Below are 72089 nucleotides of genomic sequence, written 5' to 3'. Positions count from 1 at the left end.
ATCCACTTCGCAAATGTAATAACATGCTTGACTTTACGGAACGGAATTTTATGTAAAATACAGTGGCCGGCAAAATAAAGTGCCCACTACTTACTATTTTATATTTTTTACAGGTTTTCCGTGAAAAATGAAGTTATTGTACTGCTTTATTTTTTGAAACATTGTTCGTGATATGCTTAATATTGTGTAGTACCATAGCATGACAAAAATGCAAAGTTTGCTTCAAGAAAAAATATTTTTTTCCAAAATTGATCAAAATCACTGTGCCAAAATAGAGTGCCCACTTTATTCATTGAACAGAAAATATTTTTCTGAACAAATATAACATCAAACTTATAATTTATATGCAATCATTCTTTACATGTTCGAAGATCTTAGACATAAATTATTTTGTTTTTATTTGCACATATTTGGCATTGGTTCTTCCTAAGAGTAAGTTAGACCGATTTGCTGGAAGCAAGAACGCAAGCTGGCATTCCGTACCGACCACCATGCTTCATACCATGCTCCCCACTTCTCGTTTAGAAAACCCCTCCCTGGTCATCACATAGCACCCTTCATACATATTGGTTTATTGGATCGCGTCTAGATATTTTTGAACATCAGTTCTAATTTGGACTCATCTGTCGAAATAACAGTTTTTCAACAATCTAACGATATATTTGCATGTTCTTGATCATATTTATTGGCTTTATTAGTCTTGCTGTAGATCGGGCGAGGAGCTTGAAGGACGCCACATCTAACGGACAGTAAATTAAGAACATGGCAATGTGATAGCTAGGGGGTGTTTATCTTTAGGAGGAGCGGGAAACCTGGTGTGAATCGAAAGTACAACTATGGCTGATGCCTATTTTAACATCCTTCATCAATACTTTGGGATATTTGTTAAAAAAATGGGGTTTGAAAACTAAAAACATGTTCCTACAGGCTAACATCTCCACACACACAATCAATATAAAAACATTTCTCAACTCGTATCGTATAAAACACCTTGCATGTCCTCCATAAAGTCTAAATCTTGGTGCCATCGAGCATTTGTGGCAGATTCTAGGAGCGAGTGAGAACTGGTGTAACAAAGAAATAAATTTAAATTTAAAGCTCTGGATAACGTTTGAGAAGAACCAGATGCAAAAACTAGATGCAGAACTAGATAAAAATTTAATTAATTATAAATAAGAACATGCCAAAGATTCTCGAACATGTAAAGAATGCGAGAGGAACACATGTAAATTATAAGTTTGGTGTTATAGTAGTTCAGAAAAATATTTTCTGTAGAATGAATAAAGTGGAAACTTTATTTTGGCACAGTGATTTTGATCAATTTTGGAAAAAAATATTTTTTCTTGAAGCAAAGTTTGCATTTTTGTCATGCTATGGTACTACAATTCTTAAACATATCACGAATAATGTTTAAAAAAATAAAACAGTAAAAAAACTTCATTTTTTACGAAAAAAAGTAAAATTGTAAGTAATGTGTAGGGGATTCTCGATACAACTTTTCCATTCGGCTTCTGGGTTTTGACTAACTTTATTTCCTATCATTCTTGACATGTATTCGCTTATTCGGGCACGATTAGTGTAGCGCCTGGGAACGATCGTGTAACATCAGGTTTTTGGCTATCTGTACTAATTCAATACTTAACATACCGCCCCCGTGGAAAGGTTACTTTCTACGACTCTTCCTGTAACAATTTTCCTATCCGTAGCTATTCTTCTTGTTGGATCGGTAATACACATATTTTTGATATACAGCGTCGATATTCTCCTTCTTTCGTCCGAACCTCTACTACACGTATGCACGTTGCCATCATTGCCTTCAAAGATTCGTGTGACTCGTCCCACAGCCCATTTCAACGGTGGCAAATTGTCTTCTTTAATCAGTACCATAGTTCCAATACTAATATTATTCCTTTGTCTTGTCCATTTAGTTCGGGGATGGAGTCCGGATAGGTAATCGGTCTTCCACTGTTTCCAAATACGACGGACAAACTATTGAATTTTCTGGAAACGATCCAAACGATTGACTTCGATGCCTTCGTATGATGGTTCAGCCGTAGACACCAAACTGCGATAGATTAAGAAGTGCCCCGGAGTTAAAACTTCCAAATACTCCGGATCTGTGGATAGTTGTATTAGTGGCCGTGAATTCAAACATGCCTCGATTTGAATCAACAACGTCTCAAGGACTTCCTTCAGAAGTATGGTAGCACCAATTGTGCACTTTAGATGCCTTTTCAAACTCTTTATGGCCGCTTCCCACAATCCTCCAAAGTTTGGCGAGCGTGGTGGAATGAATTTGAATTCAATTCCTTCAGAAACGCATTGCGTTGTTATCGCTTCTTGTGCTTGTTGCGTTTTGAACAGATCGTATAGTTCCTTCAGTACTCGAGCTGCTCCACGAAAGTTTTTGGCGTTATCGCATTCTATCAGTGCTGGCTTACCTCTTCGAGCCACAAAACGTTTGAGCGCTGAAATGAATGCTTGTGTGGAAAAATCAGCTACCAGTTCCACATGAACGGTCATCAGACATACGAAGACTACCACAAAACATTTCATCGGTGTTGCTTTTCGTGGTGCTAGTCGATACCACAACAGTCCAGTTTAGAAAGGGAAAGGTAGGAGTTACTCTTTCTGGAGGCAGGTTATCCATTAATTGCTCCATACAAGTAGGTTTGCTGCGAAAGCATTTTACATAATTATGTACTACCCTTCGAGCAATTGATATTAGTAGCTATTGATATTAGTAGTTGCGGAGCCGGATGCTTAAACTGGTGATGGTACGATTGCATAATCAATGTGGTTAATGGGTGATTAGGATCCAAGATGATTGGATGTTTTCGAGTATTCGAAACGGGTGCATTTTGAAGCCTTCCGCCCACGCATAAAATATCGTGTACTAACATAGGGGCTAGCGCTTTTAGCTTGGACGATCCCTTAACTTGACCCTTCTTCACGTTCTCGATCTCTTCTGCAAAGGTTTTCGCTTGTGCCATCCGTACGAGTACATTACAGGCTTGCCTCAACTCTAAGAGTTGTAGGACTCCGCTTCGTCGTTGGTGTCGGTTTACTCTCTTGCTGTTATGACAGAACCGTAAAATGTACGCCACTAATCGCAATAAGGCTGTGTATGATGACCGCTAAAAAGAGCGAATAAAGGATTAGTAGCTTTGGATTAAACTGTCATTGCTATAGCGCGTTCTTCTAGTTGTTCTGGTGTGAAGCTTACATCAGGGGCAGTGATACTTGATGCCCATTCGTTGCTATGCCTCAGTCATTTGGGTCCGTGCCACCCAAGTTTGCTGTACAACAATTCACTGGGGGACATGCCTCTGGATATAATATCTGCCGGATTGTCTTCACCAGATACATGGAACCATTGTGTCCGATCCGTGATATGCTGGATCTCTGAAACCCGGTTCGCTACAAATGGTTTCCATCGAGATGGATTGGCAGCTATCCAGTACAACACAATTGTAGAGTCCACCCAAAATACTCCCTTCGTTTCTTGCTTCAAGCTTGCTTTAACCTTCTGCCACAGATGGCACAGCAATAAGGCACCTGAAAGCTCTAGTCTTGGAAGGGTTACTCTTTTTTGCCTTTTGCCATTTTCTATTGGTGCTACTCTTGATTTGGCACATACCAGCTGTACTGTGATGGTACCATTCGCCGAAATCGTTCGCATATACAAGCAGGCACCATAGGCCCTTTCTGATGCATCGCTAAAGCCGTTAATCTCAATACTGTTTGCTGCATCTCCTATCACCCTTCGTGGGACCGCGATCCTTTCAACGTCTTCTATGCCTTGTTTAAACTTCTTCAAATTTACGCGTAGTTCTTCCTCTAATGGTTCATCCCAGCCGACCTTTTTTCCCGCAGGACTTGTAAGAAGCATTTTGCCATTACGATCACTGGCCCGATCAACCCCAAAGGATCATACAAACGCGCTGCGTTTGACACAACCGCCCGTTTAGTAATATTATCCTCCTTATGCCATTTTGGGATGCTGAATGTAAGCACATCTTGTGCCGGATTCCATTTCAGACCCAAAGTTTTTATCGACTTATGGGGATCAATCAGCAGCTCCGAGCCCATTTCTCGAAGATCTATTGGAAGGGAATTCAGTATCTCTACGGAATTTGATGCCCACTTCCTCAAATGACATCCCGCAGAATGCAATAATTCTGACAGCTCATTGCAAACTAGCCTCCCTTGTTCTGCCGCTAATCATATCATCCATATAGAAATCTGACTTCAAAATCTTTGAAGCTATCGGGTATGATAAATTTGACTCGTTTGCCAGTGCTTGAAGACATTTTGCCGCCAGATACGAAGATGACGATGTCCCGTACGTTACAGTCTTAAGCTGAAATTCTCGAATTCCGCCACCATTTTCATCTCCCCACAGGATACGTTGAAGTGGACGGTCTTCCTCTCTTATCCATATCTGCCTATACATCTTCTCGATGTCTGCGGCAATGCGTATCTCGGGATGCGAAAACGCAGTATGATACTAATCAAATCGTCTTGAATCACAGGGCCAACTAACAAAGCATCGTTTAGTGAAACTCCAGACTCAGTTGCACAAGAGGCATCAAAAACAACCCTCAGTTTGGTCGTAAGGCTGTCCGGACGAATAATGCAATGGTGTGGCATGTAATACGTGGGTTCGTTTATGACTTTAGAGCTTGAACTAATCTCTTCCATGTGATTGAGTTCTAAATATTCATCTAGAAATTCCTGATACTGTTGTTTCAACTCAGGGTTGGCGGTTAGACGAAGATTCAGCGAGTGGAGTCGACGTTTTGCTATTTTGTAAGAGTTTCCTATTCTCCTAAACTTTCCACATCTTTCGGCAATGCTACTATGAATTTCCCATTGATTCCCCATTTTTTAGTGCTTTCAAATATCGCTTCGCATTTCGATTCTTCAGGCGAAAACATATTCCCTGACTGGCACGCTTCTATCTCCCAAAACTGCTTTAGCCTCTCATCTAACGATTCATCGATGCACGCTACGTTAACCAGACTTCTTTGATTTAAACTTCTGCATATCATAGATTTTCCCGACACTACCCATCCAAATGAAGTCTCTTGCAGTAACAAATTATTTTCTCCCGATCGTAGCCTAACTAATCCGTTCAACAATATTTCATTATACACCTCCCTTCCGAGAAGCATATCGATTGCGCCAATCTCTTCACAGGTTGGGTCAGCTAGCTTAACGTTCGGTGGTAGTTCCCATTGTTGCTGATCTACCTTAACTGACGGAAGGTTTCACGTGATCTCAGGTAGCACGTGCAACCTTAAAGGAAAGCAAAAAGTAGTACATTGCGAATGAATCACCACATTTACCGAATGAGTTGATGTTTGGCTGCCTCTGCCCACTGCTCCAATTGCGAGATGATCTCGTAGCCTTTGTGCTCGTAAACCTTGCACTAAACGTTCGGTGATGAGATTCACTTGCACTCCTCCATCCAGTAATGCGCGTGCGATCATTTTGTTGCGATTCGATGCGACGACAGTTAGCAGGACAGTTGGCAACAATATAGATGTTGTAGGCACCGGTTGGTTCGCGGTCGGGGTCAGCATCACCGTATTGTTCGGTTCGATGAAAGATGTCGCTCTCGTTGATGTTGTCACCGTACTCTCTGGAACACTCGCGGCAACTGTAGACGATGGTTCAATCGGCGTCCGATGTAACATAGTGTGATGCTTCAGCTTACACACACGACACGTGCTGGAGGTGCATTCTCGTACGCGATGGTCTGGCGCCAAGCAATTTATGCAAAGCCCTTTCTCTTTCACTTTGTCGTACCGTTGATTTACAGGCAGGTTTCGAAAGGTGTCACACTTAAAGCCGGAATGGTTCTCTCGGTTGCAAAATGTACATTTCTTTTCTATAACGTTTACGGTTGCACACGCTTTGTTGCAAATGCAACTTCTTTCCTAATCGCATGGAATAAACTAGACACGTTTTATAAAACTTTGTTTTAACGAACTATAAAGAACGTGTCTTTATTCGCGGTAGCAGGAAAAAAGGACGAGAGCGCATCTCTCGCCTCTATTTATAATATACAATTCGCGATAGCCGCCGTCGTCTTCGATCGTTCCCTTTCGCCCGCCTCGTGGTTGACTTCGTAAACGTCAATTGGAGTCGACATAGGCCCATGCAGCAGACAGCGCTAAAGGGCGATTACACGTTTGTAATATTCTCCCCATCAGTGAAAACCGCTCGTTATCACTTTAAAACCCATATCGCTGTTTGGTGCCCCAGGGCTCCTATCCCTCACAATCCTTAGTAATTTCGGAAACCTTGCTACTTTCTTCGTCTTCCATGGGTTTCACGTCCAGCACTGCGAGTTTTGTAGCTGGTCGCTCTAAAATTCCGTTCGCTGTTTGCACCGTGGCTCGTCTGACCTGTCCATCTCTAGATCGCACTACTGCTAGCACGCGCCCCTTTGGCCAGGTATTGCGGGGCAGGTTTGCGTCCACGATGATCACGACATCTCCTTCTTTGATGGGCCGTACCGACTGGAACCATTTCGAGCGGCGGGTGAGTGTGGGCAGGTAATCCGCAACCCACCTCTTCCAGAAGATGTCAGCGTTCCGCTGCGTTGTTCTCCACGTTGCTGATACCGCCGCTGGTGAATCATCAAACGGGACAGAGCGCTTGGTACCGTCGGAGCTGCCTAATAGAAGGTGATTAGGCGTTATAGGCATGTCCATCTCATCGTTTAGTGGTACATATGTTTGCGGCCGCGAGTTTATAATCATCTCCACTTCGGCTAAGGTAGACTGCAGCACTTCATCCGATGGGAGTCGTGGCAGGTTGAACTTGCACAAGATTTGCTTCACAGATTGTACCAGGCGCTCCCAGCATCCACCACAGTGGGGTGCTGCAGGGGGGTTAAACGTCCACCTAAAAGTTGAAGTAGAGAACTCACAAATTAATTCATCTTCATTTACCTCTGATACTGCCTCCTTCAGTTCCCTTGACGCTCCGATGAAGTTTGTCCCACGGTCGCTTATGATTTCTCTCGGAGGCCCGCGCCGTGCCACGAAGCGACGTATCCAAGATGCACGATGTCGTATTGAGAGAATGCGCCAGTTCCAAGTGGATTACCCGGGTTGTGAGGCACGTAAAGATAACTCCCCATCGTTTTTCTGTTCTACGTCCCACGACTACTAACATCGGTCCGAAATAGTCCAGCCCAGTATAAGTAAATGCACGTTGTCCAACCGCTGTTCGGCATCTCGGTATACTACCCATCATTGGTGGTTTCGGTGCTGCATTCGTATTTTTAGAGTACTGACAAGAATGCCGTATTCGGTTATACTCAGCCAAGACTCGTGGTATGTAGTACCTCGCTCGAAGCTGGTTTACAGCGGTACGATGGTTGCAGTGACGATATTTCACGTGATATGCCAGAAGGATCAGCCCGGTAACGTGATGTCGGCGTGGCAGGATCACCAGCTTTATCAACGGTTCACTAGCTATTGAGCAGATATCCTGACGTCCTCGCATCCTTATTAACCCACAATCGTCCAGCTCCGACGACAATTGGTATAGGGCGCTGCTTTTCTGTAGTGCTCTGTTCACTTCTCTTTCTTCCCTTGCTTGCTGCTTCAGCAACTTTACTTCTTCTGGGAACGCTTCCAGCTGAACTTGAGCAAATATAATGCATTCGGATGCCAAGAGTTCCTCCTGTGTCAGCGGTCCTCGGGTTACTGGCGTTTCGGTCAGCCGATGTCGAGCATTGTTAACGAACCGGACCACGTAGCCTATCGATCTTTCAAGCCTCGTCCATCTGGAAAATCTATCAAACGTGATTAGTGGATCAGTCACGGAATGATGGAGTACGTTACGGCGTAGTTCCTCCGGTGTATCGCTAGAGATATGGTTGTCAACGGGCCATTCATCCTCGGGACTCCATAAAAAAACTGGGCCCTCGAAACCATCTGCTCGACGGATTCATATCAGGGATCCTCTGCCACTTGGTTCCTTCGTCTGCGACGTTTGCCTTAGTAGGAAGCCACCCCCACTCCTTTACCTCTGTCGACTCTATGAGCTCGCTGACCCGGAACGCGACAAATGGACTATATCTGCGATGATCAGATTTCAGCCAGCTCATTACGTTTCTAGAATCTGTCCAGAAAATCCTCCGCGTGATCTTCATTCGATGATATGTTACAATGCTCGTCGCTAGTCGAACCCCGATCACTGTTGCTTGTAGCTCTAGTCGCGGTATCGACAAGAACTTCAACGGGCTCACGCGCGTTTTCGACCCTATTAGCGAGCATTCAATTGTGTTGTTCTCTTCGAAACGAAAGTATGCTACTGCTGCCATCCCATTTTCACTGGCATCACAGAAGATGTGCAACTGTACATTTCGCACCGCGGCGGATGTTTTTACACGGTAGCAACGTGGAATCCGTACGGACTGAAGTGATGGTAAAGCGCTAATCCATTTAAGCCATTTCTCCGCACAGTCCTGATCGATCTGTTGGTCCCAGCTGTAGCCTGCACGCCAGATTTCCTGAAGCAGAATCTTCATAAACATTAGAAAATTTCCAACAAGACCCAATTGATCGTATACAAGCATCAATGTGCGCAGTACTTCCCGCTTCGTTGGCATTCGCGTACCAGATAGAAGACCTTTATCGTGTTTTAAATTCAGGCGAAAAATAAAGGAATCCGTTGTAGTCTCCCACCACATACCTAATACTTTTTCCGCCGACGAGTCCATGACCACACCTCGACCATCCTCCTGGCTGATTCCCCATCGTAGCCGCTCCAACACTTCATTAGAATTTGACACCCAGTTGCGTATTTCAAATCCTCCTTCCGCATGGATGTGCCCCACTGTCTCAGCAAGCTGCGCCGCTTCTTCGCTCGTTTCTGCGCTGGCGAGCATATCGTCCACATAGTGCTCGTATTTGATACAATGGACGGCACGCGGGAACTGTTCAGCAAACCTTTCGGCGTTATTATTCTTGACGAAGTGAGCTGTACCTGGTGAGCACGTTGCACCAAATGTCATAACAGTCACGGCGTACGTTGTCGGCTCAGCATTATGTGTCTCTTTTTCATCCCATAAGATCAGCTGGCTGCGCTGATCTTCCTTCTTCATGTTGATTTGAAAAAACATTTCGCGGATGTCACCAGCCACAGCTAAGCGAAACTCTCGAAATTTATGAAGAACGCTCATTAGTTCTGCTAGTTGATCCGGTCCTGAGAGAAGAAAGGTGTTAAGGCTCACCCCATGAACTTTTGCGGCCGCGTCAAAAACCATTCGAAGCTTTCCCGGCTTGTTTTGATTTATTACCGGAAATATAGGCAGATACCAATCGCGTGATTTTCGTTCAACCAACTCTTCCTTTTCTACGCGTCGAATGTATCTTTTCCTCTCGTAATCTCTCATTTTTTCTATGATAGCTTTGGCTAATGCAGGATCCCTTCGCATTTTCTTCCTTAAACATTCGTTGCGCCGCAATGCCATGTCTTTATTACAAGGTGTTGGCACGATATCGACCGCGTGTGATCGGACAGGGAACAGCATTATTTACAAACATTAAGCTGACTTGACAACTCGATCAAATACCCAAAATACCCGGCAGATGGCGTACAAGATTCACAAAGAGAGATAACACGATTAGATTGTGCGACAACCAGATCTCCGAAATAAGGGCCAATTCGCGAGCAGGTCAAATAGGGTCAAATAGCACAGCTGATCGAGGAACAGGGCGCCATCGCCAAACGCAGTTAGTAGCAAATATTAAGCCAGAAAGGACAGACGAATTTTTAAACTGCGCAAATAAATATAAACACATAGCCTGTTCTAAAAACGTCTACCAAGCTACTAATAATAAATAGATAGCTACATCCGTAGCAACATTTAAAAATTCGTGCGAAACTTTCTAACGCAAGTTATTTCTTATAAAAGTGTTCGCGATGACCAAGCGCGGATTTGATTGTAGTGGCTGCGAGCGGCATAACACCGTGGAAGATATGGTGCCTTGCGAAAAGTGCAGAAAGTGGTACCATTACGGGTGTGTCGGCGTCACTGTGATGTTAAAATCTTGGTGCAATTTGTGTGTGATGAAGGTGGCAAAATGCGAAGCTAAGGAGATGGGCCGTCTAAAGTCCTCTAAGGAAGCCATTGCGATGACTGGGGTGCCTGCTGAAAGCTGCGAAGGCGACAAAGAGCCAAAAGAGTAGCACATAGCGAGGGCGAAGCCTCGGCGAATAAGCTGGCTACAGAGGAAAAAGAGCCCACTACATTCCATGCTGCAAAAAGGCCTCCTACCGCAAATTCACCGACAACAGCGCAACACAAAAGGTCTAGGCAAGCGGCACTCGAAAAGCTTATGGAAGTGCAACAGCAAGAACGGGAGATGGCCATAAAAGAGTACGAGCTCAAAATGGCTAACCTCAAGCTCGAACATTTAAAGATTCGGCTTCAGCTCGAGGAAAAAAGGCATCAATTCGATCTGCGACCGATGCACGGATCAAGCATCAGCAGCAGCAGCAGCAGCAGCAGCAGCAGCAGCAGCAACAGCAGCAGCAGCATCAGCAACAGCAACAGCACAAGCAGAAACAGTGTACGATAGCAGTGAGTGATGGTGAAATTGGTGAGCCCGCTAACGTCGAAATGGTAAATGTGAATCCTGCGACAGTAGCAGTCGTGGACACGTCAATTTTTGCCAAGTATCCTGAGATGGCGCGGCGATCGACGCAATCACATAACCTTCCGTCGGATCACGTACACTCCCTACTAAACTGCCATGTGCGACACAATACATTTCTCCATGAGACGGTCCAATCTGGAGGAATAGAATCGTTGACAAAAACTTGTGCGTCGAGATCCACGGTGCCGAGGGTACCAATCCGCGAAGTGTCCGTCACGATTTACGAGCATGGACAACAAAATACCAACACATTTGACCAAGAACCAGCGACTGTACTGAACTGCGAAGTGCGAACAGAACTGGCACGAAACGTCGGTGTAACCAGAAGGCCAGGATCACAGGAGAGCAGCTGCGCGGTAGGCGTAACGAAGGACGATTCGTTTGGGAAACGGCGGAACTTGGCAATTTCGGCGAGCGGCAACGGCACACAACACGAGTTTGCCAACACTCGTTTCACAACTCAGCTAAGTTTGCCGCTTGAAGAACCGTACATAAATCCACTAATCATTAATTTTACTCACTTTCAGGAACTGTCGATTCTGCCGTTCCTGAAAGGGGAGTCAAGGTTAATGATCGGGACACAACACACCGATTCGATGGCACCAACAGGCAACATTGGTGACCCTGTAGCTGAGCGAAGACGATTGAGAGGGACAATATTTGGTACCGGCAACCTCAGCGGGACCGAAACTATTTTCACTACCTTGTTCAAAGATAGATCGCAGCATAACATGCACCGCATTACATTCGTCGATAGGGTTTGTCTAAAAGAAAACAATAAGCAAGTTAGAAACCAGTCTACACACACACTCACCTATACTGATACAAATGAGGTTAGGTTTACACCCTACGCATTGCGTGCTAGGGATCAACTATATTTGCGTATTAACGCCCCTCTAGATAGCGGTAGAGTAAACAAGCCTAAAGTCGTAATATTTTCAGAAAATCAGCTACAGTTGATTGAAGGTTTGATAGTAGGGAAGCGCAGGCGCGACCGTCTCAAAGGTGCTGTGAGGAAGGTACACCAAGCGCACGATGTGCCAAACAATGGTGAGCGGTGTAACCAGCGCTTAATCAGGCGACCTTTGATAATATTTTATGTCTCCACAATTGTGTCGAGACATAGGGGACAGATATCGTGCAGAATTTAAGTAAATCCTGCTTCACGAAGGATTCACGGGGTGGGGTGTTGGCACGATATCGACCGCGTGTGATCGGACAGGGAACAGCATTATTTACAAACATTAAGCTGACTTGACAACTCGATCAAATACCCAAAATACCCGGCAGATGGCGTACAAGGTTCACAAAGAGAGATAACACGATTAGATTGTGCGACAACCAGATCTCCGAAATAAGGGCCAATTCGCGAGCAGGTCAAATAGGGTCAAATAGCACAGCTGATCGAGGAACAGGGCGCCATCGCCAAACGCAGTTAGTAGCAAATATTAAGCCAGAAAGGACAGACGAATTTTTAAACTGCGCAAATAAATATAAACACATAGCCTGTTCTAAAAACGTCTACCAAGCTACTAATAATAAATAGATAGCTACATCCGTAGCAACACAAGGTAATCGAACATCATCGTATTTCTATAACAACCCGTTTTCAAACTTACCGGACTTCAGATGAGTCTCCCTTGTCAGTATCTGAATGGCCCTGGTATCATCTGTGGACATTAGCGTTTGAGATTGATTGAAAATCCCTAACGACTCGAGGGCGAAGTACCTTTTCACAGCATCAGTTAGGGCTTCGTTGCCAGTTTCTTCACATTCGCATATGTGGAAGCAGTGTGTATCACTATTAGCGGATGAAGAGGCAATCGGACATCGACCATAAATCGTCCAACCGAGTCGAGTTTTTAATGCGATCGGTCCATTATTTTTCCCTTCCTTGGTCTTTATCGGCTTTCCTAGGTTACTGTTATCGGTTACGATGAGTATTCGTGGTGCCTGATTATAATACGTACTAAAGGGCACCCCACGGAGGTGCTTATATCTTTCCATGAGCTGCTTGGAAGAAACCGATTGCACGGGCAAAGATAAATTGTGCATGGTGTGAGCCCCTGATATTTCATGAATGGATGCTCCGTCATGTATCCCTGATATGCGAAGTGAGATGAGAGAGATCGACTGTGGTTTGACAGTCGACCATGAGAGAGATCGACTGTCAAACCGAGTGGTTGTGCCTTCCTTGTGCTCCTGATTTTTTATGCTGTTTTGCCGTGTTACTGCCTGATTTTTAACATTTGCAACATTGGTACTGCTGAGTTGCTTGTACTGGCTAGTGCGTGCCTTCGATTGTTATCAAGTTGGACTTGAGTTCTTGCACCTAGTCTCCTGTTATTTCGTCATTTTTGCCGAGATATTGTTTGGCTTCGTTCCTGCTCCTGTCACTCATCAGTTTGTGCTGTGTCATCGTTATGCAGTGCTCAACCTGCAATGCACCCACCGATAGTGCAATTTCGGTGTCCTGCGCCGGTGTTTGTGGTTCCAAGCATCATACCCATTGCACGGGTTTGTCCCGTGATTCTACTCGTAAGCTTGGGCGGAATAATCAATTATTGTGGTTGTGCAAAAAATGTAACGAGTTTCGCAATGGCATAAACTCACTCACAAGTGAGATAGCAGCCCTACTCGAGTTGGTGTAAGCAGATATTCTCACCACGATTGACTCATCTCTCTCTTCTCTTAGATCGGCTATCAAGAGCGATTTGCTTCCTGAGATCCTCGCTCTCGCTGATAAGCTAACACCCATATTAGCTAAGCCGTCTGTTTCTCACGCATCGCGAACGCACACGTCCACTAATGCATCGTCACTCAACGCCACTAATACCAGAACGACTAAAACAGCATCCACTCGCCGTACATTTACCAACTCAATGGAGCTCACTGCAGATATCCAACAAGCAGCGAACGATACCAACACTGTGGAAGCTTCTGATAGCTGCAACCACTACACTCATCGTACTAAGGTGACAAGTGATATTAGTGCTGGGCACTGCCGAACAAATACAAAATCATATTCTGATCCTGTTTTGAACCATGATACCACGAACACTGGCATAGCAGAGAAAGTATGGTTATACTTCACGAACATCAAATCGCATGTCTCCGCTGATGATATGCGTGTGTGGCTTAAAGCTGTGCTGCCAACCGACAACATAGATGTTTACCGTCTCACGAAAAAGGGTGCGAACCTTGATTTGATGTCCTTTATATCGTTTAAAGTGAGTATTCCTAAATCACTTAAGGATCTGGCGCTTCAATCTACTATTTGGCCAGTTTCACTTACTGTTCGTGAGTTTGTTGATCGCGGCCTACCAAAGCAACGTATACATGAAAGGGCCCGATTTGACCCTTCTGCGCTTACTTCGCATCGTTCAAGCAGTGCAAATTGCTCTTCAGCTGCGCCAAAAACCACCGCTCATCCGGATCATTTTTTGGAACATCGATCGCCATCCCCACAGCCCGCGATTCAATCACTATCCCAGATGTCCGAGATCCTAGAGGCTATCCAACTGGAGTTTCCTCCCACACCCCCTCAGTTATCACCGGGGGTGGGTCTTCAATCACAGAACAATCTCAGCAACACGAACCGCTCACCACAGATCAGCCCGTTTGCCAAACGGATAGCTCACAATTAAAAGACCCCTTCGTGATCTATTACCAAAATGTTCGAGGCCTTCGCACCAAATACAATGAATTGCGCCTTTCTGCGAATGAATCAGGGTTTGAAATGCTTGCCCTTACTGAAACCTGGTTAAATGAATCGATTCCATCCAACATGGTCCTGGATAGTGATTCTTACAATATATACCGTTGCGATCGCAACAGGTTAAACAATGAACGATCTCGTGGGGGTGGTGTGCTGCTTGCATGTTCCAGTCGTTATCCGTCTGTGGCACTTAACATGAATCAACCTACGCTTGAAGCTTTATGTATTCGTGTTTCTTTTCCTAAGTTTCGTCTTTATGTGGGGATTGTTTATGTGCCACCGTATTTGAGCAGCGACCACAACTATTTCGAATCCCTTACTGCTTTCATCAGCGATGCATACATGCAAATGAAACCGAATGATCATCTTATCCTTCTTGGCGACTTCAATCAACCGGCGTTAGGGTGGTCGCCTGCAGCCGCAGTAAGGTCAGATTCATCTTTACCTATGAGACATTATGTGCCACATATCTCTTTGAATTCATCCAGTTCCTGCTTTTTGGATGTGTTAAATTTGCATGAACTCTATCAGCTGAACGGGGTGCATAACCATTCAAATCATTATCTGGACCTGGTGCTCTCTAACTCTGCTGCTGCTGCTTGTTCTTCTGTGTATCCTGCTTCGTCACTGCTCCTGCCTCAGGATGCCCATCATCCTGCTCTCGAAATTGCGTTACCGTCTTCTTTATTTAGGGCTAGTAGGGTTAGGAATGAATTGCCTTCTGCTCCTAATTCATTGAGTGTTCGTTATAATTTTCGTCTTACAGACTATCGTAAACTTAATTCTATTCTATCTCGTGCCGACTGGTCTTTTTTTTATCAATGTACATCGGTCGACGAGGCTGTCCTATCGTTTAATGCTTTGTAAACCTCTGCACTCCTTTCATGTACACCTATTTTTCGATCCCCTCCTAATCCTCCCTGGTCCAATCGTACTCTTCGCAACCTCAAAAAGGATCGTATGAAATTTCTTAGCAGATATCGTCTGAACCGATCCGCCTACAACTTTCGTTTATTTAAGTACGCTGCCTCTGCGCATCGATTGTACAACAGGGCTCGTTTTGAGGCCTATTCGAGTAGACTGCAATCGCGTTTCCGTTCTGATCCAGCATCCTTCTGGCAATTTGTTAGGGTACGAAGAGGGTGCAATACGTTACCTAACGAAATGGTACTTGATTCTCTAACTGCCTCTACTCCTGTTGAGATTTGTGAACTCTTCTCTGCTCATTTTTCCCAAATGTTTGAGCCACCGGTTAGTGACCCTAACCTTATCGAGGGTGGGCTACTCTACACGCCAGAGAACTTAATTAATCTCTCTGATATTTCAGTTAGCTCTGAAACAGTTGTACAGGTGTTATTTGAGTTGAAACGTTCTTTCACTCCTGGTCCAGATGGCATTCCTGCCTCAGTTTTAATAAACTGTAAGGACGTGCTTGCTCCACACCTTGCAAAAATTTTCAACCTTTCACTTTCTCTCGGGGTCTTTCCTGCTCTTTGGAAATCCTGTTGGCTTTTTCCGGTACACAAAAAGGGGTGCCGTAGCATTGTCTCTAATTATCGTGGGATAACTCAAACATGTGCCACAGCCAAAACTTTTGAGCTATGTATCTTTCCAACCATACTTCATAGTTGTAGTTCCGCTATTAGCCCTAAACAGCATGGTTTTATGCCTGGTAGGTCTACTTCAACTAATCTCATGTCTTTTGTTACCAATATTTTCAGATCTTTTGAGGCATGTACCCAACTTGATGCAATATACACTGACTTTCATGCTGCATTTGATAGTTTGCCCCACTCTTTACTATTAGCTAAACTATCTAAACTTGGTTTTGGTGATGGCATTATAAGCTGGCTGTCCTCATATTTAAGTAATCGATCTCGCAGGGTTAAAACCGGGTCGTACTTATCTGAGGAGTTTTTTTGTACGTCAGGTGTCCCTCAGGGTTGTGTGCTAAGTCCACTTCTGTTTTCTTTGTTCATCAATGATATCTGTAATGTTTTACAAAATCTTTTATCGGATGATATCAAAATCTTTTTACCTGTGTCCTCTTCTTCTGATTGTATGAGTCTTCAGCATTACCTTAATCCATTTGTTCATTGGTGTTCATCCAACTTACTTCGCTTGTGCCCTGATAAATGTTCTGTTATTTCTTTCTCTCACTCTCTTTCTCCTATTTTATTTAACTATACTCTCTCTAACTCGTCTCTCTCTCGTGTTATGTCCATCCGTGACCTTGGTATTATACTCGACAGTCGTCTTAACTTTAAACTGCAGCTTGATGAGTGTTGCGTGCGAAGTGCATGAAGAATAAAAAATCAAAATCAAAAGACAGAAGATCGGTGAATTTCCACGAAACGCCAGCCGTACCCCTCACGATGAACGTCGCTACCAGCACGCGCAGCACCGGTACCGTCTACACAAAGGATTGCTCGATGGATTGATCGATGCGGAATTTCTGGAATCGCCAGTGCAAACAGATGTCGCCGGGAGTGACAATGGAAACCGGGAGCGCAATGGGAGTTTGGGACAAACGGGAATGGGAGTGGGAGGAAAGGCGTAGAATTTTGGGTTAGTATCGTGCAGAAAAAATATGAAATTTTCGTATATAAAGCCGGCTCAAGCTGGAGCCAAATCAGATTCGAACGATAAGCCAAAGAGTTAAGAGCTTCATTTCAGAACATCCGAAATAATCCGAATCTCTCAAGGAACGATCCCCCTTTTTGTTGCATAGACTCCCGAGGCAGCGAGGAGCACTAGCTGAAAGGCTTGGAGAATTCCCCGTTGTAGCCGTAGGAGCCGGAACCTTCGCCCGGCAGAGCCCCTCGGCCGCAACAATTAGGTTCTACTAAAAGCTAATCGAACCCTTGGGTTTATTTTACGTTTTACCTCTATTTTTAGAGATCAAAGCTTCCTAATAATCCTTTATTGTGCTCTGGTAAGGCCTCTTCTTGAATATGCTAGTCGGTTCGGTACTGCCTCACTACCTCCCTATGAAACGCGATTGCAGTTATTCAATTTTCACTCTTTAAGCTTCCGCCGTCAAGTGTCTCAGGCATGTTTTATTGGTGGCTTATTACTTTCTGATACTGATGCTCCTGATTTACTCTCGTCCATCTCGTTGTATGTTCCCTCTTGTTCCCTTCGTCCTCGTGATCCTCTGTCAATTGAAACACGTCATACTCTTTATACTTTCAATGATCCTATTCTATCCTGTTTCAGGTTGTTTAACCATTTTTACTATCTCTTTGATTTCGACTCCTCTCTCAACTCTTTCCGTAACCGTATTTTTTCTTCTAATTCTCTTTAATTATTCTTGTAAGTTTCATTAAGTTTTGATAGTCTCTACGCTCTACCTATGTTTTTTTTTCTTTAATTTTTTTTGCTAGGTCAAGACTAGTTTAGTTAGGCTTAGTTTTTCATGAATTATTTTGTTTATTTGTTAGGGTTTATTTAGTTTTAAGTCTGCTTTATTTAGCCTTGATGGCGGATATTGAATTAATAAATGAAATGAAATGAAACCTTTAGCGAACCCGCTTCGTTTCTTGTTGTGTTTCCAGTCCATTTTAGGCAAATGGGACTGGGAGTTCCCTCTACTTTAAGCTCCTCTACCAGGGAATGATCAACAAACGTAGAGGACGATCCATTATCAATGAATGCAACGGTACGAATGGTTTTATTTGAGCCGTAGAGGACCACTGGTACATATTGAAAGAGGATGCCGTCACTTGAGCCACAGTGGGTAAAACAATGCTCCTGAGATACCACCGCTTGCCGGGCAGTTTCAGCTTCTTCGTGCAGCAATGGATGATGCATTCCGTCACACCCATCTCTCCCACACTCAGACTTCACATAACAGCCATTGTTATGGAACTTCAAACACTTCCGGCACAACTCTTGTCTCCTCACAAATGCTCGCCTATCGGTAGGAGTCAAATTAAGGAATCTAAAACACTCGCCTAGACTTCTACAAGTACCGCGACACATTGCCTGCGCCTACACGTACGGTCCAAAACAGCCGAAGTCATACAAAATCATGAAAAAGTCTGTGCCTTTACGTTCCGGCTACTTCGTCGAGTAAACCCGACCTTAACCGAGCCAACCCGAATAGATGTGTTCGATAAACATGTGTGCGTATCAGGTAGCAGCATTTGTACTGCTTACCTGCCGTATGCCGCTGTGATACCGAGCGAGACGCATAGACAACGCGTCTAGAGGACATGTGTAGCCGAGAGGAAAGTTTTTGTGTCTCTTTTGCCTTGTCCTTGCCTTTAGATCCATCAGGATCCCATCAGGGTGTAGCATGCATACCTTTCGGGTACGTTCGTGGTATAAGCTCTGTCCCTCTCATGTTAATGGTGAAGATACAATCGTATGCAATCGGCTCTGTATTCGGGCGTGGGCAGGCCCGTGGACGCCGTTTGTACGCACCCATTAGGCACGAGCGTTGACGGGGTGCTTCGTTAGTAGAGGTAGTTTCATGAACATTTAAATACGCCCGGGCCCTTCTAGGTGGTTGTGATCGATCGGTATTCCCACGGTTATATTGGTCGGTGTTAGTGTTGGGACTCACCTCTAGCTTTGCGCCCGCTCCTATCTCCGCGATCCACTTACCGAAATCCATAAGCGTTACCTCAGGTAGGCGCAGTTTGTACCGCCCCCATTCCAAGCGCGTAGTCGGGGGAAGCTTCGCCGATAGTTCCTTCAGAAGCGCGACGTTGCATTGGTAGGCGCGTAGTAAACTTCGATGATGAGTTTCCCATTCCTTTCGAGTGTTAGAATCCTATTTGTCGCATAACATGTGCGCCAAAAGCACATTCCAACCATTCGTACAGAAACCAACCATCTCCACCATTTTGATCGTTCGCTCGAAACCGTCTAGCAAAATGATGAGGGACTCGTAACTTTCACGTTTTGCGGGAGAAGTGGCGAACAGATCATCCAGATAGCACCGCACTAATACTTTTTTTATTTTCGTAGCGGGTTTTAAGCAACTCCCATGCAACGCTATAATTTGCTCCTGTCGTTTCTACTGCGTCGATCACTTGTGCTGCTTCTTTGGAAACCACTCGTTTTAGAGAAATTAATTTATCTACATCCGATAATCCAGGATGCCCATCAATCATCCCAACAGACAAAGCCGAAGTCGCTCGAAGGAAATAAGGTTCGAGATGGGTTCGAGGGAGCTTATCGCTCGAACCCTTGCTCGACTTCGAGCGGAAGCGATGGCTCGAACTTTTCTTCGTGCAAAAAGCCGAAATTAGTTCGGGTTACGAATGGGAAAGAAGCAAAACAACACACGCACACACACTGTGCAGTTTGATTTTGGGGCGTTCCTTTTTTCACGTTCGCCTTGGGGGGCAAGGGCCAGGTGGGGTGAACGGCAGGTTAAGCCTGGAGCCGCTTGTGCTTTGTGGAATCCTCTTTGCTGCCTGTTTGCCTGTGAACTGATGGAGAGTTATTTTTGTATATGGATTAAAGGGTACTTACCGCCGGGTCTTGATCCAGCGTTTGTGATGGGAGAAATGTTTGAAACCAGCCGGTCAAACAATTTAACCATTTATTACATCGCGCTTGGCGAGATTATTAATGAAATAAGAATGGATCTTTTCCATCGTTTGATTTTTGTCTAGTATCACAGGCGCTAGCTTCCGCGCAATGAACAGATACCCGCTTACTGCTGAACATTTAAAATATGTGTGTTCGAAGAAAGCAACAGGTTTTTGATAAATATCTTTGAAACTATTCATCGTATCCAAAAACGATCTTCGAGAGCTAGATTCAGCAACTCAAAATATACTTAGAAAAAGTTTTTCATATTTTTGTTTTTTTTTTTTTCATTACGGGTTCAGAAACTTTTTTTTAAATCGATAATATAATCAATCTTAGCAATGCGGCTTTTTAGCGCGGTTCCTATGAAAATATTATCTATAGAAACTTTCACGTGCATTTTAATGAAATATTTGAAAAGTGGCCGGCCTTGTAGTACAGTCGTCAACTCGTCCGACTTAACAACATGCCCGTCATGGGTTCAATCCCCAAAAATAGACCGTGCCGCCATACGTAGGATTGACTATCCTGCTATGGTGGGAAATCAATTAGTCACTGAAATCCAAGCCCAAAAGTGGTACAGGCAGGCCTTGACCGACAACGGTTGTTGAGCCAAAGAAGAAGAAAAAGATTTGAAAAATGGGGAAAAATTTAGAAAATGGTGAAAACAATAACATAGTAAGCAAATATTGCAAAGAACATACAGTTTTTCATAATCATGAGCATGAATCCCACCGCGCGAAAAAATAGCACACCCTTCCCTCAGCAGCGTTGGTATTGGACTGATAAAACCATGGGGAATTGTTCGGGTCCCTCAACTGAACGAGAAAACCCCGCTGCTTCCCATCTTCATCTATACATTCGCTCCGCGCACACACACATCTACACGCGCTGTGTTTGCAGCTGTAGAACTTGATGCAGAATGCATGCTTTCTCGCTCTGGCACAGAGTAAAAGGTTCGAGCGACTTCGGCTTTGTTTGGTGGGAACACACACACGCACAAGGCGACACCCGAAATCTGGTGCGATACCGGCTTTCAGTGGAGCAAGTACACACATGCACACATTTGGCCACACCAGCGCTCTGTTCTAGTGCAGGTAGTTTTCTGCAGTCCACGGTGATACTACACACAGCCACGCACTTGGCGATACACGCTGTGTGGTGGACGTTCAGAATTCAGTGGTGCAAATACACACATGCATACACTTGGCGACACACGCTCTGCTGTGCGGTGAGATTTATGTTCTGTGTCCAGTGGTGCAAATATACACACACACGCACTTGGCTACACACGCAGTACGGCGCGGTTGGCTTGGCAGAAGCGCATACACACATTCACGCAGTAGGCTTCACTTTCAGTCCAGTGAGGTTGGTGCTTGTGTGGTGTTTCAGCGCTTGGCGGATAAACCCCGTAAAAAATGAAGTTTTGTTTAATTTGAGGTAAGTAAAAGTGGTTAAAATTATCAACCAACATCCCCCCTTCCAATTAATATCATTTTTTTTCCATTTCATGTGTGTTTCACGGCGAACGGAGACAACAAAAACCTGTGGCTGTGTCGTAGTGTTGGAGCAGTGGCCCGTACAGTGCAGCGAAAAAAACCAGGAGCAACTGCGATGAGGAACAGAAAGTGCTGTGCTGAATTAGTTTTTTTTCACTGTGCGAGTGTAAAAAGTGTTTTTTTTAAATTATGTGCGTTGATTTAGAATTAAGTGCAGTGATTATTGTGCAAGTGTTGTGTTTTTTTGTATTCTATGTTGGTTCGATATTCAATAAATCGAATTACGATAGTATAATGGTGTGCACTGTATCATTTCGGAAAGAACACCTGGCAAAAAAGGGGGAGGGGGCTATTTTAACGAAGGGTCGTGCCGAGCCCCGTTCGGGTTTTGCTTCGGCTTCGGGACCCGACGGATCACTTGAATAATTTCGCCAACTCAAGTTCTTTTTCAAGCGCGTTTTCAAGCGATCTCTGAGTGCTGGTGCCCGGTGGGGTTCTTTTTCAAGCGCGTTTTCAAGCGATCTCTGAGTGCTGGTGCCCGGTGGGGTTAGCTCGAAGCGACGTCGCTCGAACTCATCATACCGCTTCTCTTCTTCCTCCCACTGCACTTCGTCGCCCGTCTCCAGCAACGAAGCGTGCCTTCTCTCGAAGGCGGCCGCAATTGTCGTTAACTGCTTCGTACACGCTTGTAGGTATGACAAATCAGGAACTGCAGCTTCCACTGCTTTCACGAGAGAATCCATCCTACGCATTAAATGCGCTTGATAACGTCCGACTACACTTGCCATCGATGTCGTTTCCTTTGGACTTGACGATGCTTGCACATCCACAAATGTAGATATTTCCGGATTCGACATTTCCGCACTTTCACTACTCCAACTAAACAATTACTTAAAACGGTGAAAGTTATCAGCAATACTATATAATCCGATCGAAGGACCAAATTTTATGTAGGGGATTCTCGATACAACTTTTCCGTTCGGCTTCTGGTTTTTGACTAACTTTATTTCCTATCATTCTTTACATGTATTCGCTTATTCGGGCACGATTAGTGTAGCGCCTGGGAACGATCGTGTAACATCGGGTTTTTGGCTATCTGTACTAATTCAATACTTAACATAATGGACACTTTAATTTGCCGGCCATTGCATATCTTTTAATTTAAAATTATTATTTAATGCCCAAGGAGTTGTTTCACAAAGACACATTCAGATCTGCTTTTTATATATTTATGTAAAACAGTGGTTGTTTACAAAAAAAACTCATAAAGCAATTCCGAAACTGTCTTTTTAAATAACTCCTTTAATAAAACATCGTTATTTTAAATAGAAAGATATCACTATTATAAAATTCTAGGCAAGGCTGATGAGCGTTACTTTCCAGCGGTATCTTGTTTTTAGTGTTTTGAAATGTATGGAGAAGAATTATACAAATTACAGTCAGAGTTTAATAAATGAACGTTTTTCCGTGATCTTTTGAGATTTTGCTGTACATGGGCTTAGCTAAAAAATGTCCTTTAAGACGTGTAAGTTAAGTTTTCCAAAAAGTGGTCCAAAGAACTGGATCCGGATGTATGAAAACGTTGCGAAAACATTCATACGAAAAAGTAACTGAAACAGATAACCTTCTTTTAGGAGTAACGGGTCATGTAGGCCTATACAGGCTTTCGATACTTAGTACCACTTAGCCGGATAGTCAATCCTTGCTTAGGGCCATGGGATGGGCATGTTAAGATGTCCGAGATGACGATAGTACCGCGGGACTCCTCGATACAACAAGAAATAAAAATAGGAAATCTGGACTGGATGGTTCCATAATTGAGTCAGATTCAGGTACTATTCAGGTCCCGAAATATAAAAGGGAGCAGTATCAGGGATCGTAATCAGGATCTGTTCCATGACTGCCATTGCATCTTAATCATTTCAAGGATCATTATGGGGTTCAGTTCCAGTACCGAAAGGTATATGTTGCAGGATCTGCTTGGAATCAGGAACAGTTCCAGGACTGATCAGTGTAAGGGGTTCAGTGCAGGGGTTCAGTGTAAGTTCTGATGTAGATTCGGGATCAATTCCAAGGCCGGTACGGTTTTAGGAGTCGTTATACCCGTTATAGCCGTTATGTATACAATTTCAGTATCGGTAGGGTAAATGTACCGATAGTGGTGCAATTTGTAGGGGTACAGATCCCTACTAGCAATGAGAATGAAAAAGTGTGCGACTTTCAGGCGAGGGGCATGTAGAAGCATGGGGAGACGGTTGGAAATTCGCGGAATTGCTCGGAGGCGCGAGCGTGTTTTGGTTTCTACACAGTTTTTGCACTCACACAATTACACATGTGTGAATGTGTGCGTTCACTTTCATCCTGCGCGCTCAGTTTGGTTTTCTCGCAGCGGCATGCGGGTATCGGTGTCTCGCTCGCACTAGTGCAGCGAGTGTTCCTCTGTGCGCTCCCTTTCTTGCTACCACACGAAATCGTCAGTTCAGCTCAAGCGTTCGCCGTGAAAGGCTGCGCGCGTGTTAGCCTAAGTCCCGGGCGATCGAAGTTTCGCTAAGTGTTGAAGTGTTGTGCACATTGAAATGAAGCTGCGCTTTTCTTTCACCATTAAACTGAAATGTGTGATTTGCGCTGCTCTATTTCAATGTTTTTTTTGCTGTTTTGAACATCAACTACGGGATCCACGCAGTTAGACGGCTATTTAAAATACGACGATTTTTTTATATAATGAATGTGTGTGGTTTGAAGCAAGATTGTGTGAAGCAATGTATTTAAATGTGCTTTTATTTGCAATAAAAGTGATAAAATGCAAACCAAGTTTGATGTGTTCAAGTTTTTGTTTTGATTCGGGTGCACCAAGTCCGAATGAAGGGAAGCGCACAGCGCGCTACGAAAGAAACGAGCGGGAGGGGGTGTCAGTCCAGCGCAGCGCAATTCGCTGGAATCAAGTGCCCGCTTGGCAAAATGTCGCGCGACATGCATGCTTGAAATCGATGCTTGTTAACATTTTATTTCAAGCATCGTGAGTGTCCCAGCGTGAGCGCTGAGCGCACCTCCCCTCATTCTCAATGCCGCGTTTTTGGTTAATCCTCGCTCCCACCCTTTCTTTCCTTCTCCTCAACGAACCCACCATTCCCGCGAGCGTAGACCGATCAAAAAATTCTAGGAAATTCGGACAGTAAGTGTGCAGTTCACAGAGCTATTCGGGAATATTTCAATTCATGATGGTGCGTGCTAGACGAACGAAACGTTGGCTGCTTGCTCCACCGATGGCGCGTGCTGTTGGAAGAAAAACACTTGCGGTTGGATGCGTTTTCCTGAGGAATGAAAGATATATCGAGCATTAGAATGGTGAACAAAACTAGTACTTTTTAAAACTTACCGATCACGAAGATATTTTAAATTGAACTGCAACTCTGTATGCCCTATCCATCTGCTTTGATCTGTTATCAGGAGCTTTGGTGATGAAACAGCTAGGTGTGATAGAAAATAATAGAAGAATAAACAAACATTAAAAGCAGTACGATTGTTAGAACACAAACATCATTTGGAAGATTCTTCTTATGCATACACTTACCCGTAGATCAAGTAACAAAACAAACTGCATTTACGCCTGCGTTGACATCTTTCATGATTTACTTAACCACTTTTCTATAAACATTTTATAATTTTCGCTGCATCTTCCGGCACCGATCCTTTCCAAATGAAATTTGCATTCGTTCTGGCAATGAGTTTCGAACGATCAAAACACAACGCGAGAGTGAAGAACACAAAGTAAATGGCACTATGTACAAGTGTTGATCATATGGTCAAAATAAAGTATAATGGAATTTATTTTACTTCAAATGAATTGATTTTATTCTGATTTACATTTCAACTATTGTTATCAGCCTAGTTGATAATGTTGAAAATTTTAATGAAGTGAAAACATCATTACCAGATAAATGAAACGATAATCGACGCTTTTTGACCATATCGAATTATGATCGTCTTTACACATAGTGTCATCTCTGGCGCTTCAGGGTCTCACGCTCAGAGCAAAAATTCTCGCAACTTCGCAACGGTGGGAGCGTTCAGCTGTGGAGGGCTGGAGGAGTGCGAGTGTGTGTCTCATGCACACAGCGAAATTTTGGTCAACACCTCGATGGTGGGAGCGTTTTTCCATGGGATGGGGTAGTGGAGTGCGAGTGTGTCGCATGATTCCTTCAAAACTAGGGCCAAGGGGTAGCGAGAGGCATCAAAATGAGTTACTCTTTGCCAAGCGGGTGGGAGGGGGTACCAGTTCAGCGCAGCGCAAGCCGAAAGAAACGGGGAGGAAGGGATATGATGCCTACTAGCAATGAGAATGAAAAAGTGTGCAACTTTCAGGCGAGGGGCATGTAGAAGCATGGGGAGACGGTTGAAAATACGCGGAATTACGCGGAGGCGCGAGCGTGTTTTGGTTTCTATACAGTTTTTGCACTCACACAATTACACATGTGTGAATGTGTGCGTTCACTTTCAGCCTGCGCGCTCAGTTTGGTTTTCTCGCAGCGGCATGCGGGTATCGGTGTCTCGCTCGCACTAGTGCAGCGAGTGTTCCTCTGTGCGCTCCCTTTCTTGCTACCACACGAAATCGTCAGTTCAGCTCAAGCGTTCGCCGTGAAAGGCTGCGCGCGTGTTAGCCTAAGTCCCGGGCGATCGAAGTTTCGCTAAGTGTTGAAGTGTTGTGCACATTGAAATGAAGCTGCGCTTATTTTTTATCGTTTATCCTAAATGTGTGATTTGCGTTGCTTCATTTTAATATTTGTTTGCTGTATTGAACATCAACAACGGTATCCATGCAGTTAGGCGACTATTTTAAATACGGCGATTTTTTTATATAAATAATGTGTGTGATTTTGTGGCAAGATTGTGTGAAGCTATGTGTGAAAATGCCCCTTTATTTGCAATAAAAGTGATAAAATATAAACCAAGTTTGATGTGTTCAAGTTTTTGTTTTGATTCGGGTGCACCAAGTCCGAATGAAGGGAAGCGCACAGCGCGCTACGAAAGAAACGAGCGGGAGGGGGTGTCAGTCCAGCGCAGCGCAATTCGCTGGAATCAAGTGGGTGGGGGTACCAGTTCAGCGCAGCACAAGCCGAAAGAAACGGGAAGGAAGGGGTATGAGGAAAATACGATGAAACAGCGCGAGCGAGCGTTCTTTACAGCAAGAGCGCTTCCCCGACAGACAAAGAGAACGAAATTTTCAGGCGAGGGGTAGGTAGAAACACGCGGTGGGGGCCCGGCCCAAGATCGGATTCAAAGTCCGTTGTTTTTTTATTATTATTATTATTATTATTTATTAATCTTCAACGGGCCGTATGGCCTAATTAAGATGTAACAGTTCAATACAAAAAAAAAATACATAGCAAAACAAGATTTGCATCGCAATTCACTGCGGCCACGGCAAAAGCCGGAGACGTTCCTTGAAGCACTGAGTTGAGATGTCGAAGTCGAAGCAATCCGAGACAGTGTTGAAGACAGCCGACATGCGGAACATAGGGTCTGACCGACCAGCACTGGAACGGGGTTGAGCGAGCCGTAGAGTTTCTCTAGACCTAAGTGTTCGGGATGGTGCATACCCAAGTAACAAAATCGACATGCTTTCTCATTCTACCCAATAGATCAGTAAACCTGAGAGAGCGAGAAAGCATGTCGATTTTGTCGCTTGGTAGATATCGACTCGATGCAACAATGGCGATGAGTCGATAGAGCCATTTAGCAATCCAGCGATGAAAGAACACTGTGCATTGCGTCTTCTAACCGAAAGAGGTTCAAGGCCTAGAAGACGGCACCGCGCAGCATACGGAGGAAGATTATTGCGATCCTGCCAGGGAAGTAGGCGTAGGGCATATCTCGTGAGCTTACGTTGAATCGCCTCAATTCGAGCAATTGAAGAAGCGGTAGTTGGGCTCCAGACTACGCACGAATATTCCAGAACCGAACGAACGATACAGTTGTACACAGCTTTGATGCACATGGGGTTGCGGAATTCATTAGTTGTCCGGATAACCACGCCAAGTAATTGATTTCCTCTGGCTACAACGTCATCGATATGCTGTTTATAGTTCAAACTAGAGTCAAGCAGAACGCCCAGGTCTTTGGCATAATTTTGTGCCGTCCATGAAGTAGGTCCCAGTCACTGGGCTCCTGCATCGACTAAAAGACACACAGTAGCATTTCTCGATGCAGATAGTCAGTCCATTACGCTTGCACCACGAACAGAAAATTTCGATGCAGTCTTGTAGGAATGTACAATCACCTGTGTTGTTAATAGGCGCAAAAATTTTTGCGTCGTCGGCAAACAGACTGATACTGTCGAGAGGTAAAGCGAGGGTAACATCGTTGATAAACAATATGAAGAGAAGCGGGCCAATGTTGCTTCCTTGTGGCACACCCGAGCTGCTGACTATTTCTTTGGACATGTGCTTATCAATTTTCACGATGTATGTGCGATTAATTAGGTACGACTTAAGCCACTGTACGAGCGGGCTGGGAACTCCTAGCTTATCGAGTTTAGCGAGAAGAATTGCGTGCGGAAGAGAGTCGAATGCTGCTTTTAGATCGGTATAAATTGCATCGACTTGAGCTCCGGCATCAATTTGACTAGTGCAATAGGTTACAAATTCAACCAGGTTCGTGGTAGTCGACTTTTTGGCACGAATCCATGTTGATACGGACTTAGGTAGCTGCGGCTTGCATGTAGCAGATTTTTGTATATCACTAGTTCGAACACCTTGGCAATGGCACACAAGGATGTAATACCCCGGTAGTTGATGGCATCTGTCCTGTCGCCCTTTTTGTAAATAGGAACCATCCAAGATTTCCTCCATGCTTTGGGAAAGTAGCCATTGGCTAGCGATGCATTGAACAATTTTGCAAGGATAGGTGCTACTGTCGTTTGACAGCGTTTCAGCACGGTAGAAGGAATTCCGTCGGGTCCAGGAGCGAAGGAAGGCTTTAGTTGCGCTAGGGCAGATAAAACGATCTCACTGTCGATGAAAGGAGTGCTCATGTTAATTGCTCCAGCCGGAGTGTTGACGAGAGCAGCATCAATGGTATCGGTATCATTCATGGCCGGTGAAAAGCAATCTGCGAAGCGATCCGCGAAGAGATTGCACATTTCATTAGTGTTGGCACTTGTTGCTCCTTTGTACGTAATGGATTTCGGTGTATGCGTGGATTTTGTTTTGCTGTTGTAGAAGCGCCAAAACGAGTCAGGCCACCTGCAGAGGTTACGTTGAATTTTACTCAAATATCTGCGATATCGAAACCTGTTATAGCTGCAGTATAAAGAGTGCGTGTCAAAGTAGATCGAGCGAGATCTTTGGCAGCGGCGCGTTTGGTAGTGACGATAAGCAGCTCTTTTTACACGTTTGAGTCGTTTGAGTGTGCGGTCCGCCCAGGGGGGGTTAGGTTTAGGACGCTGAACTGGGACGCATACAACAAAAGCTTGCAGCATGAAGGACGAGAATGAACATACTGCTTCGTCAAGTGAAATAAAATTGGAACAATGAAAGCTATTGTTAAACATTGATATCATGTCGTTCAGTTTCACATAGTCAGCTTTAGCAAAGTTATAACGATAAAATGCGGTTGTCGTCGAGTTTTGTCGAGTCGTCGAATTGCGTCGGGTCGACGAGTTAATACGTATATTGAAGTCTAACGCCGGATGGTAGGAGTCAAGAGGTACAAGCGGAACAACACTTGGAAAGACAGGCGAACACAATTTAGCTGCAGCATTGTTAGCGTAGAGCAGGTCAAGCATGCGTCCGTGTGAATTATTGATGTGATTAAGTTGCACTAATCCGTTAAATTTAAATCCATCCACAAAGGTGTTGTTGGCCAGTGAGCGCGCAGTTGGTTCATAGTGCGTGATTGATGAGTATGCTGGCGAGGACGAAGGATCAGCTGTGGACCAGCTTATGCTAGGCTGATTGAAATCGCCAATAACAAACAGCAGATCCGAAGGCTTCAGTGTGAAAGTGAAGCTGCTGATACAATCATGTAGAGAGCGAAGAGTCGATATCTCGGAGCTAAGCTGCGGTGGAATGTATACTACCATGACGTACAGATGTGCGTTATTACAGGCGACGCGCACACAAATATACTCGAGAGAACGATCACGGGAAGGTAATTCTATCGACTCGTATGCGTTAGAAACGGCTAGCAAAACACCACCACCGCGAGAGCTAGAGCCGCTGAGAGAGCGATCACAGCGGTAAACAGAGAAGTTGTTGTTGAAGAGAAGAGCAGATGGAATGTTGTCAACAAGCCAAGTTTCCGAGAGTGCGATGAGATCGAAGTCAGCCTCCGATACAGCTAAGTGAAATTCTTTTGTTTTAGTACGCAAACCTCTAACGTTTTGATAATAGCAGCTTAAATACTCAGCGGTAGCGTTGTCATTGTGGCGGTTGGATAAAGCGGGTAAACGGTAAGTCAATTGAGCTGCGTTGTCAGAGCATGAGGCTTGGCGTGTTTGTTGCGTGCAATGAGCGGAACTTCGTCTAGTTGAGAAAAAAGCGATCGATTGTAGACTGGTGTAGATGCGGAGATGAAGCACGGTGGTTTTGGGGCGGTCCAGAAACAAGTGTTGAGTTGGGTGCTTCCAAGGTATCATTCACCGGGGGGTGACACTGTTGTGATGATGTTGTTTCAGGATCAGGTGGAGTAGACGTGCGTGCGGCTAAACGGTGAGTCGTTGTTGGTGTGCGTGTGGTGTAGCGGTGTTCAGTACTAGTAGCTGGTGTGCGTGTAGTAAAGCGGTTTCGGGTGGCTATAGGAGATGAGGTTTGGTGGTCGTGTTGACGGGATTGAAAAAACTCACGTACACCGATACCGACGGGCCAGGTGGATGGTGTGAGTGCCGCATCTCGAAGGATAGCCGGTACCCTCACTTTGAATGAAAGCCAATTCATGCTGTCCACACTAACCCCTCTTCTATAACGCAGGCTAACCCCTCTTCTATAAAGCAGGCAATACGCTATAACGTCATCGGTGGCTAAGCGACGCTTTACAGATGCGACCACTTGTTCCACGGTGACGGCCGTTGATAAGCGGGATAGGCGGATCCAGATCCTATCTGTGAATGGCTCACGAGGTGCAGCTTGAAGCGGTGATGATAACGGATCGGTTCCCACCAGTTCATGCGGTTGTGTAGATGCCGGCTGGACGGCAATCGTGGTGTTGGTGTATGCGTTTGGCGATGACGCGGCACAAAGGGTGTTGCCGCGACTGTTTACAATTTTGTTTACACCAGGAGATGCCGAATCCTCGATTATACGCCTCCGCTTTCTACCAGTAGCTGGTCGAGGATCAGAGTTCCGATTGTGAGGCGTGGATGCAGTTTGAAGGAGGGTAAAACCACTGCGAACTTCGGCGACAATAGGCTCAACGAGCTTGCCAATAGCTGCTACAGCTGAGTTGAGGGCGGCTTGGAAACCGACCTGGGCGCCTATTTCTTTTACCGAACGGCAGCGCGGATTTTTAAGTATGTTAGTGCAGCCAATGCAGCTCCAGTGCAGGTCGACATTGGACAATACTGCGTCAATCAGCTCGGGGGCAATTTGCAACAGCCGCGGTGGAACGTAGCGTCACAATATGCACAACTGATGATGCAGTCGGTGGCCTCTAGCGGTTCAGCACACGAGAAGCAAATAGCCGCCATCGCGAAATCACGCGTAATCACAGCACAACACTGCTAAGCCGAGCAGGAAAAAACAGCAGGAAACCACAGTTGTGATGCAACTAAACAATTCGCCAAGACGAAGCGATGATGTTAAACAGTTTAATAGTCCGTAGAAAAGGCAACAATGCGATGCGACGCAGAAAACACAAGAGAATTATTGAAAAATCACGGAGCGCGACGGAAATGCGGCCGAACAATTAAACGTCAAACGTCAAAATCGAAAACGTTTTAAGCTCGAAATTAAAAATGGCGGATGGAGCGCTCCCTGGGAGAGGAGTGCGCTCTCTCGTTTGCATTCAAAATACACGGTACGCTCTCTCGAATTCGCGAGGTTGTTTTCTTTCATTGTGTGAGTGAAACATCGCGGATCTTGCAATGGTGTGCGTGTCGTAGCTTGCTGCGTTTATTCAAAGCTGTCAAATCAAACTTTGTTTACATTTCATATCGGCCAAATAGTTGAACGCGTCGGAGTTATTTGAATAGTGGAACTGGAAAAGGAAACAAAAGTTAGTGAAAAACATTACAAATTATTTTTAGTTTAATGGTTTACATGGAAGAATGTTGACTAACCTCTAATATAGTATTTTACAGCCGTGCATCGTTTGTGTGTTTGCAAAACAGTGATATTGTCCTGGAAAGTAAGAAGTAAAAGTGAGTAATTTTATTTGTTACTATTAGAAGGAAGGAAATGAGTTTAATATGTTAATTAAACATTCATTTACTACAGATGTCGACACCCGCAAAGCATTTGTTTTGTGACCAAAATATGGTGGAATCGCAAAATGAACCGCTGGAACCTGCTGTGCCAGTTATAGTGCATGGACCAACTGTTATGCCCTTATCGAGCGTACCAACTGGCCGACCAAGATGCAAAGTGAATCGAGCTAATCGAGAATCATCCGTAACAAGTGTTGCTGAAGTTGTGTCTCCTGTTACTACGCATTCTATCGGTAACATATACGGAATGCAGCCATCGACGTCGGCAATCAATGTGAATTCTGCTGCCTCATCCGTTGTTCCTTCGATTAATTTGAATACGGCAGCTTTGCTTCCTTCTGGGACCGTGATCCGGATGTAGCAGATTTACTGCTAACAGTAGGTCACATCTAACTTAGCATTGCCAAAAGCCAGGTAAAAAGACGTTAACCACCAGAAGCGCAAGCGCATAGCCAGCAGCCAAGTAAAGAAACATTAAACACCAGAAGCGTAAACGTTCTCGTGTTTTACCCCAGAACATAAATAAGGAAAACGCGCCACAGATAAGCAATTAAACTTCCGTAAAACCCAGGCATAAACAGGAAAACGTTCGCTACATCCACAATGCACGGATAGTTGATAAAACACAGGCACACTAGGTATAATTTAAGAAACACCTGTAAAAAACCCAAACCCGGAAAACCAAGCGAAAGCTCACATTTGACAAACATCTGGTTGCCAAATGTGTCACAACTTTCACACCATATTTGTTATAAATAAAGCTCGAACTGATGGAGAAGTCAGTTCACCTTCCATAGACACGTAGATCACTCGTGTTCTGGTGCATCTCACCAATTTGCAGATTCCGCCGAAGGCTCTGCTCACATTTGATAATCATTTTTGGTTATCAGCTGTTCAGTCGGTTGACCGATCAGCATTACCCTCATCGAAATAAAGTGCACGTTTGCACTAGTTCCACCCAACTTCTCCCACGGTGTCCGTTTCCGCCTCGGTCATCAACTCGACGCGCAAGGTCGATCCAGTCCGCGATTCCGCCGACGTAAGCAAGTGCTTCTTTTCGGACTTAGCGTAAGTGTGAACAGGTTGACGTAACCGATACGCGACGAATGTGTTTACATTTTGGTGTCGCGTTCCGTACGATCCCCTTTCCTCGTCTCACACCCTTTCACTGTGCTCCGCGCATTGACTCACCGAAATGGTTTGAGAAGCGCGGACGAACCTACCACATGGCGACCGTGACAGCGTAGCAAAAACAAAGCTACAAGAACAATAAAGTGCAGTGAAAAAGCAAAAGTGCAGTGCTGTGTAAAAACTCTTGTTGTGAGTACTTACCTTACCACATGCCCCAAAAATCTAAAAAAAAAAACAGTGCCAGTTAAGTGCAAATACACATTGTTGTGAAAATCTATCTTAAAATGCAAAAGTGATCAATGCCTAAATAATCAGTTTTTAGACCTTGAATTTCAACTCTAAATGATGCATCAAAACGCTAACTTAGCAAAACAAATACAAAGTGCAACCAAGTTAAAGAAAAATGGGTAACGATGCTTCCAAATCCGAAAGCAAATACCAAGGGTGATAATGACCTTACAATTATCCAGACCCAAAATGTTCACTCAGAGCAACACGAAAGCCACGATATGAAACTGAACATTGTGCTGATATTGCTTTCAATCATACTCATCGAAAAGATCGTAAAAGTAATCTTCAGAATAGTGAAAATACAAGCTCAAAACGATGCAATGAATAGATTACAACTGCCTAAATAGTTTGCGTTTTGACAATCAAAACATGTCTTACTGCAAGTGATACAAATTTTAAAAAAGAAAAGACAATAGAGTGGATGGAAGAACCACGAACCACGAGAGGTGGCCAGCGTGATTTTATGGAAAAGTTCCCAACGTGGAAGACAAATGATCAAGGCGAGCTTACTGCCTGATCTGGAATGACAGGCGAGAATGGACAGAAGTCCCAACCCAGAAGTTACACCGAGTGATATCAACTGATGACATCGTAAGAAAATACTTCAAGCTCCGAGTTTATATCAAGCCCCGAGTATACACCATGCGCCGAAAGATGATCAGCGAGCAGCATCATCAGCAGCAACGAAAACAAATACATGTTATGTATTCAAAGAAGGTATTGTAAACCATATCCTCATATCAAAATCATCATCGAAAACAAATCAGGATTAGGCTACCCTTGCTATTAGAAACAGACAAACTACCTGAATGCCTGAAACGAACATCAAAAATAATTATTAGCACAAGTTCCATGTTTTACTACATAATTTCATTTACACCAGAAATGAGACGCTAAATGCAACCTCAAACGACTTACGAAAGCAAGTCAGACTTTAGAGTTTGCGCTGCATTAAATATGCGAAATTTCAAAATAAACATAAAAGAAACGAGAATTATCAACAACTAGATTCAAATTATCTATTGCCAACAATGAAAGAATTAGTTAATATATCTATTTCCGACAAATTGTTGTAAATAATCCAACTAGATGGATTGCGTAACAGACAAAAAGGTTTAGATTAATTCGAGATATGACTCTTTCGAACCTCTCTTTTACCATATGAGTGCAATACCGATAATACAGCAAATAGAGAGACAATATTAATGACGAGAAATACTTTTTATAAGTTAACAAGAATGAATTAGAAATTTCGAAAATAAAATATCGTTCAAATTAAGAATTTAGAACGTCAAAAAACTAATACCAAAATGAACTCTCTAGAAATTTTGAAGACGGCAACAAGCCTCATACCATCTTTCAATGGTAGAGAAGACGAAGCTGAAGCCATGCTAGTAGCATTAGAAACTCTTAAAGAAGCTGTAGATGAACAACATCACCACCTTATCATGAGAATTGTTCAATCGAAATTAAAAGGACAAGGAAGAAAGATTGTAGGGAAATTGGTAAACAGCATTGACGACATTCTGATAAGAATCAATGCACATTTTAAGAAAACTGAATTACCCGAAGACATTGTAATAGCCATCTATGCCCTGGAAGCAAAAATTCACAGTGAAGGATTTTGGTGAAAAAGTTCAAGACTTAGCAGAAGAACTAGAGCAGGCTTACCTAAACGAAAATGTCGCCCCGGAGTTGGCTAGCGAAAAAACCAACAGGATAGCAATGAAAGCTTTTGGAAAAGGGTTAATAAACGAGATCCATCAGGCAATAGTTCTGTCAGGTATGATTACTACCTTAGACGCTGCAATTAAGGCAATTGTCAATATCGACAATATAAATAAAAAATCGCAAGAAATGAATCATGATCACAAGCAAAGCAGTCAGGGAACCCGATATAATAGCTCATACCAACTTCAGGCAAATAACACGAGAAACAACGATCATCGTTCAAACAATAGCAGCTGGAGGTCTCAACCTCAGCAAAGCAATAATAACTGGAGAACTCAGGCTCCACAGAACAGTAACTGGAGAAATAAAAATGTAGGAAATGTTCAAAATAGACATCCTAGCGAGACAAACGGGTATAATATCCAAAATAGAAAACCCACTAGCAAAAATATTTTAGAGCAACGCGATCCGAGAAGAGCAATTTATTGTGCTCAAGCAAATGATCAGCTCTCAGAAGAAACAGAAAACATAGTGGACCGAATCCCACTAACACAAAACAATAATGATACTAATCAACGGAATAAAAATCACATTTACAATCAAAATGATAGAGAATATATAAACATTGATGAAAATAACAATCAAGTGCAATTTGAACAAGATTATGTAGAGTTCAACAGCAGAACAAGCTATGAAACTAAATCTTATGAACATATGAACGATCAAATAATTTATGAAGTAAAAAGGCCAAGTAATGACTCAGAAAGAATTATTAAAGAAAATGAAGAGATAGCTAACGAAGATCGCGAAGAACATATAAACAATCAGTATGAGAAAGAATGCGAAAATTGTATGCAAACTATACTCATTAATGAAGTTGTTCAGAGAAATATTATTGAGAAACCAATGAACGACCCAACAGAGGTTATAAAACTGCTAGATAGCGTAGAAAGAAACAATGAGACGAATTGTAAAGACAGCCATGCAACTGAGCAGAATAATGCAAAGAAAAGAAAACTTAGCATGAAATCAAAAAAGAAGAAAAATTGAAGCAAGTAATCAATCATATTACCAGGATATAAAGGCTGAGAAAAATAAAAAAGTCACATTTAGTGAACCAAGAAATATTGTTGCTTACGAAAAGTATCTCAAAGAACTTTTAGAACATTTGCATCATACTATCTCAATGATAACAATTAAAAATTCTAGAATCGTAGAATCCTCAATAAATGAACCTAACAAACGTATCAATGCGATATCAAACTGTTACATTCCCCATTTAAATATCAACGATATTGTATCTCTAGATAATAAATCAATGTACATAAAATATTACCCACCTTAACGATATGAAATGTCAATAAGTTTTTTCAAACAAAAATATTAAACTTACACAAAAAACGTATTAGAAAAAAAAATCAACAAAAATCGAGCAATTAAAATATGACAGAATAACTTCATTTCATTACGTTATTCTTCCGAAGGGTGGAGGTGTAGCAGATTTACTGCTAACAGTAGGTCACATCTAACTTAGCATTGCCAAAAGCCAGGTAAAAAGACGTTAACCACCAGAAGCGCAAGCGCATAGCCAGCAGCCAAGTAAAGAAACATTAAACACCAGAAGCGTAAACGTTCTCGTGTTTTACCCCAGAACATAAATAAGGAAAACGCGCCACAGATAAGCAATTAAACTTCCGTAAAACCCAGGCATAAACAGGAAAACGTTCGCTACATCCACAATGCACGGATAGTTGATAAAACACAGGCACACTAGGTATAATTTAAGAAACACCTGTAAAAAACCCAAACCCGGAAAACCAAGCGAAAGCTCACATTTGACAAACATCTGGTTGCCAAATGTGTCACAACTTTCACACCATATTTGTTATAAATAAAGCTCGAACTGATGGAGAAGTCAGTTCACCTTCCATAGACACGTAGATCACTCGTGTTCTGGTGCATCTCACCAATTTGCAGATTCCGCCGAAGGCTCTGCTCACATTTGATAATCATTTTTGGTTATCAGCTGTTCAGTCGGTTGACCGATCAGCATTACCCTCATCGAAATAAAGTGCACGTTTGCACTAGTTCCACCCAACTTCTCCCACGGTGTCCGTTTCCGCCTCGGTCATCAACTCGACGCGCAAGGTCGATCCAGTCCGCGATTCCGCCGACGTAAGCAAGTGCTTCTTTTCGGACTTAGCGTAAGTGTGAACAGGTTGACGTAACCGATACGCGACGAATGTGTTTACATTTTGGTGTCGCGTTCCGTACGATCCCCTTTCCTCGTCTCACACCCTTTCACTGTGCTCCGCGCATTGACTCACCGAAATGGTTTGAGAAGCGCGGACGAACCTACCACACGGACCATTGCACCATCCACGGCAGGTGCTGTAACATCCGTAGTAGCATCGACGGGAAAAACACCAACGTCAGCCACGTATAGCGGAGGAAATTATGGCTTGCAGCCTTCGTCGTATGCTGCTGTACCTTCAAGTATCTCGTCGGTTAGAATGCCTAGGGCATTTATGTTTCCATCAGGAAACATGATCCGTTTCCCTGCACCAACGGTATCTGTGCACGGTTCAGCAGCAGTGCCTACGTCGGGAACAAGTACGGCATGGCATATGCAGCCATCGACGACTACTACAACAGTAACATCATACTCTGAGCCTACGGTAGGAATGCCGACCTTAGCTAGGCTTCCTTCTGGAACCATGGTTCGGATCGTGACACCGTCGATGTCTGCGCATAGTGCATCCACTGTGGCTAAATCGGGAACGACAACGGCTTGGCGTATGAAGCCATCGACAACTGCTGCTACAGTATATGTCCCATCATACGCTGGGGGTCAAGTGAAAGTGGCTACAACGGATGCATTCCATACTGGAACCGAGGTTAAGCCCTTTTTAAAATCGGTGTCTTCGCATGGTGCGTCGGTAACGCCTGCGCCTGAAACACGATCCACGTCCAGTTATGTGGGGTCTGAGCCTTCAGTGTGTATAAAAACACCATGTGTGCTTCCTTCAGGAACCATCATAAGGCAAATTGGACCATCGGTATCAGCGCAAAGTGTGTCTGTTGGGCTATTGCCTCGATCAACTACAACAACGCCAGCCACTTTTCACTACAACGCTGCAGTTTCTAACAAGCAAATGTCGCCCGCTGCAGAAGTTTCATTTCTTTCTTCCGCCATGCCTTCCATACAAATTATCTCTTCGGAAACCGAGATTCGGACCATACCACCAGCAGCGCCTACACAAGAAACACCGGTATTGGCTTCGAAGGGTGCGGCACCAGAAACCATTGCAGATTTAAATTATCCCGATTATTTAATGCCGCCATTGGCGACGTCTAGCAGAGCTGCATCCGATGAGTCTACGGTGAAAAAAATTTCATTCACAGAAACAGTAAACTTACCTCGTGTTACTGGGTCGCCATCGGACTTGAAAACTGCGTTTCCTTCGTCGAAAACGGCCACGGTAAAAACAAGCACATTGCCCATTGTTTCGCCGACTCAGCATGATTCCGTTGATATGGTTGATCGAACAAATTCTAATGATGAGCCGATAGAATATGATGATACAGTGGAGCACAGCAACATAACAGAACCCGTTCGTGAAAATCAGAAGCAGTGCGAACGAGTACACACATGCTGTTCCTTGTGTCGTGCGAATCGTAAAAAAACAGAAACAAGAATTTCACAAATGTTTGTAATGATTAGTGATATGTTCAATATCTTAAAACCTATGGCAAATGCACGGCTTAACGCGCTTTCGCTTGACATCGAAAAAATCAAAAGTATTGATGAATTAGCTGAGTTGGATAGCAAATTAAATGACAAGCATTTTTTCTATGCAACAACTCAGCGCATAGATGCTGATATAAATGCTGAAGATGCAAATAGTAGGATACATCAAGCTCTTGATAGACTTTTCGATAGAAATTTTTTTGCTACATTCAGTTGGTCGGGAAGAGGTAACCCAGAACCGAAACACAAATTTAGTGAATTTCAAAATGTGTTACGGCTTTTTCAATCAATAGCAACAAATCACTTTGGCATAGAGGTCGATTATTCTTATGTTGAGACTTACATTCAAGGTAAATTGAAACATGCACCGGCAAGAACGAACTTAAATGAATTTAAAACAACTGCAACGAAACGCAAGCGAAATTAACCATTAACCGAAATTAACATTAAGGTGAAGTCAACTGAACGGACTGTGATGTACATACAAATATTATCTTCCAAGTCATTAAAGCTAAATTTTAGACAATAGAGAATTAGTACAATAAGCTGAAGTCATCTGAACGAACTGTGATGTATATACAAATATTATCATTTAAGCTATTTAAGCTAAATATTAGACAATAGAGAATTAGTACAACAAGATGAAGTTATCTTAACGAACTGTGATGAACTGTGATGTATATACAAATATTATCATTTAAGCTATTTAAGCTAAATATTAGACAATAGAGAATTAGTACAGTAAGATAAAGTAAACTGAACGAACTGTGATGTATATACAAATATTTACCTTTGAACTATGTTAGCGAAATCTTAAAAAAGGCTGTATGTTTAACATTTCTCTTGTTGAACAACAAAAATGATTTATTTTCCAATAGGCTAAGAAAAGTTAAATAGCCGTACAAAGACCGAATATTAATGATAGAAACTGCGATATTTGTTAAAGCTATGAGCTATGATTAAATGAATTACTAATTTATTATATAAGTGAATTCAACGGATACGGGTAACATATAGAAATAAAATTATCAAACAAACCAAAATCTGTTTAATTTTTTCATATCATAATGCGTGTAAGCTTTTGGGTTCGAGCTTAACTTTATTACTTTATTATTGCTTTATGCTTTATTAATCCGAACTGGCGAATTGTTGCGAGAGAAGTGGCCGAGCGATCGGCGCATCCGATCGCTGCTTCCTCATTCGTCCTGCACTAAACTAATCTAATTCTAATTTTATATACATACAAATACGCTCTGTCTATTTACTCTATACCACAAGGTGATATCCACTTTAGGTGGTGTATATGAGAGTGGCATTGAGATTGCGGCATCTGATCAGAAAAAATCACCCTTCAAGTTAAATATCAAAACAAAGGTTAGCTGAACAATAAATAGTTGTAAATAGTTATTTATTTATATTTTTACAATAAAGTATGGAGCATAGGTACAAACAATAATCTATTATCACTTATATTAATTGCTACCATTTTACATTTAAAATCTGATTGTAAAAATACCATTTCATTTGTGGAAAGATGGCACATATTCGCTTCAAACATATCTATCATCCACCTAGAGGAGTGGTATGTGGTACTTTCATCTATTTCACTAAAAGCCTTGCCGCTAATGTACATAACTGATCCTTCCATTTTTGCACTGGTATATTGAACTATATAATCATCGTGAGTTAAAAACCAATTGGATTGCTTACTGGGATAAAGAGTAATAATCGAATTAACGTGTGCAACTACACCATTACTTTTAGATTCAATGTAAGGAAAAGGTGAATTTTCACTGCTTGACGAGCGTGTTGGAATCTGTTCAGATATCCTGTTCGCCGTCTGCACCAAAACCTTATGTCCATTTCGTAGGGTTTTACCCACATCCTGTAATTTAGCTTCATAGCGATACGAAGAAAATTTAGGAAGTGGTCCAAATTTGTTCACATCTTCGAAAACATGCAATAAATTATGCACATTACTGGTTATCCGATGTTCCCCGTAAATAGTACCATACTGTACAACAAACTGTTTAAGCATAATATGTGCAGCTGGCCAATGTTCTTTGTAAGAATCAGAAGGGAATAGTCTTATCGCACTAAAGTATAACATGAAATGTTCATACTGTTCTTTTGTTAACACCTCCTTCAACACTATGAAACTAGCATAGTTCAAAAACATATTGAATTCACTGGCTTTCCAAAAACCGGTATCTTCAATACTACGTAATTTGCGGTGAAACTCTAAAGGAATTTCCACCTTGTCAAGAATGTTATTGATCCTATCAATTGTTTCTTTACTCCATTTCGGACCACTACCTAACTTGCCGGATTTCCAGCCGTTTATTGACGTTCGTGTAACTCCGAAGTCAATCAGATGCAACAGATCTGCAATAATAACATTCTTGATGATATCGAAATGGAGAAGCTTAATAAGTGGCGTTGTTTCCCTGTGATGTTCGCCGTAGTTACAGTTCCTAAAGTTTTCGTGCGTTCTCGGCGGTGCGTCTATGTTGGGAAAACACATCACTCTTGCAGTTTTGTTGAATTTTCCTTCAACGGTACATTTCTGGCAACCATTTTTGTGATTGAAGTATGCTACTCCTGAAAAAAAAAAGACAAAAAGAAAGGTAATATTAGTTATACATGTCACAATTTTGGCTGGACCGTAATGGACATCTTTTTTTAAATAAACATGTTGTCTTTTTTACTAGATTTTCAACAACCTACCTTTAATAAAAGCTCGTGCAGGTGAGTCAGCGATGAAAGCCCAAACGCGTACTGTGATCAGCTTATTGGCTATTACAATGCCAGTCTCCATTAATTCGTTGAGCTCATTTACAAGAGGTTCAAGGTATTCCTTCAGGCTTGCGGGTTTTGATTCTCCCAAAAAATTTCCAACCATTAATACTGGAACCTCGGGCATCTCTTCAATGCTCATTAATATTGGCCAAAACTGCTTACGAGAACTTTTGTGTAATGGCAGTCCATCGATGGAGAAGTTTAATGAAATTTTGTTGACTCTTGGTTGAACATTACCAAATTGTTTGACAAGAGCTGCTTTTATTCATGGATACCAAAATTCTCCTCCTGCTATTTGCTTTATTTCTCGTCCACATTGCTTTGTTCTAAGCAGTGTTCGTGCATCTTTGGGCAGCTTTTAACTGGTTGTATCGCGTAATATTTCTAACAGTCCGTTGAGAGCCGTATGCGTCTGATACGTTTTCAAAGCCCAAATTCTGAGTCGTTCCGCCATCGCCTCACTGTTAGTTGGTGCGGTTTGCTGTGCACTATCGGAGCCCGTCTCTTCTATGTTTTCGGTGTCGTCTATATTTTCATAACTTTCTATATTGTCACACTCGTCGAAAATTATCCAATCACCAATGTATTATTCTTCAACGATCTGCTCTTCAACTGGGTAGCTGATACATTCTTGGTCACTTGTTGACGGCGATGCCATATTTTGGCTCTGTAGGTCATCGGACCTACTGCTGCTACTATCGTCAAACGTTTCTGCTTCGTATCGCTTGTTCATATTTTTGATTATTTTATACATCGAACCCGTTTCGCGCATCCTTTTATCTGAACCTTTTGGCACTCGCATTCTGTTTTCCGAACATGCTCCACGCTTCCTTTTTTCAGAATCACGATTTTCACTATTTTCACTGTTCTCAGTTTCACGGTTATCAATTTCACGATTCTCCATAGTTAAAATCCAGGCAAAATACAGTATTCGTAAGCTCCCAAAATATATCTTCAGTCTCACTTATTACAATTTGACTACACAAAAATGTTTAAAGGGAATACGAATGTTCAACTCCTAATGAAGTGACTGCCCGAATACAATTGACAGAAGTACAGTATGTGTTTGTTTTTATAAGCACGATAAAAGGTAAAACAATCGATATACCGATACTTTGACAGGTATTTTTTATGACAAGGTAAGGATAATAACCGATACTTTGTTAGGTAAAAATATATAACTAAGGAAAAATAAACATCGTACCCTTATTCGTGTACCAGAGTTTTTATATGATACGACAAACCAGGTACCAGAGGGGTACAAATAACACGTTTTTAACAACAACAACAAACAATATGTAATGTACAACAAGTAACAAACAAAAACTCACGTTACTTTTTCTTACCTTTGTTCACAAACACTGCACTTTCTTAAAACGTAGTTGCACACTCCTTAAATCATTTCACATATTTCACAAAACATTATATAACTAGCAAAACTTTAAATATCGAAAGCTAAAATAAACACTATTGAAAACACTTGTTTCACGCAGAAGCTAGTGGATTAAAGATAGAAAATTTTCGAAGTGTCAACTTGTCTGCGTCGCTGAAAATTTATTCACGAAAGTCAGAGTGAGAATGCTCGGGGTACTGCGATCAAAAGTTGTAAAAGCGAGACGGAGGAACGCACATGCAACGACGAGCACACCAAACTGAGCGCGCAGGCTGAAAGTGAACGCACACATTCACACATGTGTAATTGTGTGAGTGCAAAAACTGTGTAGAAACCAAAACACGCTCTCGCCTCCGAGCAATTCCGCGTATTTCCAGCCGTCTCCCCCTGCTCCTACATGCCCCTCGCCTGAAAGTCGCACACTTTTTCATTCTCATTGCTAGTAGGGTCGTGTATTTTAAAGGCTAGCAAGAGAGCGCATTCTCTCCGTGGTAGCGCTCCATCCGCCATTTTTAATTTCGAGCCCAAAACAACGGACTTTGGATCCGATCTTGGGCCGGGCCCCCACCGCGTGTTTCTACCTACACCTCGCCTGAAAATTTCGTTCTCTTTGTCGGGATGTGCATTAATAGATTTAAAGTGGTAGGAAGGTAAATTTATGAATATTTAAATGCATAGCAATTGGAATATGTTTTATCTTCGCAATCACAAGCATTTTTACCATAAAACACAAAAAATTGACGAAAAAAAAAGTATATTTTTATGACGACTTCGTTGTGTCTGTAATGGTGGCATGGTTCCTATAGTCGTCCTATTGTGTTACTATAGTGTTGGTAAATAAAGATACCTCAAAAACTGTGTATAATATACATGGAACTTAGTTTTGAAGCTGTTTTCATATGAATAGTAATAAATACATCCATAATATTTATTTCTCACATAATTTGACCGGAAAAACTGTATCAATTTGAGTCATGAACATATTAACAAAAAACAGTGTAACGACTGCAGTACCAAAGCTGCGAAAAATGTGCTTGATTCGAAGTCGATTTTTCACTCAGTTGGAATTGCGAATTTTGGCCTTTTTGAGTAAATTATTTACAGGAAACTCGTTTCTGTTGCTTATTTTTTTGAAAGCAATACGAAATGTTAACAATATCCCAGAAAAAAAATCTAAAATGTCCTGTTTTAACTAATTTTATAACTATGACCACTATAGAAACATGCCTGTTTTGTGTACCTATAGTGGCAAAATTGTACAAAAAACACATAAAAATGCGAAAATATGGTCAAAGGCCTATAACACCTACATATTACGGAAAAAAATCATTTTCAGTACAAGAATAAGTTCTATAAAATTTCAGGTTCAACACGGGTTCGGGATTAGACCCAGAATCGGTATGAATTATAAATCATTTTCTCTTAATGCATCACTTGGATTTAAAAACGACATGGAATTTGCGTTGTCTTTTAAGAAATCCGTAGCACGCAGGTTATTATGTATCCCAGACATTTTCTTGCATCACATAACCCTGTAACCGAGTCAAATTACAGTGGCCGGCAATATAAAGTGGCCACTACTTACAATTTTACATTTTTTCCATTTTTTCAGTGAAAAATGAAGTTATTGTACTGCTTTATTTTTTGAAACATTGTTCTTGATATGCTTAAGAATGCGCAGTACCATAGCATGACAAAAATGAGAAGTTTGCTTCAAGAAAAAATATTTTTTCCAAAATTGATCAAAATCACTGTGCCAAAATAAAGTGCCCACATTATTCATTCTACAGAAAATATTTTTCTGAACAAATATAACACCAAACTTATAATTTATGTGCGTTCCTCTCGCTTTACATGTTCGAGGATCTTTGGCGTATTTTTTCTAATTTTTAAAGGTTTATCTAGTTCTGCATCTAGTTTTTGCATCTGGTTCTTCTCAAGCATTATCAAGAGGTTTAAATTTAAATTTATTTGTTTGTGACACCAGTTTTATCCACCTTCGCACATAGAATCTGCCTCAAATTCTCGATGGAACCAAGATTTAGACTTCATCGAGGACATGCAAGGTGTTTTATACGATACTAGTTGAGAAATGTTTTTTGTATTGATTGTGTGTGTTGAGATGTTAGCCTGTAGGAACATGTTTTTAGTTTTCAAACCCCATTTTTTAAACAGAAATATCCCAAAGTATTGATGAAGAATGTTAAAAAAGGTATCAGGCATAGTTGTACTTTCGATTCACACCAGTTTTTACGCTACTCCTAAAGATAAACACCCCCTAGCTATCACATTGCAATTTTCTTAATTTACTGCCCGTTAGATGTGGCGTCCTTCAGCTTCCTCGCCCGAGCTACAGCAATCTAACAAAGCCAATTGGCTTCAATATGATCAAGAACAGGCAGATATATCGTTAGATTGTTTGGTTTTTGGACAGATGAGTCCAAATTAGAACTGATGTTCAAAAATAACTAGATGCTTTTGATCGTTTTTTTTTTTAAGAGCAAAAAATGATTGTGTTTATTCATACACTAGAGTACATCGATTGATTCAGTTCAGTTGACGAAATCTTATCTAGGTTTCCTGCCTGGTGGTGTTTACGCTAGGGGTTTGAACTTACAGCTCAAGCTTTTCTTTTGTTTTAGGAAGAAAATGAATGTTTTCCTTAATAACAGCACATATTGGCTATGTAAATGAAGCGTTTAGCTACTGTGAGGATAAAATCCATAATGAAATTGATAGGAGAAGAATATTTACAAAAGCTTACTACACTAACTACCCTAGCTTAACCTAACTTAATTGCGAACTAGGGTACTAAAATAAGTTCCTTATGCTATCCGAATCCGAATTTATACAGGTCTGTCGAAGTCGATCTAGGATATCCTGGATCTTCTCCGTTAAAATGGGCAAACCAGTTTGTGCATGCAGATCTGTGGTGGGGTACCGATTTGGCAAGTTCATTATTAATTTCAAAAACCTGTTTTGAATGGTTTGTAACGATTTAAAATTGGAATTTGAACATTTATGCCAAACGTTACATGCATAGGTTATCGATGGCAAAACAATCTGACTGTAAATAATCATTTTGTTTTCCAGTGACAAACTTGATTTGCGCTTGATGAGAGGGTATCTTTAACATCCAGGTTGCCTTGACTTTGATGTTTTGGACATGATGTTTAAAACAGAGCCACTGATCAAAACTACACCTAAATATCGTGCGGTGCTTGTCCATGGAATGTTAATGGGACCCATTTTAATATTTCCAGCCTTAATATTGTGGAAGTTCTAGTGCCAGTTCTGTATGGGACTAATAGCATTTGAGTTTTGTTGGAGTTTATGTTAATTTTCCAGTCGTTCAGATACTTGACAAACGTGTCAAGGCCTCTCTGAAGTCCGGTACCAACGTGTCGTAAGGTCCTGCTTGAGCACAAGATGGCAGTGTCATCCGCGTACAAGGTCAGATCCGTGCCTGACCTCAGTGAAGGAACATCGGCCGTATAGCAATTGTACAACAGAGGACCGATAACACTCCCCTGTGGTACACCCGCACATTTAGAATATGATTCGGATTTTTCCGAATTCACGTAAACAGCCGATGTTCGTTCACTGAGGTAGTTTTGGACCAAATGAACCAAGTAGGAAGGAAAACCCTGCAGTCTGAGTTTGTAAATGAGACCATTATGCCAAACGCTATCGAACGCCTTCTCCACGTCTAGAAGGGCTATGCCAGTGGATTTTCCACTTGTTTTGGCATTGCTAACAATCTGCATCACTCGCTGTAACTGCATGGCTGCCGACCGCTGCCTCCTAAACCCAAACTGTACGCCAGGTAGGATGTTGTTAGCAGACACGTGGGTCTCCAACCTCGTGTGAATTATCCTTTCGAATATTTTGCTAATGGCACTCAATACAGAAATAGGACGATAACTCGATCCCGAGCATGGGTCCTTTCCAGGTTTCAGCACTGGCACTACTTTAGCAAGTTTCCACACTTTTGGAAAATATCCCAATTCAAGGCACCTGTTAAACACCCTAGTAAGCAAGATGGCAGTACTGTAACTAACGTGTTTGAGCATAACATTGAATATGCCATCCGGTCCCGGAGCCTTGTAGCTAACTTGTAGTTCTTAATGGTTTTAAGAACTTCCCCGAAGGTGACACGGTCAATCTCTGTGGTATCCACAGGTACAGAACTTAACTCCCTGATGCTAGAATGAACAGCATCCTCAAACGGGCTTGTGAGTGGATCACTAAGCCTGTGGGCTAGCGCGAAATGGGAAACCAAAGTTTCAGCTCTATTAAAAAATTCTAGTACAGCATTACTGATCAGCATTACTTTCCAGCGGTGGCTTGAATGCTTTTAAATCCATGCAATATAACCGCTTCGGTTATGGAATACGCACTTAGTTTTTAGTGTTTTGAAAGGTTAATTATGTAAAGTTCACTGTGGCCACGGCAGAAGTCAGAGACGTTCTTTAAAGCCTTTAGTTGAATTGTTAAAGTCGAAGCAATCTGAAACAGTGTTACAGCCGACATGCGGAACGTAGGCTATGACCAGCCAGCGCTGGAGTGAGGCTAAACGACCCGTAGAATGTCTCTAGATCTAGGTGGTCGGGATGGTGGATATCGATTTTTTTTTCTTTATTTTTATATAGACTTTAATTCAATTGGCCTCATTCGTCTCTTTCAATCGGTTGAACATTTATATACTTAAAGACTAACATTCTTCTTTGCAAGCCATTTGTTGCTTGCAAAATACATTATACCGGGCAGTATCGGTTTACTTAATACGGACGTCACAGGAAGCGTAAACTCAAAAATTTTACGCGTAAACAGGGTTGCCAGGCGTAAACTTAATGTCAAAAAATTTCAGGTCCGAGAGGGTGAAATCTTGGTGTAAACTTTGAGCGTAAACTTTTGACAGATAAATTTACCGCGCGCTTTTCATCGCACATGGTAAACAAACGAAAAACAAAAAGCGAGCGGTATGTATACAACTTTTGTGCATGTTAAAAAGAATCAGAAAATTAAATTTTTAAATGGTTTTAATATAATTTTTGCAATGGAAAACACAAAAAAAACAGTCCGGAACTACGCAAAACAGGTACTTATTTATAAAAGTAGCTAGATATCTCACTATACTGTATTTACATATTCGGTCCAACACCCACACGTTTATTATTTTTGTATAAGTGATATGTATATACATTCATGTATTTTTTAAGGATATCGAGCAATGCCGTGCCGTAATAGAGGCAGTAAGTAAGCGTCCATCCTTATGGAATAAAAAGTTGGACAGCTATAAAAATCGTAACGTCCAAAATGATGGGAGGACGGCTATAGGTAGTGAGGTAGGGCTTCCAACTGCTGAAGCTAAAGCAGTATGGAAAAACCTCCTCAACTCCTATAGGACGTACAGGAGTAAAGTGAAAAAGTCAAAGCATAGTGGGGCAGGTAAATTGATGATAAATTAAGGATTGAAAGATATATTATTTATATTATTTATATTTTCTTTTTCTTTTAGGCGCATCGGAGGTGTACGTACCAAGATGGTTTGCCTATGAAGCCATGGCGTTCGTCGAGGACACGATGGAGGATGCAAACCATCAGGATATCGTATGTATAATATATGTTTGGTTTAAGTATATGTATGTTTAATTTAGTATTAATGTTTATTGCTTAATGTTTAATGTTTAATATTAACTTGAACTAAATGCTTTTAATACTTTAAAATTAGATTTTTTATAAGATTATAAACTATGAGAATATTGAGGTGATCCCGCGGCATTTCCGCGTAGGACGTTTACGCCAAGTAGAAGAAGAAGCCGGTCTCGTAGTTCAGTCGTCAACTCGTACGACATAAACATCATGCCCGTCATGGGTTCAATCCCCGAATAGACCGTGCCGCCATACGTAGGATTGACTATCCTGCTATGGGGGGGATTCAATTAGTCACTGAAAGCCAAGCCCGCAAGTGGGTACAGGCAGGCCTTGACCGACAACGGTTGTTAAGCCAAAGAAGAAAAAAGAAGAAGAAGAAGAAACTTGGAATTAATTTAGCTCCTAATTAATGTGAAACAGTTGAGCAAATGATTATAGCAGTAAAAGCTTTTCCGAATAGCGGATAGAGAGCTTAATTGAAATGATGAACGTATAAAGGATCAGGTTTCGTACGGCCAGAGCCTTCTATATGCAAAATGAATATCCTGGTATGGATAAATCAATAAAGGTTAAATAATCGAGTCCAATAGAGGTAGGTCGGAACTAACCGAGGTCTAATATACTAATAATTTACTAATTTTAATTTATAGTTTATCATTTATTCGTTTTAAATACAGTGAGGTGGTGGAAAGAGCACATGCTCTAGTTAAGGCTATAACATAAAATAACCTTTGATAATTCCTGTACGCAAGAACATTACTGATGACTCAAATTATGTGTTACATATTTTAAACAAGTTAAACGAAAACCACATATCATATGATTATCCAGGTTTTTGAGTTGTCAGGGATGAATATAATAATAAACCATTACCACAACAATCGAACTATATAGTGCGTATAACAAAAATCAATATAAATGTATAGCTAAAACATAACTTGCTCAAAGATAATATCACAAACGTTATATGCGGGACGACGCGCATTTAAAGGGTCAATGCCATAGCAACACGAAGCTGTTCTGGTTCAAACGCTAATGTGAATGGTAAATCTCCCTATACAAAACGAAGTAAGAGGTGACGCTCACGTCACGCTCACGTTACGCTCATAGGTGAAACGATTGCTCACTATAGGATCTTCCTGTACGAAAAAGTTACTCACTATAGAACGGTTTTGCTAACCAACTATGGGTGCTTGGATGATTTTTATTTCTTTGCGGTGTTTCCATTCTCCGAGGCAACAAGCAATGGTAGAGTGATTGAATCATTGATATATTCAGATCAAAAGACATCATTATTTTCTTCTACACACGTGTTGAAAGTGTGCCAATAATTATCAAATTATTCCCAGTGATTCTAAATAATTCTGTGTTTGAGATTCTACCTCGCTCCATCCGTTTTATCATGCGTAGTAGTGTTTTTTGTGTAGTTCAAAACATTGAAATAAAAAGACTTGCTTCGAACTATCATGTACTTGCTTCCTGTACCATCATCCAAATGCAGTCAAATGCTTGCTTCAAAGGATTGCCAAATTGTACGCTATGAACGTTGAACAATCACAATTTTTCATTGTACATTAACCCAAAAAATGCGTGGTACAATGCAATATAGTGAAACTAACTAGGACTAAGTAAACAACTTTAAAACATACATATAACTGGTTTATATTTCCTATGGAGCGGGTCTCCATACGCAGATTGTTGGATAAGGCTCAGTACGAGTTGTGTTAAACATTTGAAAAAAAAAAAACAAAAATTGAATAATTGAATTTTAAAATGTGTAGCGGGTACACGGAGCTTAGTCCCGCGGCTGTGTCGTTACCAAAAGAAGGGCTTTATTCTCACTTCCTTCTATTCTTATAAACTATCCTAATCCTCTATCCTAATCTATAAACCTAACCTAGCTATAATAATTCCCAATTATTATGGGATCAAGGTTGCTACAATTTATTCATCCATTGAAAGTATATCTTGCGGGAAAAACAATTGTATGGTTCAGCAGTGAAATTACAACTGAACTGCACTGTAAAACTGAAATGAACAGCAACTCCTATTGGGAAAAGTAATGGGATAATAATATACAGGAATAAGGACATTCCTGGGCAACAGGTTCTTTTTTATATGAGCACATGATGAAGCTACAAAATTAAATGAAGTAAGTTTAATTGTTTTATTAGCATTTAGCACTCCTGAATATCCATGGTTGCTTGGTACACAAATAGTCTTGCAGAAGATGAGGCACGGGTCAATAATAAGCCGTGACAGTGAGCCCTGTGGATGGAAGACTCGGACCCATATGTCATATGAACATGTCATGACATTTAGTAGTAGCTATTCCATAAGTTCAGAATGATTAAATTAAATTTTCGTATGTCCTATATGGTTGTGAAAATGGTCAATGATAGCGGAATAGCCAAACATCTTCTTCTTTGCCACAACAACCATAGTCGGCCAAGGCCTGCCTGCGCCGCACCGGGGCTTGGTTTTTAGTGACTTTTTGATAAACCATAGCAGGATAATAGCCAGTCATACTGGAAGTTGAACCCATGATTGACATGTTGTTAAGTCGTTCGAGTTGACGACTGTACCACGAGTCCAGCCGATAGTCAAACATACTGAAACAGAAAGTGGACCACGATTGCTAATGTAATGGAACAACTAACATTAGTAAATAAGACAAAAATATGGAACCTATATTTTAACTTTAACTATAAACCGGGATCACAATAGGATGGAAGCCATAATCTTTTACGATCATAAAAAGTATCAGTAAATAGACATCAAAAGAGAGCAGGATTGCTTACCTACAAGTTTGAATGAAAACATTTAAATGTGCCCTGCAGTTAGTATACACGTCTTAGGTTCTGTTGCTTAAACCTGCAACCGGGCCAAATTAACTAGTGGATTCAAATCCGAAAAATGGGTGCAGCGAGTTTGGCTAGAACTACCCCGCCACTACTCCATATCTTTTGTAGTAATGCAACGAGCAATTAAAGTTATCTAACGCCGCATATTACGACTTGCGTTTTCGCGCCCGCGGAAACGCGTATAACAATCCAGCCATAGAAATGAAATGTCATTCGAACGCGCTACCGCGGAAACGCAGAGATGCTCATGCTGTATTTGTGGCCTCACATGCAGCGCAACAGAAATACTGGCAACAGTGACACGCGGAGTGGAGACCTAATCGCCGTTGATTCTTGAATACTGTAAGTTGTCCTACATAATCACTAAAAGCGAGTAGTAGTTTTGAAACAAACTATTTTAAAAGAACTCAAGTTTTTTCGATCTTTAACCCCTTCAGATAGAAAACGCAACATGACCAGTAGCTGATGAAGAAGGGAAACAAAGAAAAACAAATTCATTTCTTTCCAAGACCAAATGGGGATAATTATCAGTTTTTTTCTTGTTTTATTATCTTAAACGATTGTTGTTCACGAAGTCCTTGTCCATGTGAATACGTATATCTCTCAGTGTATTAGAAGGCCGGGATGAAAAATACTCTAAAGGAGCCAACATTACTCCTCCAATCACCTGCCACAAGCCTCCCGTCAACAACTATATCAAATGCCGTTGGAGGGACATACAAAGTTATTCTTCAGAGAAAATTATGCAAATAAATTGTAGTTCGTACAATTTGAGTAGCTTTTTTTTTTGAAGTTGAATTGGGGTTTGGTATATCCAGAACCGATTTGATATGTGGCCTAAAGCATTTTCGGCTACCGTGCGGCCACGAGAATGACGATAATTGAACACGCGTTCAATGCTGCCCGATGCATGTGTCCCAGGAAATGGACGGATACAATAATCCGTAAATGCAAACGCCTGATCGCCTAGTATAAAATACGGAACGTCTATTGCATACGGCACTCGCAATAGCTTCGGCTCCGGAATATTCAACTGTTTGTTCTCGAATTTTTGATACAATCAAGTGTTTTTGAAAATTCCACCGTCAGAAATGCCTCCTTTGCCTCCAGCATCAGCACACAGGAAATTGTAGTTAGCATCAACTACAACCATTAACACAATGCTATTAAAACCCTTGTAATTAAAATATTCAGAGCCGCCGTGATTGGGTTTTCGAATACGGACATTCCGTATTCCAGCGTCGTTCAAATTGCGCAGAAATATCGAGCCATTCATGTCGCGAACACGGCGTCTGTAATTAAAAAGGAAGAAAACTTGTCTTAAATCTCATCAAATAATCAATATATTCTTTACATATTGTAGTGGTATTGTAGTATTCATAGGTGAAAAGTTATGTTTTTCTAACAGAACTAATCAACCCTTTTTTCGATTTTTGTCAGATAACTGTTCCACAGCCTCCAGCCCCATTTCTAGCCCCACTCCCAGCCCCAATTCCAGCCCCATCTCCAAACGCACTTCCATCCCCACTCCAATTTCAATCTTCCCCGGAAGATGATTATTACCTGGTCGGAATGGATGATGTTGCAATCATCCATTTCGATCATGAATATCAGCCTTCCATCCCTGTCCCTGGTCCCTCCTCATCACTCCCTGGTCACTCCTCATCACTCCCTGGTCCTTCCTCATCACTCCCTGGTCCCTCCTCATCATTCACTGGTCCCTCCTCATCACTCCCTGGTCCCTCCTCATTACTCCCTGGTCCCTCCTCATCACTCCCTGGTCCCTCCTCATCACTCCCTGGTCCCTCAAATTCCACCCCAGTCAACTCACGGAAACGAAAACGGGATAATGAGATGGACGAGGTCCTTATAGGAAGCGTCAATCGGCTGAGGAGACTCTTGCTGCCGCAAATAATAGAGAAAATACGTTCGGCCGTATGGTGGCTGATTTTTTGCGGAGGTTTACCCCTCAGGAGCAGGATCGGGTAACCTCCAAAATTATGCGACTCCTGCTTGAGGAAGAAGAAGTGGTGATGGCTGCACGGGCCAGTGAAAAAATGTAGGAGAAATAAATTGGTGAATTTTGGTATTAAACGAATTTAAATCAATGTTATATAACCCCGGGATAACGGACTGGCAATCGAAGGGCGCGAGACTGTGAGAGATTTCGGACACTCCTGAGGCAGGCCAAGACCGCAAATCGGTTGTAGCGAGATAAGTAAGTAAGTTAAAATTTAAAATATATGATCAACTACATAAACATGCATAAAATGTAGTAATATTAATGAGTTTAGTTTAGTTTAGTTTCAAGGATTCACCTCTATGTTCCTGCCAGAATACTCCGTCGCCGACCAATGCTGGCAGTCGCTGAAACCCGAACAACATTTGGCTCTCGCAACCCCCTTCTTTGTATGTGCCGTCTATTAAATTCAGCTGACGATATTTATGAGCCTGGAATGACGATAACGGAACTGACTTCACTTTTAAGTGTTCCGAATGCGTTCAACAATAACAATATATAAATGTTCTGTTCGTTATCTAATGTGTATTGTAAACAAATGTTGACTCGAGAGGGCTTCATAGTCCATCGATTGAAAAACTAAACTAAACTAAACTAAACTAAACTAAACTAAACTAAACTAAACTAAACTAAACTAAACTAAACTAAACTAAACTAAACTAAACTAAACTAAACTAAACTAAACTAAACTAAACTAAACTAAACTAAACTAAACTAAACTAAACTAAACTAAACTAAACTAAACTAAACTAAACTAAACTAAACTAAACTAAACTAAACTAAACTAAACTAAACTAAACTAAACTAAACTAAACTAAACTAAACTAAACTAAACTAAACTAAACTAAACTAAACTAAACTAAACTAAACTAAACTAAACTAAACTAAACTAAACTAAACTAAACTAAACTAAACTAAACTAAACTAAACTAAACTAAACTAAACTAAACTAAACTAAACTAAACTAAACTAAACTAAACTAAACTAAACTAAACTAAACTAAACTAAACTAAACTAAACTAAACTAAACTAAACTAAACTAAACTAAACTAAACTAAACTAAACTAAACTAAACTAAACTAAACTAAACTAAACTAAACTAAACTAAACTAAACTAAACTAAACTAAACTAAACTAAACTAAACTAAACTAAACTAAACTAAACTAAACTAAACTAAACTAAACTAAACTAAACTAAACTAAACTAAACTAAACTAAACTAAACTAAACTAAACTAAACTAAACTAAACTAAACTAAACTAAACTAAACTAAACTAAACTAAACTAAACTAAACTAAACTAAACTAAACTAAACTAAACTAAACTAAACTAAACTAAACTAAACTAAACTAAACTAAACTAAACTAAACTAAACTAAACTAAACTAAACTAAACTAAACTAAACTAAACTAAACTAAACTAAACTAAACTAAACTAAACTAAACTAAACTAAACTAAACTAAACTAAACTAAACTAAACTAAACTAAACTAAACTAAACTAAACTAAACTAAACTAAACTAAACTAAACTAAACTAAACTAAACTAAACTAAACTAAACTAAACTAAACTAAACTAAACTAAACTAAACTAAACTAAACTAAACTAAACTAAACTAAACTAAACTAAACTAAACTAAACTAAACTAAACTAAACTAAACTAAACTAAACTAAACTAAACTAAACTAAACTAAACTAAACTAAACTAAACTAAACTAAACTAAACTAAACTAAACTAAACTAAACTAAACTAAACTAAACTAAACTAAACTAAACTAAACTAAACTAAACTAAACTAAACTAAACTAAACTAAACTAAACTAAACTAAACTAAACTAAACTAAACTAAACTAAACTAAACTAAACTAAACTAAACTAAACTAAACTAAACTAAACTAAACTAAACTAAACTAAACTAAACTAAACTAAACTAAACTAAACTAAACTAAACTAAACTAAACTAAACTAAACTAAACTAAACTAAACTAAACTAAACTAAACTAAACTAAACTAAACTAAACTAAACTAAACTAAACTAAACTAAACTAAACTAAACTAAACTAAACTAAACTAAACTAAACTAAACTAAACTAAACTAAACTAAACTAAACTAAACTAAACTAAACTAAACTAAACTAAACTAAACTAAACTAAACTAAACTAAACTAAACTAAACTAAACTAAACTAAACTAAACTAAACTAAACTAAACTAAACTAAACTAAACTAAACTAAACTAAACTAAACTAAACTAAACTAAACTAAACTAAACTAAACTAAACTAAACTAAACTAAACTAAACTAAACTAAACTAAACTAAACTAAACTAAACTAAACTAAACTAAACTAAACTAAACTAAACTAAACTAAACTAAACTAAACTAAACTAAACTAAACTAAACTAAACTAAACTAAACTAAACTAAACTAAACTAAACTAAACTAAACTAAACTAAACTAAACTAAACTAAACTAAACTAAACTAAACTAAACTAAACTAAACTAAACTAAACTAAACTAAACTAAACTAAACTAAACTAAACTAAACTAAACTAAACTAAACTAAACTAAACTAAACTAAACTAAACTAAACTAAACTAAACTAAACTAAACTAAACTAAACTAAACTAAACTAAACTAAACTAAACTAAACTAAACTAAACTAAACTAAACTAAACTAAACTAAACTAAACTAAACTAAACTAAACTAAACTAAACTAAACTAAACTAAACTAAACTAAACTAAACTAAACTAAACTAAACTAAACTAAACTAAACTAAACTAAACTAAACTAAACTAAACTAAACTAAACTAAACTAAACTAAACTAAACTAAACTAAACTAAACTAAACTAAACTAAACTAAACTAAACTAAACTAAACTAAACTAAACTAAACTAAACTAAACTAAACTAAACTAAACTAAACTAAACTAAACTAAACTAAACTAAACTAAACTAAACTAAACTAAACTAAACTAAACTAAACTAAACTAAACTAAACTAAACTAAACTAAACTAAACTAAACTAAACTAAACTAAACTAAACTAAACTAAACTAAACTAAACTAAACTAAACTAAACTAAACTAAACTAAACTAAACTAAACTAAACTAAACTAAACTAAACTAAACTAAACTAAACTAAACTAAACTAAACTAAACTAAACTAAACTAAACTAAACTAAACTAAACTAAACTAAACTAAACTAAACTAAACTAAACTAAACTAAACTAAACTAAACTAAACTAAACTAAACTAAACTAAACTAAACTAAACTAAACTAAACTAAACTAAACTAAACTAAACTAAACTAAACTAAACTAAACTAAACTAAACTAAACTAAACTAAACTAAACTAAACTAAACTAAACTAAACTAAACTAAACTAAACTAAACTAAACTAAACTAAACTAAACTAAACTAAACTAAACTAAACTAAACTAAACTAAACTAAACTAAACTAAACTAAACTAAACTAAACTAAACTAAACTAAACTAAACTAAACTAAACTAAACTAAACTAAACTAAACTAAACTAAACTAAACTAAACTAAACTAAACTAAACTAAACTAAACTAAACTAAACTAAACTAAACTAAACTAAACTAAACTAAACTAAACTAAACTAAACTAAACTAAACTAAACTAAACTAAACTAAACTAAACTAAACTAAACTAAACTAAACTAAACTAAACTAAACTAAACTAAACTAAACTAAACTAAACTAAACTAAACTAAACTAAACTAAACTAAACTAAACTAAACTAAACTAAACTAAACTAAACTAAACTAAACTAAACTAAACTAAACTAAACTAAACTAAACTAAACTAAACTAAACTAAACTAAACTAAACTAAACTAAACTAAACTAAACTAAACTAAACTAAACTAAACTAAACTAAACTAAACTAAACTAAACTAAACTAAACTAAACTAAACTAAACTAAACTAAACTAAACTAAACTAAACTAAACTAAACTAAACTAAACTAAACTAAACTAAACTAAACTAAACTAAACTAAACTAAACTAAACTAAACTAAACTAAACTAAACTAAACTAAACTAAACTAAACTAAACTAAACTAAACTAAACTAAACTAAACTAAACTAAACTAAACTAAACTAAACTAAACTAAACTAAACTAAACTAAACTAAACTAAACTAAACTAAACTAAACTAAACTAAACTAAACTAAACTAAACTAAACTAAACTAAACTAAACTAAACTAAACTAAACTAAACTAAACTAAACTAAACTAAACTAAACTAAACTAAACTAAACTAAACTAAACTAAACTAAACTAAACTAAACTAAACTAAACTAAACTAAACTAAACTAAACTAAACTAAACTAAACTAAACTAAACTAAACTAAACTAAACTAAACTAAACTAAACTAAACTAAACTAAACTAAACTAAACTAAACTAAACTAAACTAAACTAAACTAAACTAAACTAAACTAAACTAAACTAAACTAAACTAAACTAAACTAAACTAAACTAAACTAAACTAAACTAAACTAAACTAAACTAAACTAAACTAAACTAAACTAAACTAAACTAAACTAAACTAAACTAAACTAAACTAAACTAAACTAAACTAAACTAAACTAAACTAAACTAAACTAAACTAAACTAAACTAAACTAAACTAAACTAAACTAAACTAAACTAAACTAAACTAAACTAAACTAAACTAAACTAAACTAAACTAAACTAAACTAAACTAAACTAAACTAAACTAAACTAAACTAAACTAAACTAAACTAAACTAAACTAAACTAAACTAAACTAAACTAAACTAAACTAAACTAAACTAAACTAAACTAAACTAAACTAAACTAAACTAAACTAAACTAAACTAAACTAAACTAAACTAAACTAAACTAAACTAAACTAAACTAAACTAAACTAAACTAAACTAAACTAAACTAAACTAAACTAAACTAAACTAAACTAAACTAAACTAAACTAAACTAAACTAAACTAAACTAAACTAAACTAAACTAAACTAAACTAAACTAAACTAAACTAAACTAAACTAAACTAAACTAAACTAAACTAAACTAAACTAAACTAAACTAAACTAAACTAAACTAAACTAAACTAAACTAAACTAAACTAAACTAAACTAAACTAAACTAAACTAAACTAAACTAAACTAAACTAAACTAAACTAAACTAAACTAAACTAAACTAAACTAAACTAAACTAAACTAAACTAAACTAAACTAAACTAAACTAAACTAAACTAAACTAAACTAAACTAAACTAAACTAAACTAAACTAAACTAAACTAAACTAAACTAAACTAAACTAAACTAAACTAAACTAAACTAAACTAAACTAAACTAAACTAAACTAAACTAAACTAAACTAAACTAAACTAAACTAAACTAAACTAAACTAAACTAAACTAAACTAAACTAAACTAAACTAAACTAAACTAAACTAAACTAAACTAAACTAAACTAAACTAAACTAAACTAAACTAAACTAAACTAAACTAAACTAAACTAAACTAAACTAAACTAAACTAAACTAAACTAAACTAAACTAAACTAAACTAAACTAAACTAAACTAAACTAAACTAAACTAAACTAAACTAAACTAAACTAAACTAAACTAAACTAAACTAAACTAAACTAAACTAAACTAAACTAAACTAAACTAAACTAAACTAAACTAAACTAAACTAAACTAAACTAAACTAAACTAAACTAAACTAAACTAAACTAAACTAAACTAAACTAAACTAAACTAAACTAAACTAAACTAAACTAAACTAAACTAAACTAAACTAAACTAAACTAAACTAAACTAAACTAAACTAAACTAAACTAAACTAAACTAAACTAAACTAAACTAAACTAAACTAAACTAAACTAAACTAAACTAAACTAAACTAAACTAAACTAAACTAAACTAAACTAAACTAAACTAAACTAAACTAAACTAAACTAAACTAAACTAAACTAAACTAAACTAAACTAAACTAAAACTAAACTAAACTAAACTAAACTAAACTAAACTAAACTAAACTAAACTAAACTAAACTAAACTAAACTAAACTAAACTAAACTAAACTAAACTAAACTAAACTAAACTAAACTAAACTAAACTAAACTAAACTAAACTAAACTAAACTAAACTAAACTAAACTAAACTAAACTAAACTAAACTAAACTAAACTAAACTAAACTAAACTAAACTAAACTAAACTAAACTAAACTAAACTAAACTAAACTAAACTAAACTAAACTAAACTAAACTAAACTAAACTAAACTAAACTAAACTAAACTAAACTAAACTAAACTAATCAAATGCGGATGAAGTCACGGAGGGGAAGAGTGTTATGGCAGCATGCCGGGTTATTACGTTCTGCGTTGGCTAGTTGGTGTGCTATTTCGAAGCTTTAAAGCGTAACATACAGCGTAAAGATACCTCCAAAATCCCACATATTGAACTGTTCAAGAATTTTATGTCACTAGGTTCTGTGATGGCCTTTACGGTAGTGTGTTTCTAAAAATTCATTAAGTACGGCAAAATATGTCTCAGTACCTTTCCCACCTCTAAAGGCGTGTTGATAGGTACTAAGGAGGTTCCGGTCGTCTAATTCTTGTGTTAGTCTTCTATTTGTATATTTTTATATTTGTATTTTTATTAAAATGATCGACGGATCTCATAAGCCCACTCGATATTTATTTATTTATTTATTTATTTATTTATTTATTTATTTATTTATTTATTTATTTACTTATTTAATTAAATTGTCCGCCAAAGGCTTAATAATATGTTGCTTAAGAACTAAGGAGATGAAGGAATGTACGGGTTAACGAATTATGGAGTGGGAAGGGTGATAGTGTTGCGAAGGAGGGAGCGGAAACGGGAGGGTGGGATATGGTAGTCGAAGAGATCGGAGTGGTCATTGAAGGTGGCTAACGCTCGTAGGAGTGGGTCATTTTGCCGTAACGGGTTCGACGAAATTCAATGTAAAGGGGAGCTCTCGGGCGTAAGGGTCGAGACGGAACATAAAGGGGTATACGCGACAGGAGAGATGGGGAATCGAGGTCAGAGGAGAGAAGATTGGCAACAAAAGGGACTGGATGATAGAATGTCTGGCTTGGATAGGTTCCAGACTAAGCAGGCGACAACGGACATGATATGGACGAATAGAAGACTGATTAGGAAGGAAGCGACGAATGGCAATACGGGTAAATTTGCGTTGGACCTTCTCTAACCTAGCCATGGCAGTGATACCGGGTGGAGACCAAACGACTGCAGCGTATTCAAGAGTGGGACGGACCCAACAGCAGTATAAGGACTTAAGGCACATTGGATCTCTTATCTCGCATGCTTAACGAAGGATTAATCCAAGAGCTTTGTTGGCTTTTTTTAGGACGAATTCGACATGTACATTAAACTGTAATTTTTCGTCCAACCATACACCGAGATCTTTCAATGATGAGACGCGAACAAGTTGAGAGCCACAAATGTAGTAGTTCCAGAGAACTTTGTGGGATGAACGACCAAACGATATGACAGAGCATTTTTGAGGACATAAACGAAGACCATTGAGGCAACACCAATCAGAAAATTTGTCCAGCACATGCTGGAGGACATTACAGTCATGAGGTGAGGCAACAGGTAAAAAGATTTTTACATCATCGGCGTAGAGAAGACAGCTATTTTGAGGGAGCACAGATACACAGTCGTTGACAAACAGTATGAAAAGCAAAGGACTGTGCACACTTCCTTGAGGTACGCCAGAGAGACCTGCGAATGTTTCAGAGAAACTATCGCAGACACGTACTTTGTAGGAACGGTCAGAAAGGTAAGATCTGAGCCAATCTAAAAGGTAACCTCCGAAGCCAAGTTTCTCAAGCTTAGCTAACAGGAGATTGATTGGTATGCTATCAAAAGCTGCTTTCATATCGGTATATATAGCGTCAATTTGGCTTGCGGATGAAAGAGCCGGATATATAACAGATAATAGACACATAAGGTTTGTAACGGTGGATCTTTTGGGCATAAAGCCATGCTGGAGAGGAGATATATAGCTGGAGACAATAGGAGACAGGTACGAATGAACAATCGAATCCATAATTTTGGACATTGAGCATAGTATAGCAGTACCGCGGTAATTAGAACATAAAGAGCGATCGTTCTTTTGTAAATGGGAATAAGAAATGCAGATTTCCATATTGTGGGAACGGAACCCTCTTGGATTGATCTGGAGTAAATACGGGACAGAAGGGGAGCAAGAGACGTTGCACATTGTTTTAATATGGAAGATGGAATACCGTCAGGACCAGGAGAGAACGAAGGCTTCAGTTTACTCATGGCGGCAAGGACACTTTGCGTGGTAATAGGCATTGTTGCATGAGAAAACATCGGGAGGCGTTGTACAAAGTCCTTCGGATACAGGGAACTGATGGGTGGCAGGATCGACAAACACACTTGACAGGTACTTTGCAAAAAGTTTGCATTTGTCCTGAGTGCTGGAAGCGACTTCGTCGTCAAAGAAGATGGTAGAGGGATATTCCGATTTAGAAGTGCGGGATTTGACAAAGCGCCAAAAGGACCCTGGATCCATCGAGAATCGGTCCTGTAGGCGCACAACATAGGACGCGTAGCAAGCACTGTTATATGTACGGTAAGCTTTGTCTGCATATTTATAGATCCGTAGGAAATATGGATGACGCGAACGATTATATGCCCGGAGAGTGCGGTTTTTATCGGCCTTCAAAGCCCTAAGCGACCTGTTCGACCACGGGGGACTGGGGGAGGGTTTCAGGAGTGGACAGCAGAGAGGAAAGGAGGAGGTGATTACATTGTTGAACTTAAATACTACTTCGTCCATGTTGCTGCATTGTTCGATGAAAGACCAGTCGGTCTGCAAGATGATATCACATAGCTTTCTTATATTCGTTCTACGGAAGTTAAATCTTCGGTATCGAGATCGGTGTGATTTAGGTTGATGTTGTTGGATGACGGGGGTTGCAAACTTAACGGATAGTTCAAGTGCAGGATGATGTTGATCAAGCGACACAAGGGGTAGGGGTGATTCCAGCACTGAAGAGCATAACTCGGCAGCGGTCGTATTTCCGAATATAAGATCAAGTTGACGGTCACGAGAATTTTTTACTCCTGACAATTGAAGCAAGCCGTTAAACGACATTCCATCAACGAGAGCAGCATTTCCCGTAGAGGTGCTGGTCGAGGTGAAATGAAGCGGTAGCGTCGGCGACGGGAGCCAAGAGAGAGAGGGAGTGTTGAAATCTCCGAGCTACAGTAACTGATCGGATGGTTTCATACGTTCCGTAATGAGACACACACTCTCATTTAGTGAATCCAGGATTTCTACACATGAGCTGCGATCAGGTGGAATGTAGATGACACCAATAAACAGAGATAAATTAACGAACTTGATGCATGCCATGAAAGCTCCAGTGACGTGTAGGTGTGCGAAATTGAATACGAAGTGAGCTTGGATGAGCATGCTATCAGGACACCGCCTCCACGAGAGCGAGAACTGGTATTTGAGCAACGGTCACAACGGTAGATCTCGTAATTATTGTCGCAAAGGAGAGAGGAAGGCACGGAGTCGTCTAGCCATGTTTCGGTAAGGGCGTACACATCGAAATTGTTCTCAGCCAGGGCTTGTCTCACGTTGAGTAATTTAGTGCGTAATCCTCTCACGTTCTGATAGTAGATGGTGAGAGAGTGAGATGATACGGCGGCTTGATGGACTGTGTTGTTGTCGTGAAGCGGAGTAACGGAGGTTATTCGTCTGATGTTGTCGTGAATAGTGTCTCGATCGGTGGTTCTGCGTTTGGATTCGGTTGCGAAGTGTGTTGCGATGGATTGTGGGCATCTAGTGGCAGTTGTCGTGTGGGTGGGCGCCAAAAATTTTGAGCAGCGGATGAACGGTGATCAATGAATTCTATGAATATTATTCCTTTGTGCCAGGTATGAGAGGAGAGTGCCCTTTCTCGGAACTCAAGCGACATCCCTACTTTAAATGAGATAAAAGTGAGAGTGCTAGGATCGCGGTCGCGGGGCAACAGCTTATTTATGATGACGTCATCAGTGCCCAGTTGTGTTGTTATCATTTCCTTCATCGCGACGTCTGTGACCGACGGAGCTATGCGGGTAAGGTATAACCAAAACCTATTAGAGTTAGTATCACTTAATGGGACTGTCAACACGGCACGAGACGATGTTGATATAGGCGCTGTACCCGTGAGCAGTGGGGCATTAGGGTTGGTATCCGGCGGGGTAAAATCAACAAGCCTCCGCTTAGGTGGATTTCGGGATGGTGCGTTTTGTGAGTTACGTTCGAGCTCACCGGAGCTTATAGGAGTGGCCACAGAATTATTCGTTAGAAGCGGTAAGCCAGGGGGAGCAGTAAGTAACGTAGTGTGCGTGTTAGCATTAGTAGCGTGGAACGCGGCTAGAACATCTTTCTTGACTGTGTCCAAGGCGTCCGTGAGACGACAATCAAATTCTCCAAGAAGCTCCAGCTTCAGGTTTGAAAGAGCAGCTAGCATTCCATTAAGTGAAAATCCCTTACCGGCGCGTGATTCATTGCAGCTAGTGCAGATCCAAAGAGTTTGTGAGTCAGGACGTTTCAGCTCGGACATGACCACCTCACACACACTCAAGAAGCCAAAGTGGTAAGTGGTATTACACAAGCCAACACACTTATAGGAGTCATCACTCGTTACAGGAGCAGCACAGGAGGGCAGGATTCGGCCATGATGAAGAAAGAAACGAACGACAACACACTAACACACGCGAGGTTGAGTGCATATGATCCCGGCACGATGCGGTTTTTGATTCAATCTTCGAATGGAAATTAAGCTGCGGGGTTTGTACACTTGATGAAACGGACGTCCCGATACCGACCATACGCAATGCCCCCGAACTACTCTGAAAATGGGCTCATGGAACGTACGCACTCTAAGCGAAGCCGGAGCCTTGAAAAAACTTGATGATGCCCTAGCCACACTGAGCATGGACCTCGTAGCTTTACAAGAGATTCGGTGGCTAGGGAACGGTGTGCACAACAGGGGTGGTAAGCATTGCTACGACATATATTACAGCTGCCACGACCGCCACCGCGTGCTCGGAACGGGTTTCGCCGTAGGTCCCCGGTTGAAACCCGCAATCATGGATTTCAAGGCTATAAACGATAGGCTATGCACCCTGCGCTTGCCAGGCAAATTCTTTAATATAAGCCTCATAAACGTTCACGCCCCTACCGAAGATAAAGAGGAAGAGGAGAAGGACCTTTTTACGGCTAGAATTGTAGATGCGTTCCCCAGGCATGACCTCAAAATCATCCTGGGGGACTTCAACGCAAAAGTCGGTAGGGAGCCAATGTACCGCCAATACACTGGCTGTCACAGTCTGCATGAGCACAGTAATGATAATGGTAGTAGATTGGTCCAGTTCGCCGCAGCGAACAATCTGGTTGTAGGAAGTACCAAATTTGCGCGCAAAAAAATCCACAAGATTACATGGGCGCACCCGGGTGGAGAATCCTTCAACCAGATCGACCACGTGTTAATAAGCCGCCGACGACAGTCGAGTCTGTTAAATGTCAGAACATATCGAGGAGCCAATATCGATTCCGATCACTACTTGGTTGGCTTAGTGATACGTTGTAGAATCCCCCGCCCCCGCGCCAATGGGGGCGGAGAAAACACGCAGGCTCGGCTCAACACGGACTCTCTAAGGGACATTGCTGTCCAACAGGAATTCAAAACCGCTTTAGAAGAGTCTCTACTACCAGAAGACAGATACGAAACTACGAGCGAGAGGTGGAACGCTCTAAAAATAAAAATAATAAACTGTGCAAGAAATATACTCCCACCACGTCGTGGCAACACCAAATCTGGCTGGTTCGACGATGAATGCAGACAAGTGACCGAACGTAAGAATACTGCATACCGAGCAATGCAGCAACGGCATAGAACGCGGGCATGCGCAGAGGAATATTCACGGCTTAGACGCGAAGAGAAACGAGTTCACCGCTCCAAGAAGCATGCTTTGGAAGAGCAAAACATGCGGGAACTCGAGCAAACCAGAGAGGCGTACGGACCGACACGAAAGTTTTACCAAGCGATAGCAGGTCACCGAAACAACGTTGTACCTAAGGTAACCTGCTGTCGCAACAAGGATGGAGATCTGGTCAGTAACCAGCCAGAGGTCCTCTCGCGGTGGGCTCAGTACTTTGATGAATTACTCAATGACCAGTTTAGCGAACAGCTAGAAGCGCCACTAGCAGATAATGTCATGCTACTGCCACCTAGCATAGAAGAAACACGAAAGGCTATCCGTCGGCTGAAAAATAACAAGGCACCCGGAACCGACGGAATTGCAGCTGAACTGGTCAAGAATGGAGGTGCACGACTAGAAAACGAGATTCATCAAATTGTTACTGAGGTGTGGGATAGCGAATCGATGCCTTGTGATTGGAATCTCGGCATCATCTACCCCATATACAAGAAGGGAGATAGGTTGGACTGCAACAACTACAGGGGTATTACGGTGTTGAATACCGCCTATAAAATATTCTCCCTGATCCTTCAGGATCGCCTTGTCCCGCACGTCTGAAGAGATAGTAGGAAACTATCAAAGAGGATTCCGAAACGGAAAATCAACCACTGATCAGATCTTCACCATGCGGCAGATCTTGGAGAAGATGGCTGAATACAAAAACGACACATACCATCTCTTCATAGACTTCAAAGCCGCATACGATAGCATAGCCAGGGTAAAACTGTACGTCGCTATGAGCTCTTTTGGAATCCCGGCCAAACTGATAAGGCTAGTTAGAATGACTATGACCAACGTCACATGCCAGGTGAGGGTGGATGGAAAACTCTCAGGACCTTTTGCTACCACCTAGGGTCTGCGCCAGGGGGACGGGCTTGCCTGTCTCCTATTCAACTTGGCGCTAGAGAGAGCCATCCGTGACTCGAGGGTAGAGACTACGGGAACCATCTTCTATAAGTCAACCCAGATCCTGGCATACGCTGATGATATAGACATCATTGGTCTGCGGCTCTCCTATGTAGCAGATGCCTACCAAGGGATCGAGCAGGCGGCAGAGAACCTCGGATTGCAGATAAACGAGGCAAAGACCAAACTGATGGTGGCAACATCAGCGGGCCCGCCAACAAATAATCAGAATCTACGTAGGCGTGACGTGCAGATAGGTGAACGCACTTTTGAAGTCGTCCCACAATTCACCTATCTGGGATCAAAGGTCAGCAACGACAATAGCATGGAAGCTGAGTTGCGCGCAATGATGCTGGCTGCCAACCGGTCATTCTACAGCCTGAAAAAGCAGTTCACCTCAAAGAACCTGTCGCGACGGACGAAGCTGGGACTATATAGTACCTATATAGTACCAGTGCTCACATACGCCTCTGAGACATGGACACTGTCCAAATCTGACGAAACCCTCTTAGCCGCATTCGAGAGGAAGATGCTCAGAAGGATACTTGGCCCCGTATGTGTGGAAGGACAATGGAGGAGCCGCTATAATGACGAGCTATACGAGATGTACGGCGACCTCACTGTCGTACAGCGTATAAAGCTCGCCAGGCTCCGGTGGGCTGGCCATGTTATACGCATGGAAACGGACGACCCAGCCCGTAAAGTCTTTTTAGGCCGTCCACAAGGACAGAGGAGGCGTGGTAGGCCCAAATTGAGGTGGCAAGATGGCGTGGAGGCGTCCGCCATTAAGGCCGGGATAACGGACTGGCAGACGAAGGCGCGAGACCGTGAGCGGTTTCCGACACTCCTGAGGCAGGCCAAGACCGCAAAGCGGTTGTAGCGCCGGATAAGTAAGTAAGTAAAGTTTTGTATGTTAATAAAACGGTCGTTATATCTTGTTCGCCGCCGTCGAGGAGCCGACGGAATTGCAGTTGCAACATTTTTTAAAAAACGCGCTTGCGATTAATAACGCGCTGTTTTAGTGCCAATCGCCAAGGCATCGTCGCGAGTGAGAATAGTGAAGCCTGCAGAATGTCCCGTATGCCGATCTTTCATCAAGGAGAGCCTCTACTCCAAGGGCTGGAGCCGCTTCCTCCCTCCGTTGGAAGGCCAAGCAGTACTGGCAGATCCGGCAGAACCAGTGTGTAGGGATTATAAGGTATGGGAGGAAGAGAGTGAGAGAGAAAAAGAGACAAAAAGAGATAAATGGATAGTTGCATCAACAGCGAGAGAAGGACAAGGAATAGAATTGAAGAAAATAAATCGTCAGTTGAGTTAGAACTGTCAGCTGGAACACATATACTGTGAGTGCGTGGCGTATTAATGAGATCCGAAAAGCGTATTTCCTCCTCCGGTCACTACAATGGCGCAGTTAGGAGGGATACGAATCACTATTGCGGAAGACATACGCATTGGTAAAATGAGTGAATCAATCTGTGCGTCATGGGTGAGTAGCTCTGGCATTTAAAATTGTATTTATTGAAGCAAAAACGATATGCGACTTGTCGCTACAAAAGTACAGGAAAGAAGAAGTTCAATGAATCAAGATTAACGGCATGACTGCCAACCTAAAAGAGAGAAATGCGTTCCCAATGAACAAAGTCCAAATGTCAAAGTGACATCCGAATAAGCAATAGTTAAGCAGAGGTTGCTCACTTTAACAGCATTTTGGATTGGATAATAAGTATTGATATAGATTAAAAAGAGCAGACTCACGCACATTTCTTCATGGGAACGATGTTAGTATTAATAACTAGTACAGCACATTCCTACGGGGATCGATGCAAACATGAATACACACACCTATAAACAGGATGCGCATGCACAGACAGACGGATTCACACACATTCCTTTAAGGGAATCGATGTCGATGAAAGTAATCGTATCGCACAATCCTTTATGGGATCGATGCAAGAATAAAGAACTAGTGAAGCACATTCCTACGGGGATCGATGCAAGAATGAATAACTAGTAAAGCACATTCCTACGGGGATCGATGCAACTAGGAACATACACTCATGTAAGCAGGATGTCGGGCGACGCACATGGGATCGATGCAAATATGAATAACTAGTATAGCACATTCCTACGGGGATCGATGCTAACAGGAATATATACACCTGTAGCGACCAGAGCGCCATCTGGTGCGCACACCTAGAACTACCGACAGAAAATGTTTAACGGGCTAGTTAGGCAGGGACTGCACGCAAAGCTAGAGCAGGACAAACAGTGGTAGCATGCTGCACCGCAGCTATAAAAACGGTGGCTTGCTGCATACACGCTCTCTCTCGTCCTAAACGTTTCCACACCGACACGCGCATATCCGTCCGGCTTACCCAACACTTCTTCTCCGGCAACTCTCGAACGAACAACACTAGTTTTCGCGTCTCTCCCGAACTCACCGTTTCGCGGCTTAAAAGAAAAAAATAAATCGAATTTTATCTGAACGTAGTTCGCAAAGCGTGTTGCGTATCTTTTTAAAAAATTAGGGACCACATTTGTGGCGCCCCTAAACACCTATAAGCAGGATGCGCATGCTCGGACAGACGGATTTGTTAAAGTGAGCAACCTCTGCTTAACTATTGCTTATTCGGATGTCACTTTGACATTTGGACTTTGTTCATTGGGAACGCATTTCTCTCTTTTAGGTTGGCAGTCATGCCGTTAATCTTGATTCATTGAACTTCTTCTTTCCTGTACTTTTGTAGCGACAAGTCGCATATCGTTTTTGCTTCAATAAATACAATTTTAGGTTATGGGCCCAGCACGTTTTTGAACAAAGGGAAAGTGAATAATCGAAATTTTGATGGAGCAAGAAAAGAATGATCGTCATTTTCTCCCGCTGTTTGACGGCACAAATTATACCGCATGGAAGTATCGCATGACAATTCTCTTGGAGGAGCATGAGCTGTTAGAGTGCATTAATACGAACGCGGATGGGCTAGAGGTGCTGAAGGACGAGGCGGGAGATAGTGAGGCGATAGCTAGGGAAAAGGAGCGGAACCGTGAAGCGCGGGCCAAGTTAGATCGGCGATGCAAATCATTACTTGTATCGAGAATACACGACTCGCCATTGGAGTACATTCAGGACCAGAAAACTCCAAAGGACGTATGGGATGCTCTTCGGCGTGTGTTCGAGCGACGCAGCATTGCAAGTCGCATGCATTTGAAGCGACAAATGCTTACTCTTCGTTTCGAGGGCGGAACACTTCAGCAGCATTTTTTAAAGTTTGATAAACTAGTGCGGGAATATCGGGCTACTGGTGCTGTGCTGGAAGAGCTTGATGTGGTTTGCCATTTGTTAGTTACGCTCGGATCGTCATATTCGACCGTTGTAACAGCATTGGAAACAATGCCCGAGGAGAGTCTATCCATCGAATTCGTTAAATGTAGGTTGCTTGACGAAGAAACAAAAAGAAAGAGTGTAGATCTTCGCGCACCGGAAAATGAAGCTGCATTCTCTGGCACGAGGCCAAATTGGCAGCAGAAAAGTAAGGTTAGGTGTTTTGGCTGCAAGGTTATCGGACATAAGTTATCTGAGTGTCCGAACAAAAGGCAAAGTGACACCAATACATCGAAGGCACACGTCGGTGAAGCAAGTGTTAGTTTTGTTGGTGTAAATGCGGGATGCTTTAACAAAATGGAGTAGTATATAGATTCGGGCTGTTCCGATCATCTGGTGAATAACAAAGAGTTTTTCGATGAAATGTGGCTATTGGAAAATCCGATTGAAATTGCGATTGCTAAGGATGATGTGACGATTCGTGCGGAATATTCTGGAAACGTGAAGATCATCAGCAATGTGTTCGGAAAGCAAATTGAGTGCGTGGTGCGAAATGTTTTATATGTGCCTGATTTGCGTTGTAATCTTTTCTCAGTAATGCGTGTCGATGCTGCTGGTATGAAAGTGGTATATGCAAACGGAGCGGTACAGATTTATCGTGGTTTGGAAATTGTCGCGTGTGGTTCACGGGTTGGAAAATTATATCAACTAGATTTTAGTTATGCGAAGCGTGATGAATATTCGATGATGACGACAGGTCGAGTGTCTAAAGAGCTTGAATTATGGCATTAGCGTCTTGGTCACTTAAACGTGCGCAGTATTGAGCAATTGATTCGGAATGAAATGGTTTCTGGGCTGAAAGTGAAATGTACCGACAAAAATGTTGTGGTGTGCGAGTCTTGTTTAACCGGGAAGCAAATACGGAATCCGTTTCCATCGCGTAATGAAAAACGATCGTCGCGAGTGTTAGAGCTCATTCATTCGGATGTTTGTGGTCCAGTTACTCCAGTTGGTAACGGTGGTGTGAAATACTTCGTGTCTTTCGTAGACAGCTGGAGCCATTTTTGTATGGTTTTTCTGATTCAGTCAAAAGATGAGGTGTTCAAGCGTTTCTGTGAGTACGAGGCTATTGTTACCGCAAAGTTTGGTCAACGGATCAGCCGTTTACGTTGTGACAATGGCGGTGAATACCGAAGCAAGCAGTTTGAGCAATTCCTGAAGCAGAGTGGTATCGTTGTGGAGTGGACAGTTCCACATACACCTCAGCAAAACAGGGTTAGCGAGCGGATGAACCGTACCTTGGTTGACAAGGCCAGAACAATGCTGCATGATTCCAGAATCGATAAGCGATTTTGGGGGCAAGCCATTCAAACGGCTGCATACTTTCTCAACCGCAGCCCCACGAATGCGATCGATGGCAACAAGATTCCATACGAAAGATGGGAAGGTAAGAAACCTGATTTGGCAAAGCTCAGAATTTTTGGATGTGATGTGTACGTTCACATTCCGAAAGAACAACGTGCTAAGCTGGATGCCAAGGCTTGGAAAGGAGTTTTAGTAGGATACTCTGTTAATGGGTATAGGGTTTGGAACCCGGAGCAGCATGAAATTGTGCACGAGCGTGATGTTGTATTTTTGGAAGGCTGTCATATTACTTCAGAAGCAGTTGAAGATATGTCACACGACGATTTCTTTTTGACACCAATGAATAGAGAAGGTTCATCAGATGATGTTGCGTTAGACGATGAAGCAAGTAACAATGACCATGACATCGAATCTGCGGAAGGGTATGACACGGCTCCTAGCCTGAATTCTGATGTTGAAGTAGTTCCTGATGATGAAACTTCAAAACGACAAAGGACGGTTCCTGTGTGGCACAAAGACTATGCGGTGGAATATGCAGCATACGCATTGAATGCCACAAATTATGTTGAGAATTTACCGACCTCACTAGCAGAAGCTCGTCAGCGCGATGATTGGAACGAATGGAAAAAGGCTGTTGCTGAAGAGATGCAGTCCTTGGAAAGGAATAAGACATGGGAGTTAGTAAAGCTACCGGAGAATAGGACACCTATTTCATGCAAATGGGTGTTTGCAATGAAGCGGAGCATGGATAACCAACCTTGTCGTTATAAAGCTCGCTTAGTGGCTAGAGGTTTTAGCCAGCGTTACGGTTTCGATTGCAATGAAACATATTCTCCGGTTGCTAAATTGGATACTCTGCGCATGGTCTTGGCTTATGCTAATGAAGCAAAGATGATAGTGCATCAGATGGATGTTCGAACTGCCTTCTTGAACGGCACGTTAACGGAGGAGATTTTCATGACACAGCCCGAGGGT

At 41.0% G+C, this 72089-nt stretch overlaps 3 long non-coding RNA genes across 3 annotated transcripts; 1 reads left to right on the top strand and 2 right to left on the bottom strand.

The window, feature by feature from the left end:
- Positions 1-24391: 24391 nt before the first annotated feature.
- On the bottom strand, positions 24392-25337 carry LOC120902509. The gene is made up of 3 exons (XR_005739424.1): positions 25024-25337; positions 24829-24919; positions 24392-24763 (listed from the first exon to the last, which is right to left on the bottom strand). It is a non-coding gene; the product is annotated as an uncharacterized LOC120902509 (long non-coding RNA).
- A 5902-nt stretch (positions 25338-31239) lies between these two features.
- LOC120904518 lies at positions 31240-43057 on the bottom strand. Its single transcript, XR_005739781.1, has 4 exons — positions 42862-43057; positions 38386-38626; positions 31726-31786; positions 31240-31643 (listed from the first exon to the last, which is right to left on the bottom strand). It is a non-coding gene; the product is annotated as an uncharacterized LOC120904518 (long non-coding RNA).
- On the top strand, positions 31736-32676 carry LOC120904519. Its single transcript, XR_005739782.1, has 2 exons — positions 31736-31806; positions 31883-32676. It is a non-coding gene; the product is annotated as an uncharacterized LOC120904519 (long non-coding RNA).
- Positions 43058-72089: the final 29032 nt, after the last annotated feature.

This window comes from Anopheles arabiensis, chromosome 3, assembly GCF_016920715.1.
Source record: "Anopheles arabiensis isolate DONGOLA chromosome 3, AaraD3, whole genome shotgun sequence".
Taxonomy (NCBI): Eukaryota; Metazoa; Arthropoda; class Insecta; order Diptera; family Culicidae; genus Anopheles; species Anopheles arabiensis.
The sequence above is the reverse complement of the archived record's forward strand: the minus strand, read 5'-3'. Positions and strand labels throughout refer to the sequence as shown.